General features: G+C 44.2%; 3 protein-coding genes across 5 annotated transcripts; 1 reads left to right on the forward strand and 2 right to left on the reverse strand.

The window, feature by feature from the left end:
* Positions 24,392 to 29,370, forward strand: LOC8073241 (plasma membrane ATPase). The gene is made up of 11 exons (XM_002444051.2): positions 24,392 to 24,499; positions 25,153 to 25,272; positions 25,364 to 26,593; positions 26,688 to 26,832; positions 26,951 to 27,115; positions 27,244 to 27,482; positions 27,583 to 27,615; positions 27,740 to 27,821; positions 27,943 to 28,103; positions 28,228 to 28,401; positions 28,531 to 29,370. Exons 1-11 carry the CDS (start codon positions 24,458 to 24,460, stop codon positions 28,999 to 29,001), a joined length of 2,862 nt encoding a protein of 953 aa, XP_002444096.1. The 5' UTR covers positions 24,392 to 24,457; the 3' UTR covers positions 29,002 to 29,370.
* On the reverse strand, positions 31,852 to 37,354 carry LOC8073242 (afadin- and alpha-actinin-binding protein). Its single transcript, XM_002445230.2, has 15 exons — positions 37,159 to 37,354; positions 37,027 to 37,073; positions 36,804 to 36,918; positions 36,084 to 36,181; positions 34,566 to 34,662; positions 34,404 to 34,493; positions 34,214 to 34,276; positions 34,053 to 34,130; positions 33,899 to 33,964; positions 33,749 to 33,826; positions 33,185 to 33,295; positions 32,935 to 33,012; positions 32,713 to 32,832; positions 32,336 to 32,379; positions 31,852 to 32,256 (listed from the first exon to the last, which is right to left on the reverse strand). The coding sequence occupies exons 1-15, from the start codon at positions 37,186 to 37,188 to the stop codon at positions 32,202 to 32,204; spliced, it is 1,170 nt and encodes a 389-aa protein (XP_002445275.2). The 5' UTR covers positions 37,189 to 37,354; the 3' UTR covers positions 31,852 to 32,201.
* Positions 56,508 to 60,557, reverse strand: LOC8057874 (protein Rf1, mitochondrial). 3 transcript variants are annotated; one of them, XM_021464333.1, is made up of 3 exons: positions 57,792 to 60,557; positions 56,821 to 56,923; positions 56,508 to 56,688 (listed from the first exon to the last, which is right to left on the reverse strand). In XM_021464333.1, the coding sequence occupies exon 1, from the start codon at positions 60,253 to 60,255 to the stop codon at positions 57,949 to 57,951; it is 2,307 nt and encodes a 768-aa protein (XP_021320008.1). In that variant the 5' UTR covers positions 60,256 to 60,557; the 3' UTR covers positions 56,508 to 56,688; positions 56,821 to 56,923; positions 57,792 to 57,948. The 3 variants fall into 3 exon arrangements, with proteins under 3 accessions (XP_021320008.1, XP_021320007.1, XP_002445276.1); XM_021464332.1 differs by having other exon boundaries at positions 56,508 to 56,913; XM_002445231.2 differs by having other exon boundaries at positions 56,508 to 56,923.

Below are 69,010 nucleotides of genomic sequence, written 5' to 3' on the forward strand. Positions count from 1 at the left end.
CCTGAAGGGCTATGAGGACCATCGCCACCAGAAGCTCACACATCAAGAGATATACATTGTTGCCCATGCCCTGATCTACTTGTGCTGGTCCAAGTGATCAAATCACCTTCGACAAGAATTATCATCTTGATCATGTTGTAGAGGCAGGTTGGTTTCCCTTATGGTCAGGGCCATGGTTGAAAACATGAGGATGATGAAGGTTCTAATGGATGGGGAAGTAACATCAGCATACTTTACAAGGACACCTTCAAGAGGCTCAACATTGACAAGAGCACACTATGTATATAACACTCTCCCTTTCATGGGATCATCCTAGGATGGTGTGTAATGCCTTTTGGCACCATTGTCCTCTCAATCACATTTGGCAACCTAGTACACTACCACAAGGAGACACTCTCCTTTGAGGTTGTCTATTTTGAGGGGCCCTATCATGCCATTGTGAGGAGGCCATGTGATGCCAAGTTTGTGGTGATCCCCACAACCTCAAGCTCAAGACGTCACGCTTGCGTGGCGTCATTACAATATCTAGCAACTTTCAGGATGCCTATGAATGCAATAGGTAGCTTGTCATGCAGGCTGACTCCATCCTCTATCCTGAGGAAGCAAGGCTAGACTTCGAGATAAAGTATAGAATGAGCTCACAAACCATCTGATGTGCACTCATCAGAGGACTAGGCTACACAGGTGAAACCCGGCAGCCATATCCACAACCGTGCTCCTGCTGTCAACCTCACTGGCACCCCAATATGAGAAGATGAGGCCAAGGAACCACAATGACGATAGTACGGTGACGGCCATATGGCAAGGATGAAAGCGAAATGCGATTGCAGAATTATTCACTTGAGCATAAGAAATACCAACAAGTGTTAGTGGGGTGGGGTGGGCCTAGGTAGTGGAGATGCACTTGGTGTGGTGGCTTGAAGGGGCTCAATAGTGGGAGGTGTTCTTTGGCAGGGACGCACTTGGCGGTGAAGGACATAGCAGTGAGAAGACACGGCCAAAAGGGTCTTCATGGCAAGGAGGGTCCCTTATCACCACTTAAGGAAGGGTGAGTTGGGCACTAGCGGGTGGTAAATGGCCTCAACAACCAATAGGGACAAGGGGAGAGTTCCTAGGAATGATGACCTAGTTGATGTTTTGAGGACATTCCTACATTGGATATTGTGTTTTTTGTGTAAATGGTTAAATTTAGATTTAGAGGTTTGAGGCAGTGAAGTTTATGTCAGCTGCTTATTATTCAATCTCTATAATCAAATCCATGCCCACAATAATTACTGAACATATGGGCAGAAATAAAATACTCAATTTGATTTGATTTGGTAGGATAATACCCACCTTAGTCGTTAATATCCACAAAAAATTAGTTTGTGGAGCACCACTTTAGCTTCCCTCACAACTCAATTTTTTCTGGACCAGAGTTTGTAGAGTTGCACCTATTTGGTTGGAAAAGTTGGAGCAGAGCAGAACAAATATGGAGTGGAGCTGTACAAAAACAAAAAAGGCCTTGAGTATCCATTTACCAACTCTAGATTTGTTGTGCTCCACCTCTCCAGGCACGTGCACACTCCCGCTCGGCCAACTCAAGCTCCCACCGCTCTAGTTAATGCCCTCCTGTTGCTAATGCTTGTGCTCCTTTCTTCTCTTATCTAATTTGTATGGTATTTAAAACTTATAAAAAATTACCCACTTCATTTGGGAATAGGAAATTTTAGGACATGCAGGTACGGGCAATAGGCGGGTGTGGACATAGATGCCTCCCCAATGGCATCTATGTTGAAGTTGCACACCTCAAATCAAATCACGATGCAAAACCAGCATGCAAATTAGCTTGAGATGCTAAAAGGACCTTGATGTCGCCAAGAGATCCTAGAGGAGGTGAATACGCCTCCAAAAATTTCAGCTCATACAGAAATTAAAACTAAGGGCGGCACTGCCTCCCTGCAACCGTGTGTCCAACACAACCCAAATTTGGTGGAGATGTACTAGAGATATCCAGTGATGATCTTGTAAAATTTCAACTCAACATTCTATCAGATTAGAGGGTGGCACTGACACCCTTGCAGGAGGAACTTAGCACAATTCAAAATTTAACTAAGGAAATTTAGATGAGGTAAATTTGTCAGCTTCCTGCAAGTGTGTTAGTCACTGAACAATAGCTATACGCAGCAGAACAAGTGAAATGTCCAATATGGCTAGAGGGGGTGAATAGCCTAATACAAATTCTACAAACTCACTAGAGCAAGGAGTTAGTAAGTAACAAAGCAAAGCTTTTTGCTCTAGATCTAGTTGATGTTTGCAAGCCACATATCCCAACAATTCTAGTTAGTAATGTCACTAGGCACACAAAAGCTATGTCACTATAAGCTACACTAGTGAACCAAGCTACACAAGGCAAAGCTAATTACACTACTTTGTGGGAATATAAATAAAGAGGGTATCATCTTTATACCACCATGTAGGCAATGAACCAATCACCAAGATATGAACCAATCAATCATCGGGAGAATGCCAATCAATCACAATTGAGACACACAATTTTCTCCTGAGGTTCATGTGCTTGCGGCCACACTAGTCCACATTGTGTCGACCAACACTTGGTAGTTCAGTAGCTAAGAGTGTAGCACAAACCTCATCCATATAATTGGACAATATAAGAACCTACCCACAAGTGAGGTAGCTCAATAACACACGTAATCCACTAGAGTTGCCTTTGGTGCTCTATTGAGAAAGGCACAAGAACCCTCACAAGATCACCAAAGTCAGTCATAAACAATCACCAACACATGTTGGACCTCCACTACTACTCCAAGTCATCTAGGTGGCGGCAACCACCAAGAGTAACAAGAACTTTATAGCCACAACGATTCTCAAGTGGCACTAGATGCAATCACTCATGCAAATACACTTGGAATCACTCCCAATCTCACTATGATGATGAATCAATGAAGGAGATGAGTGGGAGGTGTTTACTTAGGCTTATAAGATTGTCAAGTATGTTAAAGTGCTAATAGAGACACCTAAGAGCCAGCCACCACGTATTTATAAGGGTCCCCAACAAATAGAGTTGTTAGGCTCTAAAAATAGCCTCTGTTGGGGGCATCGAACGCTCCAGTGCAAAGGATCGGACACGCCTCAACGTTTGATGCTGCTCTGCCAGCAACTCTGGATTGCTAGAACATGTCCTTAGTTAAATGTGAGTTGTCGATCTCCAACGATCACTTAAATGTTGAAGCACTTGGTCAGAAGGCGTCGGACGTGCCAAGTGCCACACACGAGACATGCCTATACCTCACCGGGCGCAATACAGAGAGTTCTCGAACCGCTCAGAGATGCATCAGATGTGTCTTATGAGGTGCCATCAGACGCAATCCTCGCTTGTTACCCTACTGATGTCACTACTCACCGAACGCTAAATGGTGTTCAAGCCGTGTCCGGTGCCAGAGCGTCGAACGTGCCGGTGCAACACTATGTGCAGCATGAAAATGCCAACACGCATCAGACACAAGCCCAGCATCTAATGCTCCCGTAGCCAGCGTCTAGTGAGTGTTTTTTAGTGAGAAACACATCTATGACTTCTCTGAAACTTGCCTCTAGCGCAATGAAAAATAGGTGTTTCATTTCTACAAAAACGCTGAATCCCACCGAGCTTGCGAGGAAGGAGGGAGAGAGGATCCCAAACCCCTCTCTACCCCTCAAACTCCACCTCCTTTGTAAATGTGCCAACACCACCATATGTAAATCATAATGTGCATGTGTGTTAGCATTTTCACAAATATTTTCTTCAAAGGATTTAAGTTAGATCACTAGATTCTAAATGCATGCACATAAATAATGACACCTAAAGGCACTCGATAGACCTCTTAGCCAAAGAATTCCCCTCTTTATAGTATAGCTATCTATCCTAAGTGTGATCACACTCTTTATGGTGTCTCAATCACCAAAATCAAAACCCTAAGAAATAGCTTTGCCTTGATCTCCATAGGGTTTTGTTTTTCTCTTTCTTCTTTCCAAGTTGAGCACTTCATCATCTTGTGGTCACCGGCATCATCACCATGATCATCTAGCTCCATCACTTGGCATGGGAGTTATCATTTCATTTCTACACACTTAGCACAATGATTAGTCCCTAGGTATCATCAATTATCCAAAACTATACTAGGGCTTTCAACAAGTACCATCAAGTAGATTGACCATGAACCATAGAAAGACCTCAACAATAATAGTAATGCAAAAATGTAAATCGGCACATAAAATTTAACCCATGGTTCGACATTGCCACAAAGGCTGGCCTAAGTCCATGTTGTTGAGGAAGCCACAAAAGGCTTAGGCTTGCCCTACCCTCATCCTTAAATCAAGATATTGAACTTTTAAAGTGAGGGGTGATTCTACTAGCTGCAAGAAATGATTACAAACTATTCCCGCTACTCACCACAAGCATGAGAGCTCGTCGGGTGATGCCTAGCCATCTAGGAGGCTTCACTTCCAATAGTAACAAATGCGCAACAAAGATCGATGAAGCCCGACAAGTCTTCAAGGTTAGGATTTCTCTAATCTACTTTCAAACTATTAATCACATAGCCCCAACACTTAATTGTGCACTAAGCACTTCACTCTCACAAAGAGAAGGTTGGAAGAGGCTTTGGAAAGGGTTTGGAAGGTCTGGAGCATCAGCAGCATGACCAGGATCCATGGGATAGGTATATATACTCATCCCACTTAAACTAGTCGTTAGGATTAAAAAATAGCTGTTATGACTATATAGGGGCGGCACTGCCGCCCATGAAGTGTGGCACTACCGTCCTCCTAGAAACAGCATAGGTCACCTTACGGAAAAAGTCATAATGTTTTACTATAAACTCCATTTTCAATTATCTTAGAGTTTCAGGAAAGCTTGTTTCGAGGGCTATCCAACCTTGTAGAGAACAAGCTCCAAGATCAACTATTGCAAGTGCTATGCTAAGTTTTTTCTCTCATTTTAGCACTTGAGTTCGGTTAGTTTGAGCACACGAGACTTGTCTATGATTCATATTGCATGCCCCTTGATAGTATGGCATACCTATATTCATGATCAATAGAATATAACCATTTTAACTACTTGAGTGTTCAATTTCTTCATATGCCATTTCTTCTCAATATTACTTCATAAGGGGCTGCAATCAACTTTGACTCCTTTTTTGAGCAAACACACCTTAAGCATGTGACTTGAAGCATTTCCATAAATATGAGTTCACCTCTATGGCTTTAAGTCATTTCCACTAATGATTTCATTCTCAACACAATATAACTCATCATACCTTGATTAGTTCCTCAATTATGCAAGTACTCTCCTCTTCACCTTAGCCATGGTACCTTAGTCCTTAAGTCGTTGCTTGTCCCTTCACCTCTGCCTAGTCCCTGAAAGCCCTTTCCTTGCTATCTTCACCTTATCAAGCCATACTCAAGTCACATCACATTAAGCATCCATTCAATAACCATTTCTTCAATGTTGTGGTCCTTGTTTGAATATCTTCTAGATATAAATGTTGAGATCAATCAAGCTTCAGTTTAACTCACATAGAGACATATATGGATCAACATCAATATGGTCAAGCCAACTGATGGTTCCTTGTATCCTTTTCATTTTTGATTGACATTCCTAACATTGACTCCAATATCTATCTTCATACTTTTAGCTTGATCAAACCAATGCAAAGTGATTTACCAAATCTTTATTCAAGCAAACCAGTGTATATACTGAGTTTTATCCAATAAGAGTTGTGTCCATTGTCATTTGACCTTTGCTTGATATTTACTCACTTATGAATTCTTAATTCATTCTTCTATCTTGATCCAAGCTAGTTTACTATCAATCTCTTCTTGTTCATGCAAAGTACGCCATCCTAGAGACCAATCCAAAAACATCAACACATGTCTCTTTTTCCATTTTCCAAATATGTTTGCTTTCACATGATGCTATGATATCCCACAACATAAAAGCCATTTCATTGATTCCATTTGCATTGTTGTCTTTTGCTTCAACTAGGTTGTTTCCATAATCTTCAGTATAACAATACACAATTTTGGCCTTCATTTTAACACTAAGTGGAATACCATCAAGTTTGCCAACTTGTTGAACCTTGGATATACTTGTTAATACACAATCCACAAGTATATACAATATAATCAATTTCCTATCCAACACTTAGCAAACTTATTAGACCTTTAATTATGTTGTCATTAAATTCATCAAAACCCACTAAAGGGCTACATGCACTTTCATATGCCCATATGGGATTCATTAGATTAGATAATGACCGTCAATATGCACTATGTACCAAGTGTTATGGCATGTTTGGCAGAGCTCCACTACTAAGAAAGTGAATTTGGATATTGGGTTCACCATGGAACAACTCCACTAGTGGATGTAAGTTTGTTTGGCTACACGTAATTCTAGATCCATGAAATGATGTTTTGGTTGGAATGGCCTATTTTCTCCCTTGGGATAGGCACCACATATTAATGTCTCTAATCCAATAAAAATATTGTCTATATATCTTCTCTAGGGTCTCATGATGGCCACCATAGGCACATGTCGGTGTTATGTAGGGTGGATACAAGGGCCATGCACGGAGGTCATGGGTGTGCCACGCGAGGGGGCCGTGATAGACATGTTGAGGCCATGCGGGGCTGTGACGACCATGTGAAATAGGTGAGAATGAGGTACCATCTCTGGTCCTCGGATACATGTTAAATAGGCCAAGGAACAGTCTCCTAGCGGTGGCATATACATTTGTTAGATACAACAAGAATACTGCAATCTAGGATCTACCAAACTAACTAACGCATGAAGCTAAGCCTACAACAACACATAGTGGGGAGTAAATCCAGAAGCCATCTAACTATATCATCCAAACCCCTCCCTCAATCTCAGCAACTTATAAGGTTGAGATTGGAGTGAAAACATTTAATCCTAGAAGCTGAAACTAGTTTTGTAAAAACATCTACTAGCTAGTCTTTGAAGAGATGAACGTGACATCCAACAACTTTTGTGCAACTCGCTCTTGGATGAAATGAAATTCAATTTTGATGTGTTTGGTACGTGCATGAAAGACTAGATTTACAGTCAAGTATTTGGCTCCAAAATTATCACACCACAACCTAGCAGTCGGTGCATGAGGGACACCAAGTTATTATAGAAGTTTTTGTACCCACATTCGACAGTGGCATTTGCCAATGCTTTGTACTATAGCTTGCTTCCGAGCACTCCAAGAGATAAGATTTCCACCTAGAAATACTGCTAAGCCTCCAGTAGATCTCCCATCATCCACACAGCCTGCCCAGTCAATATCAGAGAATGCACTGACAATCATCGAACTTACTTACTAATCTTGAGTCCAGTGTTCCATGACCCTTTTATATAGTATAGAATCCTCTTAATAGCACTCTAGTGAACCGTTTAGGGGCATGAAGGAATTAACATACCTTGTTAACAGCATAACAAATATTTGGTCTGGTCAGAGTAAGGTACTGCTATGCTCCTACCATATTGCGATACCTTGTTGAGTCTTCTAGACCAAGTTTATCCCCATCAGTAATACTGAGCTTTTCTAATGTTGCTAATGGTGTATCAATAGGTTTCCAATTGCGCATGTCTGCTTGTGCCAGAATATCAAAAGCATACTTCTGTTGAGATAACAAGCCTTCTTGGTTCTGTTTCACTTCAATACCGAGAAAGTAATGGAGATCCCTAAGATCTTTTAGAGCAAACTCATGTTGTAAATAATTAAGAAGAGCATCAGTGGTAGTCATGGAAGAACTAGCTATAAATATATCACCCACATAAACCAATAAACAATGTGTGACCATTTTTGTGATAATAGGATAGTGATGTGTCAGTTTTTGAGGGGATGAAACCAAGCTTTACCAATTTATTGCACAAATAGGCATACCAAGCTTTTGGAGCCTATTTTAGTCCATAGAGGGCTTTATCCAACTTGCACACATAAGTAGCATATGTCTTATTAGTGTATCCTCACAATTGATACATATACACTTCCTCTTCCAATACAACGTGCAAAAAGGCATTTTGAACATCAAATTGCCAAATTGACCAACCTTTAGATACTACAATTGACATAACAGGTCTAATTGTTGCCACCTTAACTATTGAAAGCTCCTAATATGGCTAGAGGGGGGTGAATAGCCTATTTAAAAATTCTACAAACTAACTACAGCAAGGAGTTAGTAAATAACAATGCGAAGCTTTTTGCTCTAGCTCTAATGAGGGTTTGCAAGCCACCTATCCCAACAATTTTAGTTAGTAAAGTCACTAGGCACATAAGAGCTATGTCACTACAAGCTATACTAGTGAACTAAGCTACACAAAGCAAAGCTAGTTACCAAAGCTAATTACACTACTTTGCGGGAATGTAAATAGAAAGGATGTGATCTTTATACCACCGTATAGGGGATGAACCAATCACCAACATATGAGAGAATGCCAATAAATCACATTTGAGACACCAATTTTTCTCCTGAGGTTCACGTGCTTGTCAGCATGCTAGTCCCCGTTGTGTCAACCAACACTTGGTGGTTCTGTGGCTAAGAGGTGTAGCACGAACCTCATCCTCACTAGGACACCACAAGAACCTACCCACAAGTGTGGTAGCTCAATGACACATGAAATCCACTATAGTTGTCTTTGGTGCTCCACCAGGAAAGGCACAAGAACCCCTCACAATCACCGGGAGATGGCCACAAACAATCACCAACTCGTGCCAATGCTCCTCTGCTACTTCAAGCTGTCAAGGTGGCGGCAACCACCAAGAGTAACAAGAAAACCTGTTGGTGCAAAACTGATCTGCAAACACAAAGGGCTAATACCCGATTCAAACGTTAAGGCGTGCCAGCCGATTTGACCTTACTATCGGCAAAGGTGATAACTCGAATACTTTAGTCCTGACAACAGCGATACGCCCGGATGTCACGGCTAAGAGGTACTCACGCGGAACTTGAGAACGCGCCGAGCCTAAGTCGACGAATTCCTAAGAACTCGTAATGAAAAGGAAAAAGTATGACGAAGTCGTCGAAAAAGTAGGTGTTGGAATATGAGTAAAAACGTGTGTTTGATTGATTGATAGATTGATCATTACAAGGTCCTAGGGTCTATATTTATACCCTGCTCAAAGAGCTTCAACCAGACACGACTAGAATTCAAATTCCAAATTACACGGAATCCGTATACAAAATGACTTAAATAAATAAGGAAATAACAAAGCTATTCCCCGTGACGAACTAAAATTCTTCCACAAACCGACCGGCAGCTTCCGGACTCCCCCTTTGTATCATCAGCAGACTCCCTTGCCATAATCATCGGCAGACTCCCTCATCATGGCCATCGGCATAAACACACCATCGCCCGTAAACTAAATCACGTTCAACCTCTCCTTTATCGGCAACCATTCTCATCGGCAACTCATCCTGTAAACCACATACTGCCGTCTTATCCTGCCATCCTGAAAACGGTGTCAACACATGCCCCCCAATTTCGGAGTATGAAACTATTAATGCTCCGAAATTCTCTGCAGTAATGATGCCTTTTCCCGCAATTAATGCTCCTAATCTGGTAACCGACAACCTCAATCTGAACAACTCCGATCCTATTCTCCTGCAGATTCCTCGAAATCCTCAACTTCCTGAACGGGCATTTCCTTCTCATCCGCATATCGGCAATATTACCATTACGAAGCCCTACTGATGGACTAATCAGGATGTTCATACAAACGGTTACCTTTACTTTATCTGCCCATCGGCAATATGACCGTTACAGTACGCTGCCGATGGACCGACCAGAAGATCCCGCATAGTAAAATATCTCCAGGTAATGACCGCTTCCCGTCAAATCACCTACACAATCCCTTGATTATCGTGCGAACAGTTACCATATCTACCTGAGCACCCTCGGGTTTCTCGGATGCGGCAAAGAGATAAGTCAGATTTGCCCTTGCCCGTTTTGTTCTATAAATAGTTCCTTCTGTTAACTTTCAGCTGACGTCGTTCCATCGGCAACTCTGGCCGATCAACCTGTAGTTGTATCGACATCTTCGGCCGATCAGCCTGCAGCTCCATCAGCACCTCCCAGTCAAAGACAAGAGATCGCCTTGAAGCAAGTAAGTCATCCGTCTATCGTCAGTATTATTTGCCGATTCTCCGAATATAAACTAACTTACTTTGTTTTCCTTTTCAGGAACAAGATTCTCCTGACAGCCTATTCTCCTTTGCCATTGACATCTCCGAAGAAGAAGGTGAAGAAGCAAGTTCCTCCCAAACAGTTGGGATCACATCGGCAGAGATCAGGGCCAAGCTGGAAGAACTGTCAGCCCTCCTTCACCAAGACACGGCTCAACTGATCGATGACTCTGATCCAACCAAGGTTCTATTCAGGACTCTCAGAGGCCAGATTCCAGCCGATGTCGAAGAAATCCTGTTCCAAGCCGCGCATCTGGAGAGTCGTCAGCTACAGTACCAGAGAGCTGCTCGGCGCCTTGCCGATAGAGCTGCTCAGACCCAGCTTTCTGAGGAAATAATGAAAGAGAAACTCCTAGCCGATGAGAAGCACAAGAACATCGGCACCCTGAAGTCCTCAGGCGATGCATTGAAACAGAAAATCTCTGATCTATCGGCCAAAAGAGAAGCCCTGCTGGCCGAACTCAAGCAAGTAGAGGATGCCCTATCCCAAGCCCAACAAGAAGAAATCCAACTGCCAGAGACCATCAAGCATCTCGAGCAAGAGCGAAATGCCCATGGTCGCAAAGCGCTGCAGTTAAAGAAGAAGCTGAGGCCGATAGAAGGTTCTGCCGATGATGATGTCAAAGAGATAGAAACAGCCAACCAAATCAGGTTGCGCGCCATATCGGCGATCCAGGCGCTGCTGAACGTCTGAAGCTTTCATCGGCAACATATCTTCGTTCCTCTGCATTTTAGTTTCCTTAATGTCTTAGTCTGGCCGATGAGACTGTTATCGGCATCCTTTGAAACATTAAGTCTGGCCCCAGATACATTTTAATCCAGCCGATAGGAGTGTTATCGGCACTTAAACTTTTATGCATCGACCCATATGCTGGGGTAGTACTTCTTTAAATATTTGCCATTTAATGCTCTGGGAAATTCAACTCCTTCGAGGGTTTCTAGAATATAGGCGTTACCAGGAGCCGATCGACTTATCCGATAAGGACCTTCCCAATTAGGAGACCACTTTCCAAACTTCGAACTTTTAGTCCCGATTGGCAAAATTAATTTCCATACCAAATCCCCATCGACAAACTCCTTAGCCTTTACTTTCTTATCATACCATCTAGCAACTCTCTTCTTATTTTCTTCTATACTCATTAAAGCCTTTAACCGATGCCCTGCTAGATCATCTAATTCATCAGTCATCAAAGTGGCATAATCATCGGCAGCTAATTGATCTTGAAAAGATAATCGCCTAGATCCAGCCTTAATTTCCCAAGGCAACACTGCATCATGTCCATACACCAATTGATAGGGCGACACCTTGGTAGATCCATGACAAGCCATCCGATAAGACCACAGCGCTTCATTTAATAATGTATGCCACCGCTTAGGATTTTCATCAATCTTTCGTTTAATAAGCTTGATAATTCCTTTGTTAGACGCCTCGGCCTGCCCATTGGCTTGAGCATAATAAGGAGAAGAATTCAACACTTTGATCCCCATACCGATTGCAAATTCATCAAACTCCCCTGATGTAAACATAGTGCCTTGATCGGTAGTAATTGTTTGAGGAATTCCAAATCGGTAAATAATATGCTCCTTCACAAAATCAATCATATTGGCCGATGTGACTTTCTTCAAAGGAATAGCTTCGACCCACTTAGTGAAATAATCAGTGGCAACCAGAATAAACTTATGCCCTTTGCTAGATGGTGGATAAATCTGGCCGATCAGATCAATAGCCCATCCTCGGAACGGCCAAGGCTTTATGATAGGATTCATAGCCGATGCAGGTGCCCTTTGAATATTACCAAACTTCTGACATCCCTGACACCCTTTGAAATATTTAAAGCAATCCTCAAGTATAGTCGGCCAATAATATCCATTCCTCCTAATCATCCATTTCATCTTAAAAGTCGACTGATGTGCTCCACACACTCCTTCATGGACTTCTCCCATTAAACTTCTAGCTTCATCATCACCTAGGCATCGGAGAAGAATTCCATCAATAGTTCGATAATACAATTCATCTTCGAGGAGCACATATTTGGTTGCTTGAAATCAAACTCGTCTTTCAACTTTCTTAGATGGATCTTTCAAATAATCAATAATTTCTTTCCTCCAATCATCGGCACCGATTGCCGATATTGTATTAATCATAGGCTGATATCCCGAGGCATGCTGAGCTAACCGATTGGCTTCTTCATTATGCAACCGAGGAACATGCTCTAATTGGAAATCTTTGAATTCCTTTAACAGTTGCATGCTTTTTTCGAAATAAGTTATGAGAACTTCACTTCGACATTCGTAGCTCCCGGCCAACTGATTTATAACCAACATAGAATCCCCGAAGATTTCAACAGCATCAGCACGAACTTCTCTTAACAACTCCAGTCCCTTGATCAAAGCCTGATACTCGGCCTGATTATTTGTTGAGGTGGCAAGAATCGACAAGGAAAATTCATACTTCCTCCCCTTAGGGGAAACTAATACAATGTCGATTCCTGCCCCCCGGTCACATGTAGACCCATCAAAGAAAAGCGTCCAGGGCACAATTTCCAAGGCCTCCACCACACCGCAATGCTGAGTCACAAAATCAGCCATAATCTGCCCTTTAACTGCCTTAGCCGATTCGTAACGCAGATCGAACTCTAACAGCGCTAAAATCCATTTACCGATCCTGCCACTCATAATCGGCACCGGACCACATCATCTTTGCAAACAATAGTGCATTCGGCCGATAACAAGTAATGCCTCAATTTTATACATGAAAAATACAAGCATAGGCATAGTTTCTCAATGGCCGAATACCTAGTCTCAGCATCAATCAACCTCCTACTTAAGTAATAAATTACACGCTCTTTCCCTTCAAATTCTTGAATTAAAGCTGAACCGATAACCGTTCCATCGGTAGACAAGTACAACTTGAAGGGCTTTCCTTGCTGAGGTGGAATTAGAACTGGAGGACTCATTAGATACTTCTTGATTTCATCCAGAGCCAACTGCTGTTCTTTTCCCCAAATAAATTCTTGATCGGCTTTCAACTTAAGAAGAGGACTGAAAGCACGAATTTTACCAGACAGATTAGAAATAAACCTCCTGATAAAATTTACCTTACCAATCAAGGATTGGAGTTCAGTCTTGTTGGTAGGGGCTACTATCTTATTGATGGCATCAATAGATCTTCGACTAATCTCAATCCCCCTTTGATGTACCATGAAACCAAGAAACTGCCCTGCCGATACACCAAATGCGCATTTATTGGGATTCATCTTCAATCCATGCTTCCTTGTGTACTCTAACACCTTTCGTAGATCGGCAAGATGCTTTGTGAAATCCCCAGACTTAACCACCACATCGTCAATGAAAATCTCCACCAGCTTGCCGATGAACTCATGAAATATAAAATTCATGGCCCTTTGATAAGTAGCACCAGCATTCTTCAGCCCAAAGGTCATGACTATCCATTCAAATAACCCAACATGACCAGGACACCTAAATGCGGTTTTCGGAATATCTTCTTCTGCCATGAATATTTGATTGTATCCCGCATTGCCATCCATAAAGCTAATGATCCGATGACCAGCCGCGGCGTCAACCAGCAGATCGGCGACAGGCATTGGGTATCCATCCATCGGCGTAGCTTTATTGAGATTCCTGAAATCAATGCATACCCGAAGCTTCCCGTTTTTCTTGTAAACTGGAACGACATTGGAAATCCATTCGGCATACCGACACTGCCGAATAAACTTAGCTTCAATGAGTTTAGTGATTTCGGCCTTAATATCAGGTAGAATATTAGGATTACATCGGCGAGCTGGCTGCTGATGTGGCCGAAATCCAGACTTGATGGGTAACCGATGTTCAACAATTGACCTGTCTAAACCAGGCATCTCGGTATAATCCCAAGCAAAGCAATCTTTATATTTCTTTAACAAATCGGTTAATTGTTGCTTACACTCAGGATTTAGTTTAGCACTAATAAAAGTAGGTCTAGGCTTATCACCACTACCTATATCTACTTCTACCAAATCATCGGCCGATGTGAATCCCTAGCCTAACTTTCCATCATCGGTGAACCTATCCATTAAAAACCCTCGTCAGAACCGACTGCTTGGATCGGTGGAATCTCGTAATCGGCAACCTTGAGAAAATCTTTCTCCCAGACCTCTCCTGAAATGCACCTGGTCCTCTCATAGGTATCTGCCTCTGCCGACGCAATGACATAAGAAGAATCTCCCGGGACAATCTCAATTTTGTCACCTACCCACTGAACCAAGCACTGGTGCATTGTAGATGGGATGCAACAATTGGCATGAATCCAATCCCTTCCCAACAATAAGTTGTAAGCACCCTTTCCACTGATCATGAAGAAAGTTGTCGGCAAGGTTTTGCTGCCGATGGTTAGCTCTACACATATTGCCCCTTTGACCGGAGACACGTTCCCTTCAAAATCTTTAAGCATCATATCGGTCTTGGTCAAATCCTGATCTCCTTTCCCAAGCTTCCGATATACTGCATACGGCATGATATTGATAGCAGCCCCACCATCAACTAAGATCTTGGTCATTGGCTGCCCATCAACCCTCCCTTTGACGAACAGAGCCTTGAGATGCTGTCTTTCGTCATCGGCGGGTTTCTCAAAGATAGCTGTCATCGGATCTAGAGCCAGCTGAGCTATTTGACCGGAAAACTCCACCTCGTCATCACTGGATGGCGCAAGGAATTCCATCGGCAACATAAAGACCATGTTAACTCCTGCCGATGGACCTTCCCTCTTAGTATCTGATTGCTGCTGACCTCCAGACTGACCAGAGTTCTCGCCCTTGCTTAGCTCCTCTTGCCTTTCGCGTTGCAATCTCCTTTTCTGTGTCTTGGTTAACCCCTCAGGACACCATGGAGGAAGTGGCTTCTGCCTTGCTGCTGGGCGTCGATTCTCTCTTGACTCCATCCGATGTGTGTTAGCATCCCTGCAGAATATGAACTCATCGGGAACTCGTGCATTAGCTAACTCTTCGAGCCCTTCCTGATTCCTGGGAAAATATTGGACACGATCACCAAGCCTATCGTGTACGCTGAGCCTGCCCCCCAGCCGATCATGAACTGATGCTCTTCCTCTGATCGGCCCATTAAATCGCCGATTGTCATCATGATAACGCCGATCAGTCCTGTCGTACCGATCATAACCGTTGCACTCAGGGCAGTCCCTGACAGTGGGAAGCTTAATATTCTCCTCCCAACAGTGAATAAAGAACGGACAGTTCCAATGATCTCTATGCCGATTCCACTCTTGTCGGCGTTTCTCTTCCTCCCGACGATAATCTTCTTGCTGGCGCCGATACCGATCTTCCCGTTGCTGCCAGTTCTCTCGAGGCCTTCTATGAGTTATAACGACACCAGGCCGAGGGGGCCTGCCTGAACTGGTTCCTTCCTGGACCAAGCCCTTACCTCTTGCATCGGCAGTAGTAACTTGATGCTGAGGATCTACCGATGCACTTTTCTCGGCTGCTTCCGACGTTAAGACCTTGGCCTTCCCCTTGGCATCCAACATGTTTGTCGGGAAAGGATGTTGGTCTATCTTCATCGGCTTCTGGGTCTTGGAACTGTCAAACTTGATTCTCCCAGACTCTATGGCCGATTGCAGCTGCTGTCTGAACACTTTGCATTCGTTGGTGTCATGAGAAGTTGCATTATGCCACTTGCAATATTTCATCCTCTTTAACTCCTCAGCCGATGGGATTACGTGATTAGGAGACAGCTTGATCTGACCTTCCTGAAGTAGAAAGTCAAATATCCTATCGGCCTTAGCGGTGTCAAAAGCGAACTTCTCTGGTTCCTTCTGCCCAAAAGGGCAAGACATCGGCTTCTTGTTTTTCACCCATTCTGCCAAGCCAATGACTGGTTCCTCATCAGAATCTGAGCTTGTCGCTTCATCGACAAATGACACTTTCTTATTCCATGCTCTTTTGGGCTCGAAAGGCTTGATGTCTTGATCAGAAATCCTCTGCACCAAATGACTTAAACTTTCGAACTCCTGAGAAGCATACTTATCTCTGATATGTGGCAATAGACCCTGGAAAGCCAAATCGGCTAGCTGCTGATCATCTAGAACCAGACTGTAACATTTATTTTTGACCTCCCGTATCCTCTGCACAAAACCCTCGACCGATTCATCATTGCGTTGTCTCAATTTGACCAAATCGGTGATCTTCTTCTCATGAACTCCAGAAAAGAAGTACTTGTGGAATTGTTTCTCCAGATCAGCCCAAGTGATCACTGAATTAGGAGGTAATGATATGAATCAGGTAAAGGCCGATCTAGACAATGACGATGAAAATAGACGAACCCTCAATTCGTCCCTGTTACCAGCTTCTCCGCATTGAATGATGAACCTGTTGACATGCTCCATAGTTGACGTGTCGTCTTGCCCGGAAAACTTAGTAAAGTCTGGTACCTTGTACCGATGTGGAAGCGGGATCAAATCATATGCGGGAGGATACGGTGTCCGATAAGAGTAAGTGTTGACTTTGGGTTTTATCCCAAATTGATCCCTCATTACTTCAGCGATCTTATCGGCCCAATATGCATCGGCATCCTGCCGATGAGGCGGCTGCGGGTCCGGCACCTGGTGGTGAGCTTCCACGTGTCTGTTTGGGGCATGATCCACACGGAACATTGGGTTGATCATCTGGCCTCCAATCTGTGGACCACCAAACTGCTGTCCACCGATTTGCTACCCCCCGAGTTGCTGTCCGAGATTCACTGGCTGGTTGGGGATCCCCTGATTCTGGAATCCGAAATAGATCTGTCCTTGCTGGAATCCTGTAGCCTGGTAACTCTGTTGGGGCGTTTGTGGAAAGACTTGCTGTCCAAGCCATCCATTATTAGCGTTCATCGGCATAGGCGCTGCCGATGATTGGTAATTGGGCACCATCATTGAATTGACATACCCCGACTGGGCTATAGATCTCTGTTGCATCAGCATTGAATCTGCCGATGCATTAGGCATCTGGAACATCGAATCTTGAGGATTCCCAGTATGAGGCCTTGCAGTAGTAGTTGTAGTATACCGAGGACTCTGATTCAACGGCGCATTGGGAGGCGCCGATGTCATAGGAGTCTTGCCCCTCATGTCGGTTATCTGTGATGTACCCGGCGTCAACTCTGGGGGCATACCATAACCCCACCAGTTGGGAGGAAGAGTCAGCCCTGACATTGCCGATGCCAACATATCTGTGGTTAGTTTATTCTGCCCACCTGAAGTTTGCGGGTTAGTTGTCATCGGCACAGATCGTGCATTAGTAGTTCCCAACGTACTTGGAGGGACGGCAGACTGTGCACTCGCAGCGGCCGTAGCAGCCGATGGAGCCGTGACCTCTGGTGACGTTGGCTGATGATGAGAAGGGCCCACATAATCTGGTGGGATTTGTCCTTCCTTGAAAGTTCTTGCCACGGCATTAAAAACTGTATTAGACAATACACCAGCTTGGTTGATCAAAGCTCGGTTGATAGCACTGTCAACCATATCTTGAAGCTTGCCAGGATTGGCTTCGAAAGTAACCTGTCGTGGTGTCGGCAGTGCATCTTTCTGGATTACTTCGCCGCTTCTGTTCATGCTGAAGGACTTTAGGCATTGCAACTTGTATTCCTCAATGGCTTGAGCAATAGCTTGCTTCTGCTCATCCTTGAGATTGGCTTCCGTCACGGGGATGACGTTCTCTTGATCAAAGTCAGAGATCGACATGTTGAATTTGATCTTGAATCTGTCCCACTGGGCGTGCCAAAAGATGTGTTGGTGCAAAACTGATCTGCAAACACAAAGGGCTAATACTCGATTCAAACGTTAAGGCGTGCCAGCCGATTTGACCTTACTATCGGCAAAGGTGATAACTCGAATACTTTAGTCCTCACAACAGCGATACGCCCGGATGTCACGGCTAAGAGGTACTCACGCGGAACTTGAGAACGCGCCGAGCCTAAGTCGATGAATTCCTAAAAACTCGTAATGAAAAGGAAAAAGTATGACGAAGTCGTCGAAAAAGTAGGTGCTGGAATATGAGTAAAAACGTGTGTTTGATTGATTGATAGATTGATCATTACAAGGTCCTAGGGTCTATATTTATACCCTGCTCAAAGAGCTTCAACCAGACACGACTAGAATTCAAATTCCAAATTACACGGAATCCGTATACAAAACGACTTAAATAAATAAGGAAATAACAAAGCTATTTCCCGTGACGAACTAAAATTCTTCCACAAACCGACCGGCAGCTTCCGGACTCCCCCTTTGTATCATCAGCAGACTCCCTTGCCATAATCATCGGCAGACTCCCTCATCATGGCCATCGGCATAAACACACCATCGCCCATAAACTTAATCACGTTCAACCTCTCCTTTATCGGCAACCATTCTCATCGGCAACTCATCCTGTAAACCACATACTGCCGTCTTATCCTGCCATCCTGGAAACGGTGTCAACAAAACCACAGCCACAACAATCCCCAAGTGCCACTGGATGCAATCACTCATGTAAATGCACTTGGAATCACTCCCAATCTCACAAATATAATCAATCTATGAAGGAGATGAGTGGGAGGTGTTTGCTTAGGCTCACAAGGATGTCAAGTATGTCAAAGTACCAAGAGAGAGAGCCCCAAGCAGGCTAAACACTATTTATAAGTGTCCCCAACAAATAGAGTCGTTAGGCTCTAGAAACACCCTCTATTGGCGACAATAGACACACCAACGCTAGGCATCAGATGCAGCCCTAGCATCCGACGCTACCCTAATGGCACCGCTAGATCGCTACCATGTGTTCTCAGTCAAACATGACCCGTTGATTCCCAACAGTCACTTAAATGTTGAAGTTCCCAGTCAGTGAGCATCGGACATGTTAGGTGCTCCACAACGAACGTGCCACCTAGGCATTGGACGCTACTTAAGTGACTGTTGGGAATCAACATGCCACCTCTCAGGTGTGTCGGATGTGTCGGACGATAGTCCACCCGACGCTCCTTAGTGTCCGATGAGCACTATTAGACTGACTACTCACTGCTCTACTAATGTCACAAAGCACCGAACACTAAAATAGTGTTAGACTAGCGTCCTACATGAACCCATCAGATGCTCCGACGCTCTGTTTAGAAGAGTGACACTAAGTCACAATGAACCAAATGTTGGGCCAGCGTCTAACGCCTCAGCAGCTAGTGTCTAGTGCCCTCAACTTCTCCACACTTTCCACTGACACAATAGAAAATATGCATTTCATTTTCTCAAAAGTGTTGAATCCTACCTTGCAAGCATTGTGAGAGGGAGAGAGGATCCCAAACCCCTCTCTACCCTTCAAACTCCACCTCCTTCTCAAAGTGTGCCAACACCACACCATGTGTCTACCATCGTGTGCATGTGTGTTAGCAATTTTTCACAAATATTTTCAAGGGTTCAGTTAGCGCACTGGGTTCTAAATGTATACACATGATTGACAATACCTAGTGGCACTCAATAACCGCTTAGCCAAAGAATTCACCTCTTTATAGTACGGCTATATATTCTAAATGTGATCACACCCTCTATGGTGTCTCGATCACCAAAACCAAAACCCTAAGCAATATCTTTTCCTTGATCTCCATAGGGTTTTGTTTTTCTCTTTCTTATTTTCCAAGTTGAGTACTTGATCATCTTGTGGTCATCACCAACATCACCATGATCATCTATTGCTCCATCACTTAGCATATACCAACTATATCTAATCTATACACACTTAGAATAGAGGTTAGTACTTGGGTTTCATAAATTATCCAAAACCAAAATAGGGCTTAAACATGTCCTCATAGTCAATTCCATATGGTTGTTTGAATCATTTTGCAACCAAAAGGGCTTTGTATCTATCAATGGAACCATATGCTTTCTTCTTGATTTTGTATACCCATTTACACCTAATTATATTCTTCCCCTTTAGTCTTGGAACCAGGTGCCAAGTCTTGTTCCAAAGAAGTGCTTGATACTCACTGTCCATGGTTGAGGCCCAATTTTTATCACCAAGAGCAGCAGGTACAGGCCTACAGTAGAGGGTTCATCATCGGAAGAAATGGCAAGATTACACCATCTCATTGTTCCATCTGTATATGCCTTAGGCTTGTTTGATTCCCTTCTGCAACCGAGTAATAGGCCACTGTGGTGCAGAAGAAACCACCTGATCCATGCCCACAGACGATCCAGAAAGAGAAATCTTAGCTAATGGCAACCCTCCCTGCACCGGATCAGTTTGTGGCACAGGTGCACCACCAGAAGGAAGAATTCTAGCTGACGTAGGTGTAGAAGATCCCACAGCTCCTGTCAATGCACTAGAGACAGGGGAAGCAGTCTCGGAGCCAGAGTAAGGTGCTGCTAACTCTGAAGCTAATCCATACAAGGACGATCAAGTGTTGTTGTAACCTCCTTGTGATCAGCACCAATGCTGTCCTAAAGCGACAGCATGAAATACTGCTGTTTGGAGGCCAAAACACCACTATTTTCATCTAGATTTTCTCCTGCATCTTCTATAGTATGAGCAGCATTAGACATAGCATCAGTAGAAATAGGTGAAGACAGATGTTGATCATGTAACAAAGCTTCCCCAAAACTAGTATTAGAGTTAAGTAGGCATTTTGGTAGGAGCGCAATTTCTGATCTTAGGCATCCTCCAACATTGGGATGGAGGGTGGAAAAAGGAAAGAGTTGTTCATCAAACACAACATCCTGAGAGATATAAACACACCTTCACTTTGGTCCAAGCACTTAAAACCTTTATGCATATGGCTATAACCCAAAAACACACACCGTTTAGATCTAAATTGGAGCTTTCTGGAGTTCTATAGTCTTAGATTTGGCCACACCGCACATTCAAAGGTATGCCAAAAGGTATAGTCTAGTGCTTTTCCAAGAAGGCGCTCAAACAGGGATTTATGGTCGATGACTTTTGATGGGAGTCTATTGATGATGAACACAGCACTAAGAAAGGCTTCATCCCAAAAATTTTAGTAGGATAGAGGCATGCGCAAGAAGTGTAAGACCCATGTCCATAATGTGATGGTGTTTACGCTTAGCTGAACCATTCTGCTCATGAGCATGAGGGCAAGATACTTGATGGGCTACCCCTATGCACTTGAAGAAAAAATTTAGGGACTGATATTCTCCACCCAAGTCTGTTTGAATTGCTCAAATTTTACAATTGAATTGCCTTTCAACAAGATTTTGAAAATCTCAAAAATAGTGAAACACTTTGGATTTATGATGCAAAAGATAGATCCACACAAATTTGCTACAATCATCAATAAAGCTAACATAATAGGCATGTCTTCCAACTAATGTTGGGGCAGGCCCCCAAACATCTAAAAAAACAAGTTCCGTAGGGCAAGATGACACACTACTGGACCTAGGATAAGACAACTGATGGTGTTTGCCTTGTTGACATGCATCACAAACATTGTTATTTGACTCTTTAAAACAAGGAAGATTATGGTGACTAAGAATTTAATGAACAATTTGTTGTGAAGCATGACCTAGTCTATAGTGCCACAAAGAGCTAGATGGCTTGACAACAGCAAGCCCTTCCTTATTGGGTGAGGACTTGAATGGGTTGAGTCCACCTTCACATCTACCGTTGTAGAGGATTTTCTTCGTCTATTGTTCCTTAATGAAAAAATGAGTTAGATGAAATTCAAGATATGCATTATTGTCATGAGCAAGTCAATTACTAGAAATAAGACTCTTGTTAGCCTTGGGAACACGAAGTATATTGTTAAGATGGATTGATCTAGTTGGGGAATACAATGTAGTGTGACCAATGAAATCTATCTTCATGGATAGTTAAGAAAAATAGATCCATCCAAATCCTAGATGGCTTGGAATCCTAATTCTATTTTAATCCATATAAATTCTCCGGTCTCATATAATATGAAGATGAATTCTAACTAAATAGTAAAAATAAAAGTACAAATTTGTATACATATCTCACATCTTATCTCGGTTTCTATTTTTATTTATTTATTGTTCCTATTTGCTTTTTGTTCAGACCGTGACTCTGGTTCCTATTGTTTAATTCCTTTTATCCTGCTTGCTTTTTTTGTGTCCGTGACTACATTTTGTGTTTTGCCAGTTCTGTTTCTTCCAGTTGTTTTTTTTTTTTCATTCGTTTCTTCTCTTTTTCTTTATCAGGTTTGGTCCACATGTTTCCTTTCAATGGTTTTTTATTTTTGTCCTCAAGTTTCCATCTGTCATGTTATGACTTCTTTAAGTAAATTAAATAGTTAAAGAAATCATAATCGAAATAGATTCATTGAATCCTCGATAGATAGGAATCCTAATTCTAATCAAATGAAGTCTCTGATCCCATATAACATGAATAGAAATTCTATTCAAATAGTCAAAACGAGGGCATCAATTTGTATACGTATCTCATGTTATCTCAGTTTCTATTTTATACTTTTTTTTGTTCCCGTTTGCTGCTTTTCTCCCCCGCCTGGATTCTCTTGTTAACTTTTTAAATTCTGTTAATTTTTTTCCATCCATAACTCAGCTTTGTGATTCGGCAGTTCGGTTTCTTTCAATCTTTCAGTGCAATTTTCCCTTTTTCTTTTTTTCGGTTTGGTCTGCATGTTTTCTTTCCATACCTTTTCTTTATTTATTTTTACCAAGTTTTTATCTCTTATGAGTTTTGTTTCCATGATTTATTATGTTTTTTAATTATTAATATTTCATTCATTTGTAATACTTTCTATTGGGCTCTCGAGATGATGATAGAGCATGCATCAAGTGCAACAAAATTATGAAAGCCTACACATGGTATTAAGTAGACCAATAATAGAGCAATCAACAAACTCTCATGAGATCTAGCTACTACTTGCCGCTACTCTCTACAAACACTGTGTCGCCGCTAGCATCAATAGCATAATCATGTTTCCTCTATGCACACCACTCTTCTCGATCGCTAACAATTAAGGTAACGTTTGGTTAAGAGTCAAAGTGGAATGGAATAACCCCGTCTCTGTTTTGTGGGATGAGATGACTTTGTTTTCTGTTTGGTCCAGAGATATCAAAAGTGGTATCACCCACTAGGTGGGGTCATGTGTCTTTTTTTATTCCTTTTCTTTTCTTCCTTCTTGCCTTATCTCCTTTCCATCCATGCCTCCTCCGCAGATGGCTCGGTCATAGCGCAATCATCGCTATGCAGTCATGCCTCTTCCACCGGCGAGTCGCAACTCCTCCTCCGTTGGCGGCCGCATCTCGTCCTCACGCACGTGGGTCCTAGCTTGTCATCTTCCCTTCACCCTCTAGTGGCCATATCTCCCTGTTTCTCTGGCCTTGTTGCAGCTCTCGTCCTCATGCACAAAGGCTAGGTAGCGGCAACCACTGAATTCAGCTCGTCCTCACGACGGCGGCCACTGGATCCAATTCATCCTCACAGGGCTGGGGCAGAGCTCACTTGCGTAGCGGTGCCTGGGTGGAGTTCGCCAACCGGTGGCTCACAACATGGCTGGGGACAAGCTCCACGGAGCAACGGTGCTAGGTCAGGATACAAATCGCTGATGTTGTTGGTGTAACCCACGATCCCACACCGGCCTCCCTCTCCTTTCTCCCTTCTCTAGTGCATGCTCGTCCCAAGTGGGACGACCTCTGTTCGTCGAAAAAAGTAAGACTCAAAGTCAAGGAATCTAGATGGAATATGCACAGTGGGATGTCCCTACCCCTGCGCTGCGCTGACTCTCAACCAAACAGCATCCAGCCTCTACAAATCCTACCAACCAAACACACAATAAGGGCACCATCAAGGTTGCATTGTTATAGCTCAACCGTGACCATCAGGTTAAGTCTGCGCCATCGTAGGAGCCATGTGCATGGGGCACTGTGTTGGCCACTTTGTCGCAATGCAGACCCCGGTCTGCATGTTAGCCGTCACGCCACCGATAAAGACTTCCGGGTTGTGACTGGTGGTACTACACACATGCTACGGTGGCAGCTATGCCACTAGTTTAAGTCGCCTCATAGTGGACGCTATGTCCAATAAATCATATACTCATGTTGCAATACACGGGTATTTTTACTAGTAATTAAAAAAAATAAATACCGTTGAGGCTTTGCCCCCACCACTCCCAATATATAAGAGCTGCCTGGGGCGTGGCCTGGCTTCGTTCCCACCACTCTTCAACTGCTCCCCCCTTCGTCGTCCCTCTCCCTCCGGCGGCTGCGTCGGCAGTTGCAGCCGGCATGGCGGGGCTCGAAGAGATCAAGAATGAAGCAATCGATCTGGTATGCTTCTTTTGTTCATGTCTTTCCTGGCCGTCGATTCAAAAACCAACACATTTTCTGCTCTTTTGTGCACCTGTTTCTCCAACATGCAGGATGTCTTCGTTACTTTGTTTGAGAAGATCTCTTTCCATGAATAATTAGATGGCGAAGTAGATAGCCAAAATCACATTTCTTTTCTCGAAAAAAAATGTTATGAAACAACTACGATCGAATAATCACTTGCATGATATACTGTATTTGTTTTTGTTTTTTTTTTTCTGCTTCGTTAAGAACATATACCTGGCCTCCAGTCGTCACCCTGCTCAACATCGCTCGTACTAGAGTAAACTAGTGATTAGTGATCTTCTTTTGCATGTGAAGCTAGCTAGCGATAAAGTTGCCTCCGTTCGTTTTCTGTATCATTGCTTGATTCACGGGTTACAAGCCGCTTCATGCGGCTTCCATTTATTTTTCGCTTTTCTCCGTCTTTTTTTTCCTCTTCTTGTGATCTGCAACCGCCGCACTTTTTTCCGCTGGGATCATTAATGACTGCTACTAGCAATCATAATTAATCACTGATTAGACAGACGCACCGACGTCGCTGTTCCAGGACTTGGATAGTTTTACTATTTTTGATTGATGCTGTCCTACTCTCTGTTTGCTATGCATGGCAGGAGAACATCCCCATCGAGGAGGTCTTCCAGAGTCTCAAATGCAGCAGGCAAGGCCTCTCCTCCGAGGAGGCCGAGGCGCGCCTCGCCGTCTTCGGCCCCAACAAGCTCGAGGAGAAGAAGGTCGTGAAATTTTTGCTCCATGATCATTTTTCCAATGTGTGACAATGGCGGATGGAGCCACTGATCCATTCTTGGCAAGCATGCAATGCAGGAGAGCAAGATTCTCAAGTTCTTGGGGTTCATGTGGAACCCCCTGTCGTGGGTGATGGAGGCGGCGGCGATCATGGCCATCGCTCTCGCCAACGGGGGCGGCAAACCGCCGGACTGGCAGGACTTCGTCGGGATCGTGTTCCTGCTGCTGCTCAACTCCTCCATCTCCTACTGGGAGGAGAGCAACGCCGGGAGCGCGGCGGAGGCGCTCATGGCCAACCTCGCGCCCAAGGCCAAGGTGCTCCGCGACGACCGCTGGAGCGAGCAGGACGCCGCCGTGCTCGCCCCGGGTGACATCATCAGCATCAAGCTCGGCGACATTGTTCCGGCCGACGCCCGCCTGCTCGAGGGCGATCCGCTCAAGATCGACCAGTCGGCGCTCACCGGCGAGTCCTTGCCCGTGACCAAGGGCCCCGGCGACAGCATCTACTCGGGCTCCACGTGCAAGCAGGGGGAGATCGAGGCCGTCGTCATCGCCACCGGCGTGCATACCTTCTTCGGCAAGGCGGCGCACCTCGTGGACAGTACCAACCAGATGGGCCACTTCCAGAAGGTGCTCAAGGCCATCGGCAACTTCTGCATCGCCGCCATCGCCATCGGCATCGTCATCGAGGTCATCGTCATGTACGCCATCCAGCACCGCAGGTACCGTGACGGCATCGACAACCTCCTGGTGCTCCTCATCGGCGGCATCCCCATCGCCATGCCCACGGTGCTCTCGGTCACCATGGCCATCGGCTCGCACCGGCTGGCGACACAAGGTGCCATCACCAAGCGCATGACCGCCATCGAGGAGATGGCTGGCATGACCGTGCTCTGCAGCGACAAGACCGGCACACTCACTGTCAATAAGCTCAGCGTCGACAGAGGCCTTATTGAGATCTTCGCCAAGGGAGTCAACGCCACCGAAGTCATCCTTCTCGCCGCCAGGGCCTCGAGGGTCGAGAACCAGGACGCCATTGACGCCGCCATGGTTGGCATGCTCGGTGACCCCAAGGAGGCTAGGGCAGGCATCAAGGAGGTGCACTTCCTTCCCTTCAATCCCGTCGACAAGCGCACGGCCCTCACCTACGTCGACCACGACGACAACAGCTGGCACCGCGTCAGCAAGGGTGCTCCTGAGCAGATCATGACCCTGTGCAACTGCAAGGAGGATGTCAAAGACAAGGTGCACGCCATCATCGACAAGTATGCCGAGCGGGGGCTAAGATCTCTCGCCGTCGCCAGACAGGTATTCTGATCGATCTTCAACATATGTTCTTTGAAAAAAAAAATTTGTAAATATATAAATGTATAAATTAACCATCATCTTATTTTTGTTACAGAAACTGCCGGAGAAGTCTAAGGACAGCCCCGGCGGTCCATGGGAGTTCGTCGCACTGCTGCCCCTTTTCGACCCGCCCAGGCATGACAGTGCAGAAACCATCAAGAAGGCGCTCAACCTGGGTGTCAATGTTAAGATGATCACCGGTACCAGCTTCACCTTTTGATCAAAAATATTTCTACTGTTTATTTATGTTTATCACTGCAAGATCAGTTCAAAGGTTAACTCCATTCCAATTCCAACTGCGTGAACTGAAACCTGTAGGTGATCAGCTCGCCATTGCCAAGGAGACGGGCAGGAGGCTGGGGATGGGCACCAACATGTACCCCTCGTCGGCGCTGCTCGGGCAGTGCAAGGATGAAGCCATCGCCTCCATACCTGTAGATGATTTGATCGAGAAGGCCGATGGCTTTGCCGGCGTCTTCCCTGGTGAGATGAGAGCACAGCATTCATTCAGTTCCCCCATGATCTAATCTTCCGTGAATGTTGGCATCATATTATCCAATCTCAAAGGTTGCCATGTATATATGTATCTTGTTGTTGATATGACGATGCAGAGCACAAGTACGAGATCGTCAAGAAACTGCAGGAGAGGAAGCACATCTGCGGGATGACCGGGGACGGCGTGAACGACGCGCCAGCGCTGAAGAAGGCGGACATCGGGATCGCCGTCGCCGACGCCACTGACGCGGCAAGGAGTGCCTCTGACATCGTGCTCACTGAGCCCGGGCTCAGCGTCATCATCAGTGCCGTGCTTACCAGCCGCTCCATCTTCCAGAGGATGAAGAACTACACCGTAAGCACTCCTAGCTAGCTACGTGCCACATCCATCTGATGACAACCAACAGCAGTAGTTAGCAGTTCAGTTTCGACTGACACTTTGTTATTTTTGTCAGATTTACGCAGTGTCGATAACAATCCGTATTGTGGTAAGTTCATCAATTCTGTCAACCATTATGTTTATATATATAGAGAGAGTTTTTGCTCCTCTGTTGGGTTTGTCTTTGAAAACCACGACATCTGATGGTGATGGGGGAGAATATAAATATGCAGCTCGGGTTCATGCTGATCGCGCTGATCTGGAAGTTTGATTTCTCGCCGTTCATGATCCTGGTCATTGCCATCCTCAACGACGGTGGGTTTAAATTGATAACTCGACTCAGAACCATCCAAATAGTCCATGGCACCCACCATTGCAAGCTGAATCATATGCAACTTTTTTGCTTGCTTTTGAATTTTGATGAATGCAAATGCAGGCACGATCATGACCATCTCCAAGGACAGGGTGAGGCCATCTCCACATCCAGACAGCTGGAAGCTGAACGAGATCTTCGTCACTGGCGTCGTCTACGGCACCTACCTCGCCGTCATGACCGTCATCTTCTTCTGGGCCATGCGCAGCACCGACTTCTTCACGGTAAGTTAATAGAGCTTGCACGAGCTGGGGCTGTGGCCATTGTCAAAGTTCAGTCTCTCCCAGCTGTTCCAGCCCAGTATGACAAGCGTTTGCATTGCTCCGGCCGGCGACCGACCGACGGCAGAACACGTTCGGCGTGAGGTCGCTGCACGGCAGCCGGGACGAGATGATGTCGGCGCTGTACCTGCAGGTGAGCATCATCAGCCAGGCGCTCATCTTCGTGACGCGCTCCCGCGGCTTGTGCTTCACGGAGCGCCCCGGCTTCCTCCTCTGCGTCGCCTTCGTCGTCGCCCAGATCGTAAGCCCGCTAGCAGCTGCCGCGACATCGATCATCTATTCTTGCATTGCATGCTGCCAGCCGATCCATAAACTTTACCCTGCAGCCTGCCTGCTGCTGCTCATTGCCGAATGCGTTGCGTGCGTGCAGATTGCCACCCTTGTGGCGGTGATCCCCACGATAGGGTTCGCGCACATCCGGGGAATCGGGTGGGGTTGGGCGGGGGTGATCTGGCTCTACAGCGTGGTGACGTTCCTGCCGCTGGACGCGTTCAAGTTGGCGATCCGGTACGCGCTGAGCGGCAAGGCGTGGGACACGGTGTTCGACCACAAGGTGGCCTTCACCACCAAGAAGGACTACGGGCGGGAGGAGCGGGAGGCGCAGTGGGCGACGGCGCAGCGCACCCTGCACGGCCTGCAGACGCCGGAGCTCGCCGCCGGCGGCATCATCCTCAACGACCGCACCAGCTACCGCGAGCTCTCCGAGATCGCCGAGCAGGCCAAGCGCCGCGCCGAGGTGGCCAGGCTCAGGGAGCTCAGCACGCTCAAGGGACAGATGGAGTCCGTCGTCAAGCTCAAGGGACTCGACATGGAAGGCGTCCAGCAGCACTACACCGTGTGATGAGCTAGTGATGGCTTGCTCGCCGTCACCGGCCGGGTTCCACGGCACGGCCGCCGCTTTCTTCCGGCTCTGGCTCGTCGCGCATTTTCAGCGACGGCGCCACACAGCAGGCAGGTGGTCGTCGCTTGGAACTGAGTGAATACACTCTACGTACGCTTGTCTGTTCATCCAAGACTGCCTTGCTAACGCCGTTTTGGTCACAATATACAGCTTTAAATTGTCACAAAGTGTAGTGTATTTATAAATTGTTGTTGTACTTATTGGGAAATAACAACAGAGTTGCAATGGTTGTGATGATTGATGAAGTATTTCATCCTTGTATGTACACTCCACAGTTTCATTGGTATCCAAAGGTTTGTTCAACGTTTCCATACTTTATCCAAAGCAAGCATGACCTGTTATAAATAAATTAAAAAGAAAACATGGCCTGTAGTAGGTCGGTCAGGAAATCGTGCAGCAAATTATGTATAATTGTGTTATAATATAAACAAAATTCGCTGTAAAATTATGTGAGAGAAGGCTGATGCAGCCGTTTTTTCTCATCTCACGTGACACTGTAGCAGCACATTCATGCGAACTCATATTCTGAAAAACAGAGTTTCATACATACGCACAATAGCTTGAAAAGCAAAAGCCCAAATAAGCACACTTCCATTCATTTTAGTCTCTTTTTTCTCTTGCAAATATGCTTTATATTTCATTAAGAGGAAAGGAATTACAAGACACTACTACAATAGAGCTCTCGTAGCGCGAGTTACAAACCACCTAGCCGGTGGGAAGCTAACTAAAGCTATCCAAAGAGAGAAAAGGAAAGAAAAAGTACCGAATGGGAAGAAACTCACAACCCTAAAACCCTACTAAGCCTTAATCTGCAAGAAGTAGATACATCAACGCAGAGGTTACGTACAGAGCGGATCAAGCCACGATGACAAAGCATTCTCCCAAAGAAAACGAAGAACCAGCAACAACAGCGGCAAAGCATCTGTCCGAGAGGACAACCTTGGCACAAAGCATCCGCAAGGTGTGAGGCCCGCACACACTCAGCTGCAAAGTATCCGCCAAAGAGGGGGCCAAGGACAACAACGGTGACAAAGTATTCGCGAGGTGAGATGCCCACACAAATTTGGCAACAAAGTATCTACCCAATAGGGGAGAAAGGACAATGATAGCGATAAATTATTCTCAAGGTGAGAGCCCTGCACAGACTTGGTAGAAAAGTATGTGCCAGATAGAGGACCAAGGACAATGATAGCAAAGTATCTGCTAGAGACTAAATGATGGTGACTTAGCCAAGCACTCTAGCAGGCTGCGAAGAAACATGAAGCGCACACAGGAACAACGAGCAGCAGATCTAGAGAGAGAAAAGGAGCAAACAGACAGTGATAAATGCACAATAACAATGCCTTGAAGAAAGAGATTAACATCCACGGGTGCATCCATCGATGCCTTTCAACCCAAGATCAACGAGCAAGAGCGGGCGACGGAATGGAAATTTCAAAGACACCTCCAAAGAGGTAGATGACGTAGGCTGCGACACCATCGGCTGCCCGAAGCTAAGGCCAAATAAGGCTTTCACCCAGTTTCGAAACATCCATGTACACGAGCCCTTACATCTACACGTCCACCACGACAAGAGCAGCATGAAGCTCAAGGCATGGTTTTAGTCCCTTGTTATTTTGATTGCCAGTAAGCTATCGGTGCTAGACTGGCAATGAGCATGACAAGCTTCATCCATCACTCCTTTCTCTTGACCTGCCTTGCCCTGGTCAGATTCGTTGATGGGTGATCCTTTCTCTTGGCCTGTCTTGCCCCTGGCGCTGCGAATGGGGGTGGTGCGGTTCGATCCATAGGTTCAGCAAACCATTCCAAAAAAAATTCTATTGGGCTCCATATTCAACCCACGAAAACGCTTAGGATCTGTGGATCAGATATTCTCAAACCTTAGGATTGAGCAGTTCGACCCACTCCTACCTCCTGTCCATGTCGCGGCGGCCGCTGGATGAGGTTGCAGCTTGCGAAGGCACATGAGCTGCACTAGCAGGTTCCTGACAACCCCTGGAAATTCTTCTCTCTTCGGCCTGACAACCCCTAGCCATTGTTCTCTCTTCGGCCTTTAGTTTCCAAAAAATTTTGTTTAGTTTCCAAAAAAATTACAAAATTTTTCAGATTTCTCATCACATCTGCCGCACATGTATTAAATATAAATAAAAAAAACTAATTATACAATTTGTCTGTAATTTGCAAGACGAATTTTGAACCTAGATAGTCCATGATTAGATAATGGTCACATACAAATGGTAAAGTGTCCATTTTAAAAAAATTGAGACTGGTCCGAAAAATTAAGACTGAAATTATTGTTGGCTGATTTATTGTGAGAAAAAAATACTGCTGACTGACAGAAAAAGTACGGCTGATAAGAAAAGCGAACAAGCAGCCTTTTCGAAACAAAAAGATTTCAAGGTCCGTGTAACAATACATAGGAGAAGCATCTTCTCAACATCGTAACGCTGGGGAACTTGATTACGCAACCACGAACATGCAGTCAGGCACTCAGGCAGCACTCAGGCAGGTAAGGATGTTGCAACCACAAACAGAACTAATTAGGCTCAGAAGATTCGTCTTACAAATTACTCTCTAAATGTGTTTTTAGTACTCTATATATGTGTTCAAACATTCGATATGATGGGAATTAAACTTTATCAACCCAGGCAGGTAACTCTCCCAAGCTATGTACTGCAGCCACAAACCAGATTGTGCCCAGGAGACAGATGAGGTGGCAAAAAGGGTCAGGTAACAACCTGCTGTCAAGACTAGTCACTGCTGATTGCATAAATAAACTTACAAAAAAAATAGCATGCGAACACTCTTTAAGATGTAAGGCACGAAAGGTCCATTTTTTCCAGGGGTGTAAAGGTTGCTACACTGACATTCTTCATACAGTATGAATATGATTACAGTTACGCTACATGTGACTATTAGATATGATCTGGTTAGCCATGTGCGGAGGAGATGCTCCTGCACATCATACTGCATAGACAGCACTTAGACTCGGGCTACAACTACAACAGCACAAGACGATGTTATCCTGCAACATACATAATACAACAGCACAGAACGATGTTATCCTGCAACATACTACCTCAGTACTTACTAAAAACAGGAGGCCTTGCAGAACAGATATCCTTGCTACAGACATGTTTTTACACCTCGGCAGGTGCCTCGCGCTCACCATCCAGACCGCTATGCCTCCTGCCACTGTGACGGAATACATGAATTGAAGGTCTAGTTGGAGTGAACTGAACAGAAGCAAATGGAAACAAGACATCAGGGTTACCTTGTCTTATCAGACTTGGTGAAGTGCTTCGACATGATGGAAGCCTGCAAAATAAGTTCTTAAATGTAAGCTTGCTTAGGACCAAACTATTATTGACTGTCAAGGCATATACAACTAAATTTATTCATGTGTCAACTATAAACAGGATTCCATACAGTACAGTGTTGGCAATTACCATCATGTTGAGAACTACTCCCTCTATTCCTAACTGTAAGCTGTTTTGCCTTTTCTAGGAACACAGCTTTTGTTATGCACTTAGATATACACTGTATCTAGATATATATAATAGGAACTCTAGAAGCCAAAACAACTTACTATTTCTTATGGAGGGAGTACTTCCATTCAGAAACAATAAACAAAATATAAAATGCACAAACCTGCTCTTGGATGATGCTTCTTGCTTCAACCAGCTGAGCTTCAAGCTCAAGCTCCCGGTCAGTTGCCTCAGAAGTCACTTCTGCACCTTTCTGAGCATCTTGAAGTTGAGTCATTCGTGCCTGGTGGTCATCAGAAATAATTACCATGAAGTAATAAAAATAAGTGTGTATGGAGAAACAGCAATTGTAAGATGGTGACAGTCTCAATCCAGTGGCTCCTACCTTGATTGAAGTCATTTTTGTGCGCAAACTCTCTTCTATCTGATCTCTAGCCATATGAAAGGGCAGGTCAAAGACATCCTGCCAAAGTGGAAACAAAAAATGATCATGTGACAAAAACTATACAGAAGTTGCCATCATAAATAAAGAGAAAGTGTGACGTTAAATACATGGCCGAGAAACATGTGAATTCAAAACAGAAGAAAAACTGAGGAAACCGACAATGTAACATGTAAAGATCCAGCATTCATACCGTCTTGCCACCAAGTGGAGACTGAGGAGACCCTGACTCCTGTCTTCCATTAGCAGTAACAGTAGGTTGTGATGATCCATTCGGTGCATTGAGGAACTCACGCATGTCCATCTGAGGTAAAACAACATTTCGATCAAGACACAGTTTGACACTTTATAATTAGATATGACCCTGATGCTCACAAATGTTACCATGGTGGTTTCTCAGCCTATCAAATACAGTAACTACAGGTTTTGTACAAAAGTAAAAACTATAAAACAGTTACTCCTTCCATTTCAAATTGTAGTTAGTTTAGCTTTGTCCCAAGTCAAACTCTTCTTACTTTGACCAAGTTTTAAAAAATAATATATATTAACATCTACAAATTCAAATAAATGCTTTGTCAAGACATATTTCATAAATAATTTGATGTTGGTGCATTTTTCTATAAACATGAACTATTTGGAACAGAGCAAGCACTAGTTTTCCAAGCAGCCAATACAAGGAATACGAATCCAGTTCTGTTACATGCATTATAACATAAAAAAGCAGGGAATAAAACTTGAAAGATCACATTTCTTTTACCTGCATTGAACGTAACAGTGCCCGTAAATCTGCATTCTCTTGCATCAGCTCTTGTTTCTTGACTTCATATGCATCAACCTGAATACATGCTCAGTGTACATCAGAATAAATTCAATCAGATCTGCATTTCAAAATTGCATTACTGCTTACAATCATTTTGTAATAATCATTGTCATTCTTTTTTCCATTCCATGTTCCGCGTTGCCGTCCTTCTTTCTGTTAAGTTCAGTAACCAAATAAGATCCAAAAACAAAATAAGATAGCACTAAGAATTAACATTCAAGAACATTCACAGGCATATCACCTGCAATAAGTTCATTATCTCCATTCCAGAACGGGATGATTCCTTTTTCTTCTCCATCAATACCTGGTTTAGCTTCTCCTGCAAATTAGGCATAGGTACTTTCAGTGCCATTGCAATGCTGCTTCTGCTACAGAGTTGCCCATTAAGGTATAAATACTTGCCTGCAACTTTATGTATTCCTTCTCTTTCTTCTTCATTTCATGAATTTGCTGGGTGCGTACTTGCTTGCAGAAGAACCAAAGTAGGTCAGGACAGGTTCAACTTAAGTCATCACCAAACATCAATGCAGTAATAAAATAAACATGCTAGGGTTAGGATGACTTTCAAAGGAACAAAATAAGGCAATCTAACCTGATTTCCTATAACCATTTTCTGAAATTCATCACGTTCTTGTTGCAGCTTATCAATCTGAGACTTCAGAGCAGCAGTGTTTTTCGCCTCCTGGTAATTGAAAAGAATTTAGAATCCCAAGAGTGGTTAAGAAACCAAAGAGGAGCTGATACAAGGACAAACCGTTCGAGTAAGAGTGGCTAGCTCTCGATCTTTCGCTGCTAATTGGGCATCCATTCTCTCAATCTTGGCTTCCAGTCGTGATATGTCAGATTGCATCCTGAACATTGCATAACATTAATCAAGCAGCCATTAGTCAGTCTCAAGCAGCATTGTTAAATTCTCAAAATGCTGCAATCAATTGCATTAATGTGGCAACCTAATTGAATGGCATGAACGCATAATGGAATGAAGCAAACAACTGACTTCTGTTCATTTACACCAAAACCTAACAATATTCTGGTAGAACTGTCCAAATGCTGCAATCAACTGAATTAACCTCCACACCTAAACTGATACAACATGCATGAACATAGGAAAGAGCCGACAACAAAATCATGGGTATGTTGATCTAATACTGACTCATGGCAAGCAAACAAAGCCCTGCAGCACATCAGCACTGTGAAGGAGTGGGCTCTGGACAAATAGTACCATGCAGGTGCAACTAATGATGACAAAAAGAACACCTCATTTAATTGTTAGGTACACCTAATTACAAGATAGATATATTTCACATGTCTGCAGGTTATATCAGACAAATAGGAGGCACGAGCGATAAACTTTCAATACCAACAGGACCGTAGAGGAGACACAAATGTTGAAAGGGCAAAAAGGGAAGGTAGATGAAAAAGGACAAAGGGTGCCATGTTGCCTGTTGGTGGTGACAGGGTTGGCTCATGGCACAAAGTGGTACTGTCAGGGAAAAGAGACTATGGTAGCGTGATGTCAAGGAAAACAGTATTCCATAATTGCCTGGTCTGGTTTTGATTGAAAGGCAGAATTGCACTGTGAAAGTTAAACTTCACAGGCAAGCAAAATCAAGATTCAACCAACAATGAACACTAAAAGCAAGTACTAACACAATGATATATTAACTCAAAATTATTAATAAAGTTATTTAGTTAAGCCTCATTTCACAATGTCTGAGATAGAATAATGGGTTGGTTCAGTAGGAAAAGAATAAGAACATCAGGTACAAAAAATGATGAAGCGGCACTGGCACAATTCAGAGTGGATAACAAAAAAATATATATCACTTCAATTTCTCAGGGCTTTCCTCTTTACAAGTCTATACCCTATGACACTGAACTTTGGCAAGATTCCTTAACATGCAATTGTTTTGGACCAGGCATATTTTAGGTTTCATAACATGGGCCTCTAACTCATACTCTTATTGCTAATTAATACAGATAGGTGATTCAATCAACTATCATCATCATGCCCTAGGTCAAGAAAACAAACATGAATGACAACAATGATGTCATGTGAGAAGAATAACCAGCATCTATCACTACCAACCAGTACTAAGTTCAGTGATGCAGCAGTATGTCTAGTAGACTAGTAGGCTAGTACTGTATCACTAATCAGTCTGCTACCCTCCAGATCTGGTGACAATTCACAATTAACAGGCTGACACTCGCTAAGAACATCCGAATTACAGTATGAAACAGAATGGAAAGAAATGGAAGGTGCAAGGCTCACCGCTGCCGCTGGTCATTTGTGGACTCCCTGAACTCAATATCCCTCTGCCGCTGCTGCAGCAGTGCATAGATGCAGTTACATGTTCTTGCAATCGAGACCTGCACAACAGAACCAAAAAAAAAGAAAGTGTGATAAGTTTACAGAGAAAAAAACACATGAAAGAAGACTTCACAGCCCTCTTCATGGATTGATCTCCAAATTCCAAAAGAAGTTACTCTACATTCGCACTGCGCAGAACCACAAAATTCACAATGTTATAAAAAATCACAATATATAGTGAAAATATATCAGAAGATCTCACAAAAAAAAATTAGGGGAACAAGGTAACAATCACAGTAGCATTCCTACTGGAGAAAGAACAAAATGGTTACTGGAAACACGGACAAAACCCAAAAGGTAACCCAGATAAAGACAATGGAAGATGGGATAGAGAGGTATATAGAGGGGGAAAAATAAACAGGTATCCAGGAGGCGAAATACCAGAAGGATCGACGAATTGGCCTCGGAAATTTGTTTTTTAAAGAATGGCGACAAGAGAAATCCCGTAAACCCCAAAAATCAAAAGCAAACAAAACCCCCGCAACCGAAATGGATGCACAAACGTGAAGCAGCCGCAAGCCAGGGAAGAGAGAGAGAGAGAGAGAGAGAGAGAGAGAGAGAGAGAGAGAGAGAGAGAGAGAGAGAGAGAGAGAGAGAGAGAGAGAGGGAAGAGGAGGGTACCGGATCGGTGGCGAAGAGGTCGAGAGATGCCGGGAATCCGAAGGTGACGAGCGTCTGGTTGAGGTACCGGGCGCAGTGCTCCAGGTTCCCCGCGTTTGCGAACGCGCCCCCGTCGCTGCACGAACACAACCACGCCGCAAAGGAACCACCGCCATCAGAACCAAACCGCCTCGAACCCAAGAGGGGGGGACAGAGAGAGAAGGGAGGTCGCGATGGCGCTTACCTCATGCTGGCGTGCGACGGCGGCGGCTGCAGCTGCTGCGACGAGGCCTGCATTGGAGGGAGGATGTTAGAGGCGGCCAGGGGAGGGCCGCGGATCTGGGGCCGGCCGGCCGGCTGGGGACTAGGGTTTTACCCGGAGATCGAAGCGCGCCGACGACGACATCCGCCGCAGCGCGCGCGGGAGAGGGAGGAGAGCGAGAGGGGGAGAGAGATCTGAGAGTCGGTGGGGTGGATGGGGATGGATGATGAATTGAGGGAACGACGGCGAGTAGAATTGGGTGTTGTGTAGAGAGAGCGATTTGAAATGGTAGCGAGGGGAAGTGGGAAGGACGGGGACGGTGCCGGGCTGGGAAGGGCAGGCCGGCAACGGTAAGGTGGGCCCGTGATGTCTGTGGCACGGATGGTCAGAGACACAGAGATCTGATCTGGAGAGAGAGAGAGAGAGAGAGAGAGAGGGACTGCTTCTGCTGGGCCCGACTACACATTGACTCCGTGGACCAGGAACACGTGACAGCTTGGTAGGCTCACACTTAGGTCCTTTTGGTTCCACCAACTAAATTTTAGCTAGCTAAACTTTAGTCACTTTAGTAGCTAAAGTTCCAAACACATTGACTAAAAAAAGCTAAAATAGTTTAGTTCCATTAGTCATCCAAGAGGAGCTAAAATAATTTTAGCTAACTAAAATTTAGCAAGGGGAACCAAACAGGCCCTTAGACTATCTCCAACAATCATCACCCAAAATACAAGACCTATTTGTTCTTTGGGTAGCGCTACAGGTAAAAGGTTCCATACTTATTTTTAGTCTTCTCCAACAACAAAACCTAAAAGACAACACTCTCTGCAAATAGGTCTCGAGGAGAGAGGATACCCAAATTTGGGTTATGCCTCTCCTGATACACAAAATACGTCTTCTCTATAAGTACTCTGTTGGAGGCTATAGGTATTGTGTTGGAGACCTGTGGGGGTATAGACCCCTATACCCTTACGGCTAGACTTGGGCCAGGAGGCTTGGCCCATTACGAGACAAGCTCAAGGTTTGATCCGACAGCTTGGAGTTTCGCGCAAGGAAACAAGACGTGGAGATCAAGCAGGATTCTAGTCGGTTAGAATAGGAATTGATATCGAACTATCTATGGCAATTATAACCGACTAGGATTAGTTTCCAGATCTGTAACCCTGCCCTCCGGACTATATAAGGAGAGGCAAGAGACCCCCCCCCTAGGATATCATATTCTCTCAACACAAATCAATACAATCAGACGCAGGACGTAGGTATTACGCCAACTCGGCGGCCGAACCTGGATAAAAAGCTTGTCCGTGTCTTGCGTCACCATCGAGTTCGTAGTTTGCGCACCGTCTACCGATAAACTACTACCGTGGGTACACCCCAAGGTAGACTGCCGACCAGCTTTCATCGACAGTGGCGCGCCAGGTAGGGGGTGTGCGTGCAACTTCTCTGGCGAACAAGATGGTTACGATCCCAGCTTCCGCGACCGTGCCTGAAGGCCTCACGTTCACCGTCGGCCAGATCACGTGGACGACGTGCAGAGACGGCCTCACGACCACGGTTTCGAAAGAAACTCAAATCCGATCTGAGACCACGCCGTCTCCGACCACTCGCGTGGCGGCACCGAGCGCCCGACCACCGCTCCCGCACTATAAGGGAAAGAAGATCGGCTGCTCGGACTTTCTCCAAGCGCTCGATCGCGCTGATTCCAAGCTACTTGAAGCCTCCCAACTAGTGGACGGAATCCTGCGTCAGCCTGATCAAGCTGCTCCAACGGATTTTTTCAAATCCCGTCGGCCAACTCGTGTCTTTACACACGAACGGCTGGGAACGCCCCTGACGATAACCTCAACTCCCTCAGGACGATCCGTCAAGCTCAAGAAGGGAGACTATCCTTGCAGCCTAAACAACTCGGCCTCTCTCTACTCGCGGCACATCCAATCCGTTTTCAGCAAAGCGGGTTGGTCGCCAAAAAGGAACGATCGTCACTACGTCAACATGGTGACAGTCCAAGAACCACGGGACGGCCAGGCTTCCAGCACCAACTCAAGCACCGGTTCCGTCCCCACCGAAGTTATAAACACCGAAGACGAGGACTACGACCTGGATTTGCCCTCACACCCTCCGGGTTTCCCTCGTTTCCCGGTATTCCCCCCTCGGCGAGGAGATATTGTCTTCAATGTCAGCCCCCGACGAACCGGTCGTCGATGGAGAAACGGACGAGCAGAGGCAACTCCGCGAGCAGAGGCAACTCCTACGAAAGCACACGACCCACGTCCTACAGGTGGTCGATGCGAGGGAGACCAAAAGGATCTTTAGGCATTGCTGGATAGCCCGTTGATGAAGACCTACTCCTTTACATTGCTGCAACCGACAGGGTTGTTTCCACAGCAATAGTGGTCGAGCGAGATGAACCAGGTCATGCCTATAAGGTCCAGAGGCCCATTTACTTCATAAGTGAGGTCTTAAACGAGTCCAAGGCCAGGTACCCACAGATACAGAAGCTCATATACGCTATCCTAATAACGTCAAGAAAGCTGAAACATTACTTCGACGGCCATCGAGTCTCGGTGACCACCAGTTTCCCTCTCGTGGACATTCTGCGCAATAAAGATGCCAACGGCAGAATCGTAAAATGGGCAATGGAGTTATGCCCATTTTCCCTGGAGTTCCAGAGCTGCACCACAGTTAAGTCTCAGGCCTTGGTCGATTTCATTGCTGAGTGGACGGATCTCAACGAGCCTCCCGTTCCCGATGTCTCCGACCACTGGTCAATGTTCTTTGACGGGTCCTTGAACATCAACGGTGCCGGCGCTGGGATACTGTTCGTGTCGCCTAACAAGGACAAACTGTGTTACGTCCTTAGGATCCTCTTTCCGGCGTCAAACAATGTCGCCGAATACGAAGCGTGCCTGCACGGCATAAGGCTAGCCGTTGAGCTAGGAGTCAAACGCCTCTATGTCTATGGCGACTCTGCTTTGGTTATCAATCAGCTCAACAAGGAGTGGGACGCAACCCACGAAAAGATGGATCTCTACTGCAAAGAAATTCGCAAATGGGAAACCAACTTCTACGGCATAGAGTACATCCATGTGGTCCGGGATAAGAACCAGGGAGCAGATGCGTTGTCAAAGTTAGGATCATCTCGGGCCCAGATCCCGCGGGGTATTTTCGTCCAGGACATCCACGAGCCCAGCGTAGGCTCCTCCCTGGTCGACAAGCAACCCACTGAGGCAATGCTCATAGACGATGCCACTCCGACAACCGGTGGTCATGATTGGCGTACCCCGTTCATCAAGTATATAACGGACGGGACAGGCTTTCAGGACAAGACAGAGAACGAGCGCCTCATTCGACGGTCAAAGAACTACATCCTGGTCGACGGCAAACTTATGCGAAAAAACGCAAGCTCTGAGGTACTGCTCAAATGCATATCCCAAGATGATGGTATCAAGCTCCTAGAAGACATACATGCTGGATCCTGCGGCAATCATGCCGCATCCAGAATGTTGGTCGGAAAAGCCTTCCGGGCAGGTTTTTATTGGCCAACCGCGGTCAACGACGCAGAAAAATTGGTCTGACACTGCGAAGGATGTCAGTTTTTCGCTAAGAGGACCCACGTACCTGCTCACGAAATTCAAACCATCCCGTCGTCCTGGCCCTTCGCTTGCTGGGGGCTTGACATGATCGGGCCATTTAAACCAGCTCCCGGCAACTTCAAGTTTGTTTTCGTATTAATCGACAAGTTCTCCAAGTGGATTGAATACATGCCTCTGGTCAAAGCAACCTCCGAGAAGGCTGTAGAGTTCCTCAATCAAATCATACACAGATTCGGTATCCCGAACCGCATAATCACCGACCTGGGTACTCAGTTTACTGGCACCACATTTTGGGACTTCTGCGATGACAGAGGCATAGTCATAAAATATGTGTCAGTGGCTCATCCACGGGCCAATGGTCAAGTTGAACGCGCAAACGGAATGATCATTGATGCCCTAAAGAAAAGGCTGTACACCGAGAATGACAGAGCACCCGGTCGATGGATGAAAGAGTTACCTGCCGTGGTCTGGGGCCTCCGAACTCAGACCAGTCGAAACACAGGAGTTTCTCCCTACTACATGGTCTACGGCTCCGAGGCAGTCCTGCCGTCTGACATAACCTTCGGATCTCCTAGGATCGAACACTTCGACCAGGCGACAGCCGACAACGCCAGAGAACTCGAAATCAACTGCATGGAGGAAAAGCGTTTGAATTCTTGTCTCCGAACAGCAAAGTACCTCGCGGCAGTCAGGCGATACCACAACAGGAACGTCAAGGACCGTTCCTTCGTGGTCGGCAACCTGGTACTTAGGTGGAGAACAAGCCAAGAGGGAATGCACAAGCTCTCCACTCCCTGGGAAGGACCCTTCGTGGTCGCCGAAGTCACACGACCCACGTCCTACAGATTGGCATACCTAGACGGGACACGCGTGCCTAACTCTTGGCATATAGACAAACTTCGACGATTTTACCCATAAGTTCTAATAACTTTTGCTTGTAAATATCTTATAATTGTCAATAATAAAGTTTTCTATTTTTTGCCTATACTTTGTTGCACGCAGAACTCTTGGCAAACCTTCTGCAATGGAAGCTCCTAGCGACTACAAAGTCGAATACGGTGACACGTCACTCAGAAAATTGTACAGCGCTCAAAATAACAGTCATGACAAAAGCAAACTTTATTACAAACTTTACATACAAAGTTTACAATAAATACCCTGACGGGCAGACGCTAGTCTATTCCTACAGACTACCCTATCGGCCTAACTGCTCGGGCTGATCACCCGTTTGGCCCTCCTGCCCGGACGAAGGGGTCGGGGCCACCGGCGCCTGGCTGGTCGAGACCGCAGGCGTCGACCGCCCATCTCCCGCAACGGACGCGCCCGACAGCTCCTTGGCCGACCTGTCTGAGCCTGGCTGGTGGGGGGAGTGGCCGTTCCGCACAGATTGATGTCGCCGATCACCATCGACGACAAGTCCAACAGACCACCCCGAAGCTCGTCCGCCTCCTGCGGGCCGACCTCCTTGGGGTACCCCTTCTCCAGCCTGGACAAGTCGACCAGGGGGTAGTGGGCGCGCACCATGCTAAGGACATGCGCGCCAGCGAACTCCCCAGCGTCCTCCACAAATTGCTGGAGCCAGTCCCACGCCCGTTGCGCCTTCTCCACCGGAGTCAACTTCGGCGCGCGGGGCTGGCTCTCCGGGAGCTCGGGACTGATCAGATCCAGGACCGGGGATACTCCATTCCAGATCTTACAACAGTTGACCTTCCAGGAGTCCCGGTCCTTGACCAGCTCATCCAGGTGTTTCTTGGCGTTCACCTTGAGCACTGCAAGTCAAAGCGGGACGTTATCTTCGACATATCAAAAGACAAATGGGGTGACAAGGGGCAGATAACGAGGCGATGCGTATTACCAGATAACTTCCGGTCCTTACGACCCAACTCCTCTCCTGTTCGACGCCCGGACTCCAGCGCACCAGCGAGCTCTTGGCCGAGCTGCTCCTTCTCGCTGACGGTACTGGTTGGCCAAGCGACGGGTAAGCTCGAGACGATGCTCCTCTTGGGCATTCATCTCGGCCACTTTCTCCCCAACCTCCGATCGCAGCCGGTCCACCTCCGCGGCCAAGGCCTTGTTCTCGGCCACAACGCCTTCTATCTGGTCGAAGCACCGTTTCTGGTACTTCGCCGTTTTCATCGCGCCCTACAAAACGAACATATGACAACCAAGCAAGACAACGCACAGAATGTACAACAGCGCAAAGAACCGCTTACCTTGACTTCGTCGACGAGGCGTTTGGCCGCGCGCTCGACCCTGGCAGCCTCCTCGGTCTCAGCGAGCTCCTCATGCCCGATGAAGTGATCCCCGCGTTGGCGCCACACATACACGTGTTGGCGGCCATCGCGGGGACGACCTTCAATCTCCTCCACCTCGTCGTCGGAGGCCGCCTGGGTTTCCTCCTCAACCGTCGTATTGCTCCCGGTAGCAGTCGAAGGCATTACTGGCCCCCGGGCCAGACCCGGGGATCCAGCAGTCGAAGCGGCCCCTGCTCGGGGCGGCGTGGGGACTTCGCTCTGCTCGGCGGGAGGAGGGGTTGGGGCTCTCCCCTCCCTTTCTGTGGCGTTCGCTGGGGGAGGTGCCCCTGTAGCCTCCTCAGCCCTGGCCGGGCTGCTCGCCATGGTCGGTGCCGCGGCAGGGGGCTCCTCGGTGCTCACAGGCACAGCTGCAGCCGCAGGCTGCTCCGTGGTCTGCGGCGCCGCATCTTCAGCAGCGCAGGCAGGCTCACCCGTCCCCTGGCCGGCGGCATGGCCGGGGTTGACATCCGACGCCGCGCTAAAAGAACAAAAGTATAATAAAAAATACCAAAATACGTAAGTCGAACACTTACAGGTCCGATCGACGGTGGGTCGCGGTGAACCTCCTCCTCGTCCGGCCAGCTGGCACCTGCGCTCCCATCTCGACAACGCGCGGTGCAGGAGGGTCGCTGGCCACCCGATCAGTAGTGGCCGGTGCACTATCTGGGCGGCTCCGAGGACGTCGAACTAGCGATGGTGCGGCCTCCTCGTCGTCGTCGTCAACAATCCGCACGAGCCGACGGCGCTTGGCTGCTCTCTGCCGGCAGTGTCGCCGCCGGCGACGGATCCGCAGGCATTGGCCTTTTCCCCGCCACCCTTTCCTCAGTGGTCGGGACAGGGCGGGCTTGTTCCTCCTCACTGCTGGTGTAATGAGTACACCGAGCAGCGTCCTCCTCTGGCGGGACTTCTCCCGCAGGATTCTCCATCCCCGGCGCCAGTGATATATACACTGAGCACCGGTCGACATCGCCGATCTGCAAAAGCAACAAAGATGAGTCAGCTGCAGACAATATACGAATGCTAAAACAAAATAATCTGCAACATACCTTTGGTGCTGGTCGTCCTAACTTGAAGGCTTGCACCCGATCGCTGCCACGGATGAAGCCTCCGTCCGCGAAGTTGAACAGCTCGTTTAACAGCTGCTGTACCTCCGCCTTCTCCAAGATCTCCGGTCGCATCCTGGTCGGGTCCACGCTTCCGGCATACTCGTACGCCGAGTGCACCCTCTTCTGGCAGGGCATCACCCGACGACAAATGAAGTTGCCGACCACGCCAAGCCCGTCCAGGCGCGACCAGTCGATCAGCTTCATGAGATCCGCCACTTGACCGTCGAACTCCGGGCGGTCGGTCCAGCTTACCCTCTTCTCAGGAATGTATCCCACGTCGCAGAACGTGGAGCTGCCCGGTTCCTCCCTGATGTAAAACCACTTCCTATACCATTCGGTCAAGGAAGTGTTCCATGGACAGTGCAGGTAGCGGTTCTTCATTCCATCACGAAGGTTGAGGTATACTCCACCTGCAACCTTGAAGCCTCCAACCGCTCCCTTCTTCCTCAAGCAGAAAAGATAACGAAAAAGATCGAAGTGCGGCTCTATACCAACATAGGCCTCGCACAGATGGATAAAAGTGGAGATAAGGAGAATTGAGTTCGGGTGCAGATTGCAAATCCCGATCTCATAATACAAAGGAAGACCTTGAAGAAAGGGATGAACAGGAACCCCAAAGCCCCTCTTAATGAAATCCTCGAACACGACGATCTCACCGACACGAGGGTCGGGGAAGCTCTCCCCTTCCGGCGCTCTCCAGCTGCCGAGCTCCGAGCTATGCAGGAGTCCCATCTCGACGAGGTCACCGAGGGACTTGGTGGTGCTGCGGGACTTTTTCCACTCCCTGGCCATCAATTCGGCCCTTTTCTTGGAGTCGCTCTTCGCCATTGGAGGTGAGGAAGTGGACTTGGGCTACGAAGATGAAGGTGATTGAAGGAGGCAAAAGAGGAAGGTCTGATGGCAATGGCAGGGTAAGCAGTGCAGGCGGAACTGTCGAGCTCTTATAACCCGCAGCTCCACCCCTCCCACTTCCTGTATTCTCGGGAAGTGGGCGGGCCATGCGGCGGATGCGGCGTTTCGGTTTTTAATGATTATAGACAATTAATGCGGAGGAGTTTTCGTACCAATTGATGGTTTCCTTTTTTCAAACCACGCAAAGGGCGGCTGCACAGTTGCCAGGCGCAACTTTTCATGCATCCATCTGACACACCATCAGAAGGTCTCGTCACGTCAACTTTAACTGGAAAGATTTTTTCAAAAACAAGAAGACAAATATGGCAGAGAGTCAACAATCCGGGGACTGCACCGACCACCGAGCACTTGATGCTCGGGGACTGGTCGATCAGTCTATCAACTCGGACGCCAAGGACTGCACCGACCACCGAGCACTTGATGCTCGGGGACTGGTCGCCCAGTCTATCAACTCGGATGCCAAGGACTGTACCGACCACCGAGCACTTGATGCTCGGGGACTGGTCGCCCAGTCTATCAACTCGGACGCCAAGGACTGCACCGACCACCGAGCATTTGATGCTCGGGGACTGGTCGCCCAGTCTATCAGCTCCGAACTTTAATATATCGCACCGACCACTGAGCGCTCGATGCTTGGGGATTGGCTGTCAAACAATTGTACACCCGGGGACTGGAAGATTAGTCTATTCAATTGCTGATGAACTAGTAAATTCAATTTTAATTTTTTAGACCTTGCTACAAGGCTCATACTTCGCCTTCCAGCAAGCTCGGGGACTACATCGGTACGATGCATCTGGCGATGCATCTCAGTTTCAGAATTTCTTTGAGGACTTTTCTTTTGACCCTGGCACCACGTGCCTACGTCACCTACTACCAGGCTCGGGGACTAAGTGGGCACACTTCACATTGCGGTGAATATGCTTGCTTTTTTGAGGTTTATACTTTTCTTAAAAGTAAAGTGGGCACACTTCACCAGGAAAGAAATCTTTTTTAATTTAGAGCACCATGCATTCTTCGAACAATCAGCTTCTTCGATGTCAATATTGATCAACTGTCTTTTGAGTTGGTCAAAGTACCGTTGCAACTGTTTGGGCGATTCTTTTGTTTACTGAAGACGTCAAGCCTCACTGATCGAAGAAGCTCAAGACGACGTGTTACATCACAATACATGGTGCTCGGGGACTAGCTGTGGGGGTATAGACCCCTATACCCTTACGGCTAGACTTGGGCCAGGAGGCTTGGCCCATTACGAGACAAGCTCAAGGTTTGATCCGACAGCTTGGAGTTTCGCGCAAGGAAACAAGACGTGGAGATCAAGCAGGATTCTAGTCGGTTAGAATAGGAATTGATATCGAACTATCTATGGCAATTGTAACCGACTAGGATTAGTTTCCAGATCTGTAACCCTGCCCTCCGGACTATATAAGGAGAGGCAAGGGACCCCCCTAGGATATCATATTCTCTCAACACAAATCAATACAATCAGACGCAGGACGTAGGTATTACGCCAACTCGGCGGCCGAACCTGGATAAAAAGCTTGTCCGTGTCTTGCGTCACCATCGAGTTCGTAGTTTGCGCACCGTCTACCGATAAACTACTACCGTGGGTACACCCCAAGGTAGACTGCCGACCAGCTTTCGTCGACAAGACCCATTTTAGGTTTGGGTTAAGTCTCCTGTTGGAGACAGCCTGGCCCTGTTTACTTCCCTACCCAAAAAAATTTCATCCATCCCATCGAATCTTTAAACACAAGTATAAAATATTAAATATAGATAAAAAATAAACTAATTAGTAATTACACAGTTTGGTTAAAAATCGCAAGACGAATCTTTTAAGCCTAATTAGTCCATGATTAGCTTTAAGTGCTACAGTAACCCACATGTGCTAATGACGGATTAATTATGCTTAATAGATTTGTCTTGCAGTTTCCGGATGGACTATGTAATTTGTTTTTTTATTAGTTTCTAAAAACTCCTCCCGACATCCTTCCGATATATCTCATGTGACACTCAAAAAATTTTCATCTCCAATCTAAACAGGGCTTAGTCGCGAAATTTTTTCAAGATTCTTCGTTATATGAGGCCTTGTTTAGTTTACATCAAAAAATTTTAAGATTTCTCATTACATCGAATATTGCGGCACATGTATAGAGCATTAAATATAGATGAAAACAAAAACTAAGTATACAGTTTGCCTGTAAATCACGAGACGAATCTTTTAAACCTAGTTACTCCAACGTTTCTCAAATAAAAACAAAAGTGCTATAGTGTTAAAATCCAAAAACTTTTTGGATCTAAACAAGGCCTCAATCTTAGGAAGCATGCATGAAGCATTAAAAATAGACGAAAATAAAAACTAATTATACAATTTACCTATAATTTGCTAAACGAATCTTTTGATCCTACTTGATCCTAGTTAAATACATATGAAAGTGCTATATTAGCCAAAGCCAAAAAAATTTGCAAACTACAAGGCCTCAACCCTTGGGCATCCCAGTAATGTTGGCAAATTTTGTTGTTGAACATACCAGGTGATGCTTACAGGCATCTATTTTTGAGCGATTTCTAAAAGACACTCTAGATTTTGACAAATTATCAATGAACAGCGTGTCTAACAAAATATTTTTATAAAATAGATATAAAATCATATAAGCTTTAAATTCTTCTAGACTCTACATGATAAGAACCACATATTAAAATATTGTTTCCACTGAAATTGACTATTTTGCCTCTCCTCATAAATAAATAAAGTTAACCATGGTTAATTTATTTATATAACTAAAAATCTTGGAAAAATCATATAATACATACATCACCAAATCGTGACTATGCTAAAAATATCTGCTCAAAATAATAAATTTCATAATGATATGTTTAGCATAACTGAGTTATAAATTTATCTTCTGACAAGCTAAATTGATATACGGAACTTTATTATTTTGAGCTGATTTTTCTAGCACAGTCATGATTTGGTGATGTACGCAATCTTGATTTTTCTAACAATTTTAGTGTCCTTCAAATACTTGAACAAATTAACCATGGTTAACTTTGTTTATTTATGAAGAGAGGCAAAATAGTCATTTTTAGTGCAAAATAATATTTATTGTGTGGCATCATGTAGAGTCTAGAAGATTTTATGGTATAATTTTGGAGTACTTATATGATTTTATATCTATATTATAAAAGTATTTTGTTAGGCACGATGTCCATCACCCAATTTGTCAAGAACTAGAGTGTCTTTCAGAAATCGTTCGAAAATAGGTGTCCAAGAAAAGAGTCATCACTTGGTATGTCCAACAACAAATTTTGTCATAATAGTCACATAGTTAGTCTAGAAGGAATTATATTGCCTATGAGGATATCTTTAATAGCAATTTTCAAATAGCTAGCTCGATGAGGTATATAAATCATAAAAAGTAATATTTTTATTAGCTATCAAGGAGAGAGATCAAATAGTTAGCAATTTACAAATAGCTAGTGACTTCCAAAAACCTAATATAGCACGATCTTCTAGAAATATATCTCTCACATAGCTCTCTACTATAGTGTTTATTTTTTCCTATTTAGGCCTTGTTTAGATTATTTTTTAGATTTTGCTACTATATGACTTTTGTTTGTATTTGGCAATTATTGTTTAACCATGGACTATGTAGACTTAAAAGATTTGTCTCGCTAATTACAGACAAACAGTGTAATTAGTTATTTTTTTAATCTATATTTAGTGCTTCATGCATGTGCCGAAAATTCGATGTGACGGAAAATCTTAAAAAGTTTTTGGATTTAGGTGTAACTAAACAAGGCCTTATATGTCTCGTATAGTTAACTATTTTCAAATTGTCATTGACAGCCAATAGAATTCCTCCTAGATTAGCTATTTTAGAACCATTTCTACCCTAAGAGCAGATTTAAAATGTAACTAGTTACTATCTCTAAGATGAATCTTCTAATAGGGCTAGCTTTTAGCATATAGCTTATACATGGATAGCCTTAAAAAATAACACTCTCGAATAAACTTAAAATGTGTAAGAACTTAGCTTTTGATCAAGAGCTACTTTTCTCTCTCTTATGTTATAATATAAAAAATTTATAGAGATAGATAAGGGACATGGGACTTCCTCATCCCCAACTCGTGCTCATTCACTCCGGAGCACAATTGAAGATGACGTGGTCAGGTTGGAGGCAGTTGAAGGGTCTAGACGGTAGACTAGAGGGAGAAGTGAATAGTTCTTTTCAAAATTTATCGCGCCGGCTAACCAAAACAAATACGAAATTAAAACTATCGGTCTAGCCAAGACTACACCCCTCTATCTAAGTTCTCTAGCACTTTGTAAAAGATTCTAAACAAGCAAACAAGGTGCTTCCTTAGCTTGAGCTTACCTAAACAATTCTAGGTGCAAGGTCACACAAACCTATACCACTAGTACTTCAAACACGAAGAAGCTCCTACACAACTAGTAAGCAAAAGTACAAAGCTTCTAAGCTCACTACCAATGCTCAATAACAAGGCAACCCATGCCAAATTAGAGGACACAAATTACTTAGCTACACAAACTAAACAATGTGACTAACAAGGTTACATAAACCAAATTAACCATGCAAGAGAACTACTTCTAGCTACACAAGCAAGAAGGTAACTAGAAAGCTACACAAGCTAACTAATTATAAGAGCAACTACACAAGCATAAGTATATAGAAAGTAAATACAAGATTGTGTATAGCGAATGCAAACCACCGAGAAGAGTAGACAATGTTGACATGGTGATTCTTACCGAGGTTCACTTGGTTGCTACCAAGCTACGTCCTCGTTGTGGCAATTCACGCACTTGATGGATCACAAGCTAATTAGCAATCCAAAGCCAAATCCTTAGCGGGTGCCGCACATCCACTCTCAAGATAGAGATCATCCAAGTCACAAGCAATCCACTAGAGTTACTCTTCGCGATCCTCGTGGGGTGAGCATCATACCCCTCACAATATCTTCTCCGGAGCACCGCACAATCTCCTTGCATGCTTCGACGGAGTCACAAGCCACCAAGCCGTCTAGGAGATGGTAACCTCCAAGAGTAACAAGCACCACTGGCTTGCAACTCGAACACCTAGTGCCACTCGATGCAATCTCTCAATGCAAACGCACTAGAATCACTCACTCGCTATTGATTTGCACTCTTGCAAGCAAAAGTGAGTTAGAGGCTTTTCTAGCACACCCCAAGCATGGACACTAAGTCCCAAGGGTGCCAACTATTGGCATCTCTTACGCCGCACCCGCTAGGTTGTCATCTCTAACATGACGTAAGAAATATGGTTGTACTTATAATCATGGCACTTATAAAACATGAAACAAAAGTTACTCACAAGTGCACAGATAAAATACTTCCATTGTAGCATTTCACCTAGGAAACTTTCAGGTATCATTATTTATAATTTTTTACCACTGGGAACTTCTTAGAAGGGGTCTAGAAGAGAAAATTGATATGACTATAAGCATTAGAAATACGTACTCTATATATGAGTCAATTAACCACTTCTATCTAAACAGGGGTAAGGCAGATAATGATGATAATAATGATAAATATGATAATGAGATAATGATAGGGAATCCACAATTAGAGATGACTCATATGATCAAGTAGGTTACATAATAAAGTGATACGATTAGAGATTTTAGTTCCTAAATGTCATCCTATCTACTAAGTCTCAGGGATTATATTCTACTCTTTACATTTATAGCAAAATCAATCTTCCATCTAAGGAACATTACTTCAGGAATTCAAGAACATAGCAATCCTTCCCCAAGTAGCCGAGTTCTACTTGTCCTAGATTCAGGGAGTGGACTACATAGGACTCAACGAAGCTATCACCTTCGCGATCTACCACATGGTCCGGAAAATAGGGTGCATTCGCAGATAAATATAATCTAGACACCACGTCTACATTACCTCTACCACCTAATCCAATCCGGAGTTGAACTAAGCGCTCTACGAACATATGTCTAAACTTATTATCAATCAAGACTATATCAAAGATAGAGCTAGAATAAGCTAAGAACAGAATAAACAAGAACATAATAATATTAAAGTAGCACAAAGTCATAATTACAAGATATAATGATAAATATTACCAAATCTCCTGACGTTGATCTGGATTCCTAAGCCGCGCTCAACTCTACTTGTAACTAACTAGATCTAACCCCAAACTTGAAGTGGAGCTCTAATCTTATAATTGGAAACCCTAGCTTTTCTCTCTTGCCTTGTGAATGAGAGATCAACTAATGAGATATCTGATCATTGATGCCCAGGAGGGTCTACCCCTGCTTATATAGTCCGGTGGGACGAACCACGACCCTTGGATCAAACCGACATGAAACAAGGATCGAGATGCGTCATAGAGGTCGATTGGAAGCCATCACGCGATTCAGAAGTTTCTTCCAGAGAGGCCTAAGCCGGTCGGCCTGGCATGTGGGGCCAATCGGCCCCACCTGTCTGACGTCGAGGCGCTGCTTCCATTATATATGAGATCTTTGCACCCTTTCCTATCAGTTAGGCTATATGCAATCTATCCTCCCTCCTAGCTTCAATTATTATTTTTATATACCGACACAACTCAAGTGGGGACAAGACAAAGTATGACAAACAATTGGATCTCACATGTAGTATCCCAAGGAGTACCTTTTCTATGAAATAAAAGCAAAATTGTTTCTGCCAATACAGCAAACAAGGTAGCAAAAACATTTTTTTTTGAAAGGAGATGAACTCTGCTTTTTAGAAAGCTATGAAGTTGGTATGAGATTAGAGATTCCAGTTTACAAAATAGCAGCACACAAACTGGCTAGAAGCTTAGGGCACTCCCAATGCAGAAACCATTGTGGTTTTTATAGACATTAATTGCAGTGCCACCTAACCATTTTGCTGATGTGGCAATGTAGTTATTGAAGAGAGAGTAAAAATCATAGAAACTGGGTCTAAGTTAGAAACCATGTCTACACAAAATCCAAGATATAAAGTGATCTGATTGGCTAAGAATAGAGAGAGAATGAATGTGATTGAATATAAAAATATTCTATAGAAACTATCCATTGGAACCATAGTTTTTATATATAGTGTCTATAAAAATTAATGAGTATAGAAACTATATGTAGTTTCTAGCATTGGGAGCGCCCTTAGAAAGAAAGCAACGCCTTACCACTGCTGCATCCAACAATAGCACTCCAGAGGGCTGAAACTCCATGACCCAAATCCTCAGCATACCAATGACGCTTCCCGCTGTTTCCTGCTCAGTGCCCTTCAGACAGCAAATAATTACTTCGCCACAAAATGTTCCAGGCATGTACGGAAAGTCTAAAACTGGTTGAGAATTCTGAATACCTAAAGAAAAAATAACATGTATTTTTTCTTAGTTAATTTGAAATGAACCGTTGAATTGGTATTTAGTAACTGGTAGCAGGTTTGGTATTTATAAAGTAGTCTCCTGTACAAGGAATGATTAATTCAATGCACTATTGGGCTATTATATAAAGAGTTGATTCTTTATTTACAAAGTCAGTTTCAAGAAAAGTGAGCATTATATAAAGAGTTTATTCTTTATTTATAGACTACTCAGTTTGGACAATATGCAATGGATTTGATATCTTTTCCTAATATTTAAAGATGAAAATTTTAGTCCGTCGGTCGTTCTATCCGTCATGTCCATATATACCGGTCGGTCGTTTTGTCAGCCACAAGAAGCCCGAGAGTCTATCAAAAAAAAGCCCTAGCGGCGGTGCCAATCTTCTTCTGTCTTGTTGGCTCTCCTTCCTGTCGACCAGATGGACCGAACTGTCCTGGTGCTCAGAACTGTCCTGGTGCTCACCTTCATCCTACGTATATGAGTTGAGCCATTAATTGGACATTAGGCCGGCTGATCACCAACGAGGCCTCGTTGGCGGCTGCGTTCTCTATTGTTCATTACGAATGTATCATCTCATAATTCTCTAATTATTCTAAAAGAACTCCAAATTCTCTGATCATAAATCTTTACCTAATATTTAATTATAAAAATTTCAGTTTATTCACTTTTTCTGTCCGCCCATAAATAACAAATTAGAAAAAAAAACTCAACACTTACAAACCAAACCTTGTTGGCCTTGCAACTGCGCCATGCGTTTTTCTACAATGTATATTTTATTTATTTCTCTAGAGGCAGCTCTTCCTTAGCAACCTCCTCCAGTAATAGTTCATTCACGGTGTTTACAACCTAATCAGCGCCGCTGCCGGCGACATTAGGTACGGCGACCGTCGAAGCGCGAGAGCAAGAACTCCAAGCCTTTGCTCATTTCTGACGTGCTGCTACCCTCGACTTTGTCCTTGTTTGTCCTTACCATCGCGTGGCCTGAGGAGGCGGGGAGAATCTAGCCAGGTCGAGCTCCGGGAGCTCATCGATGGAGGATGCGGTTGGTCCTTGCCCCCTCACGGCTCTGCCGCGTGCTCTCTGCCACCACCTCCATATACGCGAAGAACGACGTGAATCGAGAATAAGAACAAAAGCTTTTCTCTTTTTAATCTAGATATAAATACTAGAAAATCAAGAACATAAATTAAAACCTTTCTTTTCTTTTTAAATCCTCAACAAAAATTGTAAGAGTTTGCATAGGGCCAGTGGCGGGTGCGTCATGCTGGAGTGGTAGACAGGAGCCCTATGGTTAGAGTAGGACATCGTGGGAGGTTGGTGAGACAGTGATCCTGTGTGAGGTGCCGACTGTGGGTGCTAGAAGACCAATGGAGAGGACGTAAAGTGAGGAGTGCATGAGGGAGTGGACGTAAGCGAGAGCAGGATTAAAGATAGCACCGGTGAGTAAGAAGAAAGATCATACAATTTTCAACTATATGACCCTTCTCCCGTGGCAACGCACGAGCATATTTCCTAGTGTTATCTGAAATATGTAGGTTTGCTGAATGGAAATTTAAAGAAATTGTTAGATGTTTTGGGCCTTGGGCCAAACAATTCCAAATAAATCTCAAAGACCCACTCATACATGCATGTATATATGGAAAGGTGGGGGGACTTTAGTCCCACCTTGCTACTTCAAGTGGAGTGAGGCCAACTTAAAAAGTTGAGCTATCTCCATCTTGTTGAAGCAATTAGGGAGAGGAAAAAGAAGAACCACACGCGCGCTCGCTCGCCTCGCCGAGGCGGGGCCAATGGACGCACATGCACGACATGCGTGTGAATGGTCCGGCGGCGGGGCCAATGGGCGCACATGCACGACATGCGCTTGAATGGTCCGGCGATTTCCCGCTTCAACCCTTGCGGGTGCGCAGCTTCCTTTTGCTACTTGGGAGTTTTGCATGCATGGAGGAGATTGCGTTGGCCTATTTGGTAAGCAATTATTCTTGTATTATGGCAAGTGCGTAAACGACGTAAAGTTTCCATAATACGGTGATTGATTGCTTGCCTATTTGCTATGTGCGACGTGTGTATAAATATAGGACGAGACGTCGTCCTTTGTACTGAGAGATTCATCTCTTCCTCGCCACACTACTGTGCTGCCGCCGTCTTCCCCATCCCGTCGCCGACGTGCCATCGGTGTCGGGAGAGCAGGCTCCGAAGCCTACGTCTCCTCGCGTCCTTGGGGCGTATCAGGTTTTTGGAAGCGTCGTCGCGACTGCTCGCTGGACGTCTTCTTCCCACTACGCCCGATGTTCGCCGATCTCCATCGACGATCTTCGTTTTTTTCTTCTTCCTTCGCGCCGACAACCCACTGTAAGGATGTCTATCCTCTCTCTGTTGTTCGGTTTCATATCATTTCTGTTGCTAGCACTAGATTCCGTGAACTTGATTCAAATCGTAGTGCTAGTTTCGATTCATATATCTGTGATACATGTTGTTAGCCTTTTTCTTGTTGTCGGAATTAATCTATACATCGCTAAATTACTTTTATTTTCAACAGAAATCGCAATCTAATTAACTTAGAGAATGAGCTATACCGTTACTCAGTGTATTTCCAAATTTAGGTACAACACTTGGATCTGTAAAGCCGCAGAATGATACCAGTACTCAAAGTACTATAGTAAGAGACAAATGCTAGGCTGGTGCGACGAAGCTATGAAATGGATTTCTCGGATTAGTGGAGGCTTTATGAACCTGTGCTGATTGGACTATAAAATTTGAGATTTGTCCTTAGCACATAAGTTGTAGATCAGATGGTGCTTGTTATGCATTATCCTCACTTTTTTTTATCTATCGTTTTGGCTAGCCCACGTCTAGTAGCACTTACAATTCCTGTGATCTGGAATCTGGATGCTGCAAGGCCTTAATCTTGTTTCTATAAAAGCTGAGTAAAGTTGTTCTTGAAGACAAAGTGAAAGAGCTGAAGCTAAGCAAGCTACATTAGAACGGATTGAAAATATCATTTATGTCATATATTTCTCCCATTTTTTAATCTATACTTTACATTTACATGTTCATGTGCCCAAGCCACATCAAAGGAAGACTAAAAAATTTAATTATTTCATTGGCCTGGCTGTCTGGCTGCTCCAGCAAGGGCGCAGCAAAGCCGCGCCTGGTTTTCTAGTTTCGAGCATATTATCAATGGGTTGACGTTGAAAGCTTCCTAGATAGCTTCATTACTGATTAGCCATAGACATTTTTTTTGTGGGCCGTAACTGTTAAAATATTTGGGCTGGGTCCAATTTAACTGATGACCCAGGGATGAAGCCCATGCCCAAAAAGGCCTGCCATCTCAATCTCATCTCAGCGAGGCTGCTTTGGCTGATCAAAATTCAGATCAAGCTATCCTGCAGACTGCACCGTGGTATGAACAAAAGTTGATCTCTATTAAACAGATATATATTACAAAGAGAATTATTAGTGCGGCATTAATGGTTTCCAAAACGCTACTACTTAGTCATTGCTAAACAGAGATTGACCTTTACATAGACCATGGCGCATAAAAGTGTTGATCTGAATTTTTAGCAGACTGAACCATCGTCTATGTGATTGCAGATATTATTTACATAAAATTGGTAGACATAGTCAATCTTTGTTTAGCAATCACTGACTACTCACTTCATCCTAAAAATTCTCACAGAAGTTGTAAGTTATATTCACAAAGACAAATATTGTTTGATTTCTGAAAATAAAAAAGACAAACAAAACCATACAAGGCAAATTAGTTAGTTATTATATTATTTCTTGTCCTTGGTTCGCTATCTGGTTAAGCCGTTCAAACGCAAGAAATACTAGGATAACAGTTTGCAGGAAAATAGTGTAGGTTTTATGCTTGGCACTTTGGTAGCCTGTGGACAAAGATGTCAAATTACTGTAGCACCGTTTATCATCTTGAACTGGATGTAGTCAGGATACGATAATATATAGCTGTTGGACATTCTTCACAGTGTAGAGCTTTTCTAGGCCTTGACAAATCAGTAATTCACAACTGCACAATCCAAACATCATGATAAGAACTTGCAAGTTGCTCTATGGATCAGAACAACCGTTACTATCAACTGCGTTTACGATATAATATGGATGGAGTTGGCAATGGGATCATTCTTCTCCATAGGGAAGGGGGGAGAGAGAGAGAAGGATCATTCAGACTCCTGCAGCAACACTCCTCATCAACAAGATTAGCTGCTGCTAATCACTCTGTCATAACACCCTTCATCAACACAATTATTTTGACGAAGACTAGATAGAACTATGACAGTACATGTTAATTCCCAAGTAACATATGAAATACAGTTCCTCTTGCAGCGGCACTTAAGTTCTCCCCTGTCCGAAGTAACATATGAAATCACAAGTAATAACTCTAGGCTTAACTGTTAACTCTGGTGCTCAAAATTTCTCAGAAAATGACAGGTGCATCATCTATCCAACCATATTTACAGTAGATACAAAACCAACCTGAGAATCAAGAAGAAAAGAGAAATCTGAATATTGCTCCACCAGCGTCTGTTGCTCTCTTTTCAACATCCATATCTCTGTCCCACGCCTGTCCTGCTTGCATCTAGAGTGAAATTGAATCCTTAAACTGGACACTGGTAATGGGGAATCTTACAAAGCAAGTCAAAAATCTTCAAAACAGTCAGAGTCAAGCAGGTCTTTCCTAAAAGTAGAAAGGGGAAGAAGCCTTAAAGTGCCATATGCTATCTGGAAAGGGGTAAAAACATGCCAAGGCACGGCCACGACAAAAAGATTTTGCTGAAGTGATCATCTCCAATTTGGAGTGATAATCATGCTCAAGACATAAAGGGACAACTATATTCAAAGAGCATTTCATCTATTGTTTGTTTATTATGCCAGACTCTAAAATTAAAGTGGGCTTGACCATCATGTATGGATACGCATTCCTTTTGCAGTGAACATTTAATAGTACAGAGACATCTCCCCCAACCAGCTCTTTTAATGCATTTAAATCTAATGGAAGAATTAAAATGTTACAACACAAATAAAGCAAAAACAATTACAGACTTGACTGCGGAGGGGAGGAGGAAAGTTCTAACCACATTTTCCCAAAGAAACACCAGACATACACCATATGCACAGTTTCACTTGTTATCAACACAGCATACGAAAGGCGGATGCAATGAGAGGAGAAAACTAATCAGGCAGTGCATTGTAGAAATATATAGTACAGCAGTTGTTAACATAGTTTGTGTAAGGTAAAAAACATAGCAAAACTCTTACACTGCTAACTGTGGGGGAAATACACAAGCTTAAATTATAGGAATCACCTCACTGATAAAGAGGTCCACATGATAGATTTATCACTGGGAGTGCAGAGTTTGTTCACAAATTATATAAAATAAAATGCAAAGACTTCAGTGTTACTCATTACTATGCAAAAACAAGGACAGCACACAAGGTTATTTTACCTGTTGATAAACTTGACGCTCAAGACATTTCTCTAGGGAATTTCATCATTCAAAGCATACCACACAGCATGGCAAAAAAATTAGAACACAGGGCAGAGTGGTCAGGCCAACAAATTGACATTTCACACGGAGATGATAAGCACAGTTGAATCTGAATTCATCTTTTTTTGTCAACACTCAACTGCAGGCTTCGTTGAGGAAAACGATACTTTTCAGGCAGAGACTTTGCAAGTTGTTGATATTCAGCCCTTGAGTAAATTGATATAAGCATGGAAGTAGTGGAAGCCTCAAGTGAGAAATTCTTCTCATCAAGTTTGGAGAGGTAAACCCCAGCCCTGCCTATGTCACCTCTATGCAACAACCACCTAACTAGAGCATTTAACATACGTGAGTTTGGAGCAGTACCATTCTCTTCCATTGCTGAAAACAGCTCATCAAGCTCCTCAAGTGACCCTTCTTTTATTAGATTTTCTGCAATTAAGCGGTAGGTCTCAACATCCGGAACCAAACCATAAGCAGAGATAGTAGCAAACAAATCCATGGCATCTTCCTTTCTGCCACCTTTGAGCAAAGCACCAATCATGATGTTGATAGTAAAAATGTCAAGTTGAAGATCCTTGGAACACAGGCTCTGAAACATTTTGAATGCTTCATCAACAAAATTATTTCTGCAAAGACCATTCAGAATTATGGTGTATGTGTAAATGTCGCACTTTCTTCTGTTATTGATCATATTGAGATAGAGTTCCTTTGCTTCACAAAATCTCCCTATCTGAAACAAACCATGCAATATAGTATTATAAGTCACGACTCCAGGTGTAAGTCCCTTCATTAACATTTCTCGGAAAAGGCTATATGCATCATCTATCCTTCGAGCTTTGCAATAGCCATGAAGCAAAGTATTATAAGTAAATTCATCAGGTTTCAAGCCAATTGAGACCATAACATCAAGTAGCTTCGCCGCTTCATCAATTCTACCAGTTAAGCAGTGGCCATCAACTAATGTATTATATGAGATAACATCAGGCCTCACATCAACACGTAACATCAAGTCAATAAGCCTCTGGGCTTCCATGACCCGCCCTTCTCTGCATAAATTACACATTAATATGTTGAAGAACGCCGCATTAAGACGGATTCCTTGATCCAACACTTCAAAAAAAAGTTTCTCAGCCTTCTCCCACTTGTCAACGGTGCACAGTCCATAAACTAGGGAGGAAAAAACAAAGATGTCAGGAGTCACACCTTCATTGATCATCTGGTTAAATTTAAGGACAGCATCGTCCACCCTGCCTAACTTGCATAGTGCATCTATTAGTGCTCCATAGTTGACTACACCAGGACTCAACCATTGCTGTCTCATTTTGTCAAATATATGCATGGCCTCATCTATCATTGCCTTCTTAGCATATGCATTGAACATTATGTTGAAGATGTGATGATCAGGTGAAACACCATTTCGTACCATCAAATCTAGGAAACTATGCATTTCAGAAAGAGCACCTTCTGTAGCATATCCATGAAGCAAAATTCCATAGATAGTTACATGGGGTTTTATGCCCTTCCTAATCAAAGAATCAAAAATATTCCTGGCTTCTGTGCATCTTCCATTCTTGCATAGGTAGTCCAGCAGCACAGCATAAATAACACAATCTGGTTGAAGACCATGTGTGGACATTTCTTGAAGCATTTGAACCACCTCTTTCCACTTTCCAGTAGAAAGGTATCCATGGATCAGACAAGTATATGTGTGATTGTTTGGCCTAACACCTTTATCAATCATGTGCTGAAAGACACCCTTGGCTCTGTCAACCATTTGAGCTTTGCACAGGCCATCAATTACCGTGGTGTATGTCACAACATTTGGTGTGTGGCTTCCATCTCCATCATCAGCCATCATGTGCATAAGCTCAAGTGCCTCCTCAGCTCTCTTTTCATTGCAGAGACCTTTAAGAAGTATGTTGTATGAAATGACATTGAGTGTGCAGCCAAACTCGGGCATTCGTCGAAGCAATATGTCTGTGGCCTCATCCACCCTCTTCGCGTCACAGAGGCCCTTGAGTAGTTGTCCGAAGATGACTGTGTTATTCAAACTCCAGCCCGTCTTAAGGATGAGGCCAAAGGCGGCGAAGCCATGCTTCAAGCGGCCCATGCGGCAGAAGCAGCCGATGAGGATGGTGTACGTGCAACTGCTGGGAGCCACCTTGACGGAGCATTCACGGATCATCCGGTTGAATAGGGAGACGACGAGCTCGGAGGCTGAAGAGCATCGGGCGCGCGAAACAACGGTAAGCAGGCGGTTGAAAGTACGAACCGAGGCAGGCCTGGCGTAGGTAAGCATTTCGTCGAACAGCTTCAGTGCGTCGTCGAGGCCAAGGCTTCCCGAGCGGGCACGGCCGGCGATGACGCGCTCCAGCTCCAAGCACCGGTCGGCGGCGGCGGTCACGCGGCGCGAGCGCGACATGCCGACGGGGCGCCGCTGCGCTCGCGTGCGGCGCTAGCACTACTGGCACGGACGACGCCGCGCCAGCCTCCGGGTCGGTGGAGCAGAGCAGATCGAGTACTGCAATAGGTGTGGGTGGAGCAGACCGTGTCGTGCCATGGAGTGCGTGAGGGAGTGATGGGGCGGCGTGTTTGCTGGGGGCAGGGCGCCAGCCGCCAGACGTGGGCGACGGCCCCTTTCCTGTCTCCGCTTCCTGTCGAGATGGGTGATGTCTGACGAGAGGAACAACACTTGCACACACAGCTCGCGCGCCCCAATTCCATTGTCACGGTCGTTCACTACTTTTAAATCCAGCGATCCATCTGACAGGCTAATGCATGCCGGTCCCCCATCCTCCTCCCCTCACTTCTCTTTCCCTCTGCTTTTGCCATCATCATAAAAAAAATAAAATATTTATTTCAAATTACTATAACTTTTGAATGATGTATCTATTTTTAATTTCGTCTTCTCGGTTGTGTTCAACGTGACGAGACAAACAAAACTAGACCCCACTTTCATATGTTTCTAAGATTTTTATTTTTCTAATAACAATTTATGTATATTAACTTATAACATATAAGTTATATTGCGAACTTATTCTGCTAAGTTATGTTGCTAACCTATTCTGCTAAGTTGTATTGTATAACATCTGTTTATGTATAATAACTGCATAACTTTCTATATACACTAGTGTATTAGTTGTGTAACTTATGTCTCCCTCTATTCCAAAATATAAAATATTTTGATATTTCTACATATATTGATTTTGCTATGTGTATACATATATAGTTGTGTCTAGATACATACTAAATTCAATTTAGAAAAGTCAATATGTCTTATAATTTGAAATAGTGGGAGTAAACTTATGTACATAAGTTATATACTATAACTTTTTGAGAACGACTAAGTTAGTACTATTAAGTTTATCGTGAAAGTTATGCTTTTTAATTCCGTTTTATAAGTTATGAGCACATGCTTCTTAAAAAAATAAAAAATATTAAAAGGCGGGTAATCTAGGAAAAGAAAGTGAAAAGAGAATCGAATGCCTAAAAGAAGAAAGAGAAACAATTCCTATTCTGTTCAAAAATAGAAAGTAATATATACACTTTCCAAAAAAGGAAAGAAAATGGCTGTCGGAAACTGACCGTTGCTTTTGTTTCCACTGAATGTTCATGAAATACGCACTGGAAAACAGCCGATGCTTGCTGCTTGTAAAAAAAAAAAAGCCGATGCTTGCTGCTACTAGGAAGCTGATCATAGTTCTCCTAAAATTCCTCAGCTCTCGTCTCAAGATCCATGTGATCATCAGAGATTTTTTGTGAGGTATTATTCTTTTATTTTTTTTTAAGTTGTCGGAGATTTGTTTTTTTTTGCGAGGTATTTTATTTTTTAGGCATTGTTTAGATGCGAAAAAATTTTAGATTTTGCTACTGTAGCATTTTCGTTTGTTTGTGGTAAATATTATCCAATTATAGATTAACTAGGTCAAAAGATTTGTCTCGTGATTTACAATCAAACTGTGTGATTAGTTTTTATTTTCGTCTATATTTAATGCTTCATGTATGTGCCGCAAGATTCGATATGATAGGAAATTTTTTAAACTTTTTGGATTTTTTTTCGGGGTGAACTAAACAAGGCCTTAGGTTCCTCTGCTTTTTTGAGAGGTATTTTATGTTTAGCAGTCGGAGATTTGTTTATTTGATTTATTTTCCATAAAGGTCATCAAATTTGTGATATGGTGCCAAAAACTCATACTCCCTCCATTCCAAATTGTAAGTAATTCCAAGAATTTTGGAGAGTTAAAATATTTTCACGTTTGACCAAAATTATAGAGAGAAATACTAAGATTTGTAACGTAAAGTGAGTATACTATGAAAATATAATTAAGAAAGAATCTAATGATACTTAGTTAGTACCATAATAATTATTATTTTATAATATAAATTTGGTCAAACTTAGAAAAGTTTGACTTTCTAAGATTCTTGGAATGACTTATAATTTGGAATGGAGGGAGTATAAGATAAATTTAGAGTGAAAAAAAACCGTGCAATGAGTTATTATGGTCTGAGATTCCAGTAACACACCGAGAGGAAGTGTAGGATAAAAAATAGCAAAAGGTAAAGAAATGTGCCCTCAAACCAATCAATGTTGGTTAATAAAGGCCTGGTTTAGTTCGCGAAATTTTTTAGATTTCACTACTGTAGCACTTTCGTTTGTTTATGGCAAATATTGTCCAATTATAGACTAACTAGGGTCAAAAGATTCGTCTCGCGATTTATAGGCAAACTGTGTAATTAGTTTTTGTTTTCGTCTATATTTAATGCTTAATGTATTTGCCGCAAAATTCGATGTGATAAGAAATCTTGAAAAATTTTGGGAACTAAACAAAGCCACAACACGAGAAATGTCCGGCCTCTCTGAATCTTGCCAGTAAACCAACACGAGAAATGTCCGGCCTCTCTGAATCTTGCCAGTAAACCAGGTAATTTTTATGTATGACACGTTTGGCCGTAGTGGGAAGCTGCATGACGTACTGGGAAATGGCAACAGTCCATAGTACGGGCACACAATGACAACAGATTCAAGCAATAGCAAATTTCACTCATCACTTGACAACTCACTTTAGAATTAAAGTAGTCTACAATGCGGCGGCGCACAAAAATTGCTGAGCACTCGAGGCCTCATAGGAATCACTGTCTCAGTGGGTAGCACGTAGCAGCATCAGCAGTGGTTACACATTAGCCACGGTAATTAATCTCATGCTCTACATTGAAGTGTTTCTTCGTGGCCCTCACTTGGAGGACAATTGATTCTGTAACACTCTAGTGTTATGGTTGCATCTTTTCACATACATAACATAAGCATCATCATCTTCATAAGCATACCATGATCATCATTTACCTTGGGTCATATCATTTTATGCATAAGTATGATTTAACTTGTTTAATTATGCCTTCTATGCCTATGTTTGTTTGTACCATGCTCTTGTTTGTGTTCTATGCCTGGGTAAATAGTTCATCTATGCTTAACTCAACATTTAGAACAATGCTCATGTTGGTCACATCTCCAAATTAAGTACCTAAGTCATACTTTCACTCATATAGGCCCTATAAACCTCTTTTGCTTAGGCTTTTAAAAAGTGGTTCATAAAATATTTGCATGTCAAAACTTCTTGAAGCAAAGTTGTAGCAAATGTTATAAGGAACAAAAGTTGTTTCATGGTCATTTCATGAAAATATGCAGAGCATGCTCAAAAGTCGCCCGCAAGGCAGAATTGGGGTTGTTTCCAACACTTAGAAATTTTTCTAAGTTTGGAATCCAACCAGTTTGCTCGAGGGTGGTTTGGATGGCTTCTAGTTTGAAATATAGACTGGACCAAGTTATGATCTTGTAAGCAAAGCTTGAGTCCTCATGTAGCTTTACATCAAGGAGCAGTTAGCCAACAAAACTATTGATCAGATTAGGAGATAATCGAAGTCAAAGATCGAGTTTTAGTCGGTTTCAGAAACTGAATGGAGGCAGCGTCAATGGGGAGGAGCTCGCCGGTGACGCCGCGTGTTCGGACCCATGGCGTCTGTACGTCGCCGTTGGTCCCGCTTGTCAGCACCTAGCGCGTCCTCTAGGTCGCCACGACGCCCTCGGTCGCGTGGACAGCGCCATTCTCTCCCTGGCTCTCTCTCTCTCTCTCGCGCGCGCTCATCGTCTTCTCCGCGCCTCTGCCATTGCTTCGGCGAGCTCATGTGCTCGTGTCTCGGCATCTCCGGTGAAGCGACTCCACCTAGAGCTCCGCTAGCTTCCCCGCATCACCGTCGTCGCATTGGCTGCAGCTGCCGAGCTTCGGTAAGCCCGCATTGTCTTCTCCGTCGCGAGCTCACCTTGCCGGAGTTCCGCCATGGTCACCAGTGTCGTGGCCAAGGCTCTGTAGTCCAGCATTTCTTCTCGTTCTTGTTCCAAAAGCTTCGCCTTGTCATCGGGGTCTCTTTCGCCCGGTCTCCGACCAGAGACGCCGACGGTCGGCCGCACACCACCGTCGTGCCGCCATTCGCGAGGGCAAGGTCCTTAGGTGCGGTAGAGTTAGGGTTTCTGGTACCAATTGTCGCGGAAGAGAGTGAGGAGCACGATGGTGCCCTTGGCCGTCGTCGAGACCTCGCCGTCGACGAGATTTCCGGCGGTCAAGCCTCGCCTCTGTTCTCGGGTCACTGATGGGTGGGGTCCGTTGACCTGCGGGGTCCTCCTGTCAGTCTCTCTCTCCTCTAGTTTGAATTTAGGGTTTGTGCTGTTTTTGGAAAATTCATATCTATAGTTTGCAAAGTCCCCTTGAGGTGATTCAAATTTTATTGTGTTCCTCTGACAGGCTAGTTTTTAATAAAAATATAATATATCTCATGTTTCTTTGAAAAATAATTGTTATGAATTAATCTTGTTAATTCTATGTAAATGCATATCTCTTGATCTACTACTCCAAATGCTGTGAAATTTTTATGATATGCTCTGGATAGTATTAGAGTGCTCTGATAAATAATTCATGATTTTTGGAGTGCTGTATCTCTGATATGTAATTTATGTTAATACTATGGCCTAAATTCATGTTTAAATCATATAAAATGTTATATGCTTATGCTAGTGTTCTCTTTTGGTGTCAAGCTTGTTCATAGTAGTAGTAACACGTAAATAATCTGAAATCTGTTGTTTGACACTATCTAAGCTATGTTTCTTAATTTATGAAATAAGCACCTTGTTACATGTTAATTAATTATCTTAAGTTTGGCATGTGCAATTGCTCTGAAAATTTTATGGTAATGTTAAGTTGCCATACTTATGCTTCTGTAATTTTTGTAGATTTTTCTGAGTACTCTTGCTGGTATCTTGTAATTATACCCTTTTATAGAATTAAATTAATAAATGCCTTGTTGTTAAGTGTTTAGTAGTCAACATGTGGTTTTATGGTAATCTTAGGTTATGCTTATGCTTATAAGCCACTTGGTTGGTACTAAATATGTTTTTGTTGTGTCATCAAATAATTAATTAAAGGTTATATAGCTATTCTGGACAGCAAGGGAGTAATCTGATCATTGTTTGATATAACTTTGTTTCCTGAAAGACTTGTCTAAATCAAAGATGTTGTAAACTTTATAAGCTAGCTGCGGTTTAAATTTGGGATTATTTGGTCCAGTTGGCTCTTCCAAGTTGAGTTCCAGAACTAGGTGCTCTCTGTTTTTCTGGAACAGAACCTGGAACTTTGTTTAGTTGACCGGTTTAACTTGTGAATCTTGCTGTGATGTCTAAAGATGAAATGTAAACAATTTCATAAGCTTTCCAGAATATCCTCATTCATATTTGTTGGATCTGTATAGCATTAGTTATGAATTGTTCTTTGAGCTGCTCTGTTATTTAGTTGTTGTTGTTTAATGGTCTAAGTGGGTGAGTCTTGTTAGTTGAGTTGGTACTCTTTTGTGAGCTTGTAATGGGAGATACTCCGTAAATGAGTGTCCAATGAAGTTTCTAATCATGTCACCAAGCATTTATAATCATCTAGTGTGCACATATTCCTCACTTATCGTGCATACACTAGGTGCATCGGAAGCGACAGCCTCGTTCGAGCTCGAGAGGGTGAACAACGAAGGCCCGAAGATCACTTAGGAGGCGGAGGCCCAGCCAGCCGGACAAGAGGAGCCCGAAGAGGAGGTCGAGTGCCCTAGTCACGAGCCTGCTTCATTCGTGAAAGACAATCCCCGGAGCATCTTAAGTCTCCCACTTTAATTTCAAAGCATACTTGAATATGTTATATCTATTGATGCATTACGTATAGGAGTTGTGATGAAGCCCTTGCTGCATTATACCCTTTTCTTGTCCAGATATCTTACCACTACCTGGTTGTAGAGTTAGGATCGAGTAGCAGCTTAGCCATGCTTTAATCGGTAGAAGTCGGGTGATATCCTATCACCTGTGCGAAATAGGGCTGGTGTTGGATCACGATTGACTATATGTGCTATCGTCGGAAAGAACCTGGTTTAAAATGACTTAAGCCGGGCGGAGTTTTGCAAGGTGGTAGTAACTCCGTCTGTGGCAGCTAAGGACCGATCGTTGGACGTTCTCTTGTCATGTTGAACGCATGCCTGACACTTAGTTGGCCGGATAACTCGTTCCGACCGCGAAGCCTATTAGTATGACTCAGGCCGGAAGACCGGCAAGTATAAAGTGCGTACTATCGGAGGAAGTGCGGTGTGCGGGGAGCCATTGGCGTAAGACCAAGGGCAGGTGATTTAAAAGTCCTGATCGTCCTGGCAGAGTGGCAGCCCTAGGAGTGCGGCGCTGATCGGAGCCGCGATTCCTGAGTCGTACCAAAGGTGACCCACTTGCTCTCCGACGGGGGATGCATGGGTGAGTTCTAGGAATAACCCTCCAGCTGGATAGGAATCAATTCGAATCGCCGTCTCTCCCGGATAGTGAGTACTTGACAGAGCAGCGGCAAACGTAGCATTCACTAAATACAATGGTTCTTGATAATGATGTTGAGGATAGCAAGAAAGAACATATGATGAAACTTGATATGGTGATTATTGTTTGCTAATAATCAAGTGAAGTGCTTAGTATAGGTGCTAATCTAGTGGTAGGCTAATGATAAGCAATATGATGCTTTAATAAATGGTTTTATATATAACCCGAGCTTTTGGCAAATGTTTGAGTCAAGCCAGCTACACTTTATACTCAGCTTTGCATGATCCTTGGTGTCTTTTATGTTTGGTTAGACGGGTAAGTCTAGCTGAGTACATCCTCGTACTACGGGTTTATTCCCACTTGTTGCAGATGATGTCTTTTATGATAGCTTCTGCAAGACCTGTCTCCATCCCGCTGGGGATGAGGACTAAACCGCGTTGGACGCGGTTCTCTAACAACTTCGTACCCTGAAGCTTTTGGTGGATGAGATGAGACTCTGGCAGTAACAAGAACTGATGAAATGTGTGTGTAAACTATTTTGCTTCCGCTACTTCAAAACTTGTGTTGTAATAACTAAGTACTCCGATTTGGTGCCGCTTCGTCGGCAATGAATGAACTATGTAACATTCGCTCTATTGTGTTGAACTATTATGATCTTGATATGTTGCAAAGTTGGTTTGAAGTCCTCTGTGATTTTGGTTGACTACCGGGATTATATGAGCTCAAGTCTAGAAACTTGATTGCTAGATCGATCGTTTCTACACTTGAACTCTTATAATTTGATCGGTTCTGTGACAGATTCCAGATGGCTCTCAGAAATTCCCTTGGCATAGTGTTTTTCTCCCTGCAACCGAGCAACAGAGACAATGGCTATTCAGTACTGTATATGGATTTTACAATATTACCTTTTGGTTGACAGTTTTTAGCAAACTCAGCTGTTCGAAACATCAAATAGCGAATGTGAAGCAATTTTGACTACAAAGGAGGAACATTGCATCGACTGGGCAAATCCTGCCAAGGAAGCTACCAATTGATGCCTTGCCAAGGAAGTTGTTTATGCTGATAGAACCAAAATCGCTTTGGAAACCATTGATTTCAGTAGGTTCTTTGGAAACCATTCTCACTTTCTCAGCATAAACAAACTTCATCATATTAGTGCAGTAGTAAGTCACTGGGCACGGAAAAGATTGCATATCTACTTGATATAGTAGTAATCTGACCTTTTCGTGATCTCAGAACAGACATAGTGAAACATTAAATGTTCTATCTGTTATCATCACCCAAACTGTTTCCAGTATTAGTGGCATACCTTCAACAGCGATGAGAAGTTGACCTTTGTTCTTTGTGTTTGTTCTTTCTGAGAGACTTCTCCAAATTCTAGGCAGTTAGACAGCAATTGATGGAATCGGATGGAACATCTGAGTACCTGATAGCAAGTGGAAAGCTTGTTCAGCATCTGCACAAGCCTCTGTCATGTGGGGCCAGACTTATACAAGGCGGCGCAGAGCGCGTGACATCCGCAGGGCAGCGGAGTGGGCTGCAGTGCGCGACGCGGCTAGCACGGCTGAGAATGAATCAACAGCCGATTAGATTACCTGCCTGCATGGCACTCTAGGGCTAGGAATAAATCAACAGCTGCCCTAAGATTAGTTGCATGTTACTTTACTACTACTATGTAAGCCGATTGGCACCCAGAGATTAGGGGGCAATCAGTTATCATCTAATCTCCTTACCTCTACTCTGTTAAGCCACTAGCAGACGGGTATAACCTCATGGTGAGGACTCGAGCGCGGCTACGAGCTACGTATGCCCCGGTTGAAGAAACATATGCCCCGGTTGCTAGATTGAAGAATATCTCTTCACACCCAGAGATTGAAGGTCTTGACTTTGGAGAAACATATGCCCCGGTTGCTAGATTGGAAGCAATTAGGATCTTGTTAGCCTATGCTTGTGCTCACAATATCAAGCTATATCAAATGGATGTGAAGAGTGCATTCTTAAATGGATACATAAATGAGTTGGTTTTTGTGGAGCAACCTACCGGTTTTGAAAATGACAAGAAACCCAACCATGTTTACAAGTTGAAGAAAGCATTGTATGGTTTGAAACAAGCACCTAGAGCATGGTATGAGAGGTTAAGGGATTTCCTACTCTCTAAAGGGTTTATTATGGGTAAGGTTGACACCACTCTCTTCACTAAAAAGATAGGCAAGGACTTATTTGTGTTGCAAATTTATGTTGATGATATCATATTTGGCTCAACCAATCAAGAATTTTGTAAAGAATTTGGAAATATGAT

Source organism: Sorghum bicolor, chromosome 7 (genome assembly GCF_000003195.3).
Source record: "Sorghum bicolor cultivar BTx623 chromosome 7, Sorghum_bicolor_NCBIv3, whole genome shotgun sequence".
Classification (NCBI taxonomy): domain Eukaryota; kingdom Viridiplantae; phylum Streptophyta; class Magnoliopsida; order Poales; family Poaceae; genus Sorghum; species Sorghum bicolor.

What these genes read in the sequence shown, in the direction of transcription:
- LOC8073241 (XM_002444051.2), top strand. Translation starts at nt 24,458, where the DNA reads ATGGCGGGGCTCGAAGAGATCAAGAATGAAGCAATCGATCTG. An exon ending in CTTTGCCGGCGTCTTCCCTG is followed by an intron (nt 27,116 to 27,243) that starts GTGAGATGAGAG and finishes ATGACGATGCAG; the next exon opens with AGCACAAGTACGAGATCGTC. An exon ending in CGATAACAATCCGTATTGTG is followed by an intron (nt 27,616 to 27,739) that starts GTAAGTTCATCA and finishes ATAAATATGCAG; the next exon opens with CTCGGGTTCATGCTGATCGC.
- LOC8057874 (XM_021464332.1), bottom strand. Translation starts at nt 60,255, where the DNA reads ATGTCGCGCTCGCGCCGCGTGACCGCCGCCGCCGACCGGTGCTTGGAG.
- LOC8073242 (XM_002445230.2), bottom strand. Translation starts at nt 37,188, where the DNA reads ATGTCGTCGTCGGCGCGCTTCGATCTCCGG. An exon ending in ACAAATGACCAGCGGCAGCG is followed by an intron (nt 34,663 to 36,083) that starts GTGAGCCTTGCA and finishes TGCAATGTTCAG; the next exon opens with GATGCAATCTGACATATCAC. An exon ending in AGATAATGAACTTATTGCAG is followed by an intron (nt 33,965 to 34,052) that starts GTGATATGCCTG and finishes TGAACTTAACAG; the next exon opens with AAAGAAGGACGGCAACGCGG.